Source organism: Lithobates pipiens, unplaced genomic scaffold, assembly GCF_037356315.1.
Source record: "Lithobates pipiens isolate NorthernLeopardFrog02 unplaced genomic scaffold, aLitPip1_a1.2 Scaffold_27, whole genome shotgun sequence".
Classification (NCBI taxonomy): Eukaryota; Metazoa; Chordata; class Amphibia; order Anura; family Ranidae; genus Lithobates; species Lithobates pipiens.
Window position 1 is genome coordinate 42,749,339 of NW_027507788.1, and position 72,089 is coordinate 42,821,427.

Here is a 72,089-nt window from a genome sequence, read left to right on the forward strand (position 1 = left end):
CGCAATTTCATTGTCCCCCCATGGATTCTTGGGAAATAGCTTAGAAATTTCCCAGGGACCATTGCGAGGACAATAACCACGCCTACTCCCACAGGAGGACAACCCGGAAGTCAGCAGAAACATCTGAAATAAAAGGTAAGTAAAGAATAATTTTTTTTTTCAGGGTTCATTTAGGTAAGTATTCAATCTGGTGATTTTAATAAGATGAAGTTTCATTTTTAGGTACCAAACCGCTTTAAAGCAGAACATCACTATACCTCCTCTTCTGGCTTTTCCCCTCACTCGGCTCCTGTTGCCTTTGACGTTGGGCTCTCAGCAGAAAGATCTCAGCAGATCCATAATTATCCTGTGATCCGCTGATCAAGTATCAGAAGCCTGTGTCCTCTGCTGTCATCTTGGTGCATTCAGTCATTGGTAGCCTGTCTGCCTCTTTAGGGTTCAGGTAGCCAGAACCCCAATGATGCAAGCCATCTATATGCCCATGTGCTCTGTGAATGGGCTCCCGCAGCCTCCTGAGATATATGAAGGGATATTTGCAGGAGTAGGAAATATCATTCTCACATAGGTTAGGCAGACCACAAAAAAACAAAAAAAATGAACGATCAGGAATCTAGAGCCCCTTTCCAGGATGAAGGTCTACTTTGAATACCACCGAAAGAAAAAACTCTAAAAAATGATATAAAAGTATTAGGGTACAGCATTACATGGCCGAGTAAATGTCATGCAAACCGTCACAGCTCTGAAATCTTAAAAATGGCCTGGACAAGAAGGGGGTGTAACATGCCTGTCTTTAAGTAGTTAAATAAATGTCTGATCTCCATTATTTGAACACATAAACATTTTGAAGAGTGAATCAACCCACCCTCTGCACCTATGTGACTACTGGAGAATAGATCCCATACATTTCTAATCTGATCTGATGCATCTCAGCAGGAAGACATACAACACTTTAGTAAAGAACGAAAAACACTTAAATCACGCTTCCCCCTTTCCCTTTGATCATGAATACAAACAAATCCAAAACAATGCAGAGTGAAACGTTTACATAAGTGTTTAACTTTTGCCCACACTTTCCTATCTGTGTAGTCATTTGTATTCCATTATATGGAAACCCAACCACTAAGCATCTCATATATTTCAAAAGTTTCAATAGTTTTTTTTTTTAATCTTACAATAATACACATTGTCTATCAGAAGGTGGAAAGAAAGCAAATCTATCACTTGAAATGCAAACAAAGGCACCTAGTGGCGCTAAACAAAATCCACACTATTGAATAACAGTGTGCTGTAATACCCAACGTGAAAAGAATGTGCATAAAAAATGATCAACAATACAATCAATATTGATGAAATAGCAGTACAAATAAAAATAACAATCAAACAAAAAAAAGGATAAGCGGTCAAAACAATATTATATAAATCCCACAAATAGTGATGCTGTGAGTAAGTGACAAAGTGAAAAAAATAAAAAATGAACACAAAAAACAAATGGTGCTTTAAAAAATGTGTGATTCCAAAGTGAGTTCGATTAATCTTCAATCAAGGAAAATTGATGGAAAGCAGTAATCCTAATGGTGGCAATAGTTCAAAAATTGATTAATTCAAAATAAACATTCTGTAGCCAAGTGTCCATCAAGTGTAAAGCCTCCACCGCACCCTTGGTGCTCGTGCCCCCGAACTCACTCGAACTCACTTTGGAATCACACATTTTTTAAAGCACCATTTGTTTTTTGTGTTCATTTTTTATTTTTTTCACTTTGTCACTTACTCACAGCATCACTAGGACGCCGGTCATGTGACGAGGGCGTGTCCGAATTTGCCATTTTTGAAGTGGCCAGCTAATTGTAGGTATTAAATTGAGAAGGACAACTCAAGGTCAGGTTATGGGGTATCTCAGCCATTGGACAGGAATTTTGTTTGATACCTTGGCCTGCTGAGAGAGCCTATATATTCGGGTGAGGTCAGGTGATCCAGGTTGTTGTGTACCACCCAGACCGCTGTCAGGGTGGACGTGTGTAGTCTGCCCCGGGCTGCTAGGCTGGAGATTGGGCCTATCCCAGGGGCATCTGGCTGCCAGGCTGTGTGAGGGCCTATCCAGAAGTAAGAGGGCAGTGCAGTGTTGGGACTGCGGCTTGCAGTCCAACCAAAAGTGATGGTTCTGCCGACCAGAGAATCTGTCGTGGTCAGAGGTAGGATGGAAGCTGTTGCCACTAAGGGACCAATTGCCTTTACCAGGGACCATAGTGAGTAACTGAAGCAAGTACCGGAGCAGTATTCTCACCGAACGAGCATGGTGGAGAATTGTGAGGTGGTGATCAAGTCAGGTACCCAACCAGCGGAGGAGACGCTTGCAGAGCAGCCTTGTGTGCCAAGCTAGGGACCGAGTGGTCAGCAGGGGTGAAGCTTGTAGGTATCCGAAGTGCCAAGCTAAGGGCCCTGCAGGGAAGCATGGGTGATGCTTGAGGGAGATACCACTGCAAAAGCCTTGAGGAGCTCATGGGATTCAGAGTCAATGAATCAGAGGGTCTAGTGAGAGACCAGGAGCTCAAGGGACTGAAGAACTACAAGGAGAAGCTGTAGTACACCTGAGAGAACTGTTACTTTGAGTTAGGAACTGTTTAAGTACTGTTGCCATAGGAGACAGCAATCCTGCACGTGCAGAAGTGGCGCCTTGCTGCGGCCTTTCCCTGTATGGCTGTCCTCCAGTTGAAGTCTCAGAGTCTGCTATTTGAAACTGCAACTATATAAAGGTGTCCTGGCCCTAACCCTCTTTCCCTTGCAAAATATAAAAAGGACTGTCAAAGAAATAAAATTTATTTTACATGCAAGAAGTGTCTGGTGCCCAATGACTTTTACCACCTTTGCACCCACTATGCCTCACAACCCACCACATATTGAAGGATGTCAGCTATCTTTGGCCTTGAAGGTTCCCGTTAGACTGGAAGAGGTCAGAGACTCTGCTACAGTTGCTAAAGGTTACAGCACATCAGCTCCTCACTGCCTGCACATCCTGGACTGGGGAGGTGAGAGGACCCATCAATAGACAGAAAATCATAGGGATCCTAGGACTCCTGGGATCAGTGGCAATGTTGCGGAGAGGGGTGTGATCAGTGGCAATGCTGGGGGGTTGATGGAAGCAGTGGTAGTGGTGGGGGATGGGATTAGTTAGGAGGCAGTGCACTGTGGCAACATCTGAATCATGTAGAGCAAAGCTGGAAATCTTTGGAAAGTATATAGTGGGGGATTCTACACTGACCACCAATGTAATAGGGAATTTATAATGATCGCTAGTGATGGACGAACTTCCGACGGGACGTTTCGCGAACGCGGACCGCGAACGCGGCCGATAGTTCGCGAACCGTAACGTTCGTGGCGGGCCCCATTGACTTCAATGGGATGCGAACTTTGCAAACCTACAGGTCAAATTTGCAGCCACAAAATAATTACTAGCTGTGCAAACATAGTCCCACCACATGGCCAATGACATAACACATGTATGAGGTGAATCTGGGATCGACAACTACAAGCATTCTTTTTTTATATGTGAAATTGTGACAATTCAGGACTGTGGAGCGCATGAAGGCAATGGAGGAGAGGGAAGGTCAGGGTAGGCAAAAAAGAGGGCGCAGGAGATGATCACCAGCAGCGTGACATACAGCAATGACACCTGCACCGTGATAGAGTGATCTGACACCAGCACCGTGATAGAGAGCACTGACATCAGCAGCGTGACATACAGCAATGACACCTGCACCGTGATAGAGTGATCTGACACCAGCACCTTGATAGAGAGCACTGACATCAGCAGCGTGACATACAGCAATGACACCTGCACCGTGATAGAGTGATCTGACACCAGCACCATGATAGAGAGCACTGACATCAGCAGCGTGACATAAAGCACTGACACCAGCACCGTGATATACAGCACTGACACCAGCACCGTGATAGAGAGCACTGACATCAGCAGCGTGACATAAAGCACTGACACCAGCACCGTGATATACAGCACTGACACCTGCACTGTAAGCAGCCCCAGGAGGAAGTCAGCATAGCACAGGGATGGTGGGAGCCCCTCATAATGAGCATAGCACAGGGATGGTGGGAGCCCCTCATAATGAGCATAGCACAGGGATGGTGGGAGCCCCTCATAATGAGCATAGCACAGGGATGGTGGGAGCCCCTCATAATAAGCAGCACCAGGAGGAAGTCAGCATAGCACAGGGATGGTGGGAGCCCCTCATAATGATCATAGCACAGGGATGGTGGGAGCCCCTCATAATGAGCATAGCACAGGGATGGTGGGAGCCCCTCATAATGAGCATAGCACAGGGATGGTGGGAGCCCCTCATAATATGCACAGCAGAGGTACAGCCCCAGGAGGAAGTCAGCACAGCACAGGGATGGTGAACTTTACAAAACTACAGGTCATATTTGCAGCCACAAAATAATTCCTAGCTGTGCACACATAGTCCCACCACATGGCCAATGACATAACACATGTATGAGGTGAATCTGGGATCGACAACTACAAGCATTCTTTTTTTATATGTGAAATTCTGACAATTCAGGACACTTGAGACAATGGAGGCGAGGGAAGGTCAGGGTAGGCAAAGAAGAGAGTGCAGGAGATGATCACCAGCACCGTGATATACAGCACTGACACCTGCACCGTGATAGAGTGATCTGACACCAGCACCGTGACATAACACATGTATGAGGTGAATCTGGGATCGACAACTACAAGCATTCTTTTTTTATATGTGAAATTCTGACAATTCAGGACTCTTGAGACAATGGAGGCGAGGAAAGGTCAGGGTAGGCAAAGAAGAGAGTGCAGGAGATGATCACCAGCACCAGCACGGTGATATAGAGCACTGACACCTGCACCGTGATAGAGTGATCTGACACCAGCACCGTGACATAACACATGTATGAGGTGAATCTGGGATCGACAACTACAAGCATTCTTTTTTTATATGTGAAATTCTGACAATTCAGGACTCTTGAGACAATGGAGGCGAGGAAATGTCAGAGTAGGCAAAGAAGAGGGTGCAGGAGATGATCACCAGCACCAGCACCGTGATATACAGCACTGACACCTGCACCGTAAGCAGCCCCAGGAGGAAGTCAGCATAGCACAGGGATGGTGGGAGCCCCTCATAATGAGCATAGCACAGGGATGGTGGGAGCCCCTCATAATATGCACAGCAGAGGGTGCAGAAGAGTAAGGCTGAGTGAGCCACTCAACCAATTCTGGTGCTTCCTTTGACATAATCGCACGCACCTTCTGCAATTTCCCACTTTGGCTCAAGCCTGTTGCTCCTGCCCTACCCCTACCACCCCTGTGGAAGGGCCTGCCTCTTCCTCTGCCTGTCATTTTTTAAATGACCCTGTGACAAAACTCTCTACAGAAGTGCAGTATGTATGTGGAAGAAGGTATATAACACCCCGCTTCAATCTATTGTTTTTGGGGGCCACTGGTCTATCACACCAGTTACAATACTTTTTTTTTGTATTACGTTTGTCACTCTTTGTAGTATCGCTGCAGAACCGCTCAGCAGTCACAATGCTGGACAGTGCAAACGCACTATACTATGCTTTCTATATGTGCAAGTATTTTATACGTGTATTACACAACTATATACTGCACACCAAATAGTACACCTATACCAGTCCTTAAGGACCTTTGTGGAACTAGTAGGTTGTGATTAGCAGACTGTACCTCACTCAGCCCTATATACTGTAGTACGCTATACCTTACCAGTCCTTAGAAGGACCTTTGTGGAACTAGTAGGTTGGGATAAGCAGACTGTACCTCAGTCCCTATACTGATAAAGGACTGCTGCAGAATAGGGCAGCAGTCAGCAGTAGTGCACCTCAACCCTATATATTGTGGACCTATACCAGTCCTTAAGGAATAGCAGACTGTACCTCACTCAACCCTATATACTGTAGTACACTATACCTTACCAGTCCTTATAAGGACCTTTGTGGAACTAGTAGGTTGTGATTAGCAGACTGTACCTCAGTCCCTATACTGATAAAGGACTGCTGCAGAATAGGGCAGCAGTCAGCAGTAGTGCACCTCAACCCTATATATTGTGGACCTATACCAGTCCTTAAGGATTAGCAGACTGTACCTCACTCAACCCTATATACTCTAGTACGCTATACCTTACCAGTACTTAGAAGGACCTTTGTGCAACTAGTAGGTTGTGATTAGCAGACTGTACCTCAGTCCCTATACTCATAAAGGACTACTGCAGCAGAAGAGCAGCAGTCAAGAATAATATTCTTTCTATATTTGGAAGAAAGAATATTATACGTGTACAAGCCTATTACCATACCAGTCCTGAAAAGAACCTTTGTGGACCTAATAGTAACAGCTATTGATTAAACTGACTGTCCCTCACTGCCACACACAGCTTCCTGCCTTTCCCTATTTAAACTGACAAAACACAGGCTGCTGCAACAATAACTTGAATAGCACTAAAAACTATATCCTGTACTACTTTACCATATCAGTCCTGAAAAGGACTTTTGTGGACCTAATAGTAACAGCTAATGATTAAACTGACTGTCCCTGCTGCACACAGCATCCTGTCCCTCTCTCTACACTGACAAAAGACAGGCTGCTGCAACAATGACTTGAATAGCAGTGCCTCAAACCTATATCCTGAACTACACCTAACACCTATACCATACCAGTCCTTAAAAGAACTTTTGTGGACCTAATAGATAGAGATTTGGATCACTGCAGTCTCTCCCTGCTCCACACAGCAACCTCTCCCTATAGTGACATACGAAAGAATGTAAAATGGCTGCCGGATCGGGTCTTTTTATAAGTTAGGGGGAATGTCCAAGTGTCCATGTGCTGTAATGTCTCAATTGGCTGTCCTGTACCACATGATGGATGTGTCATCATAGGTCAAAGTTCTTTTACACAGTAAACACGTAAGTCCGCCGGGCGAACAGCGGCAATAGTCCGCCGATCGGGCGGACCGCGAACAGCCGAAATTCGCCGCAAACCGACCGCCGGGCGAACCGTTTAGCCATCCCTAATAACCACCAATGTGAGGTGGGATTTACACTGACCACCATGTAACGGGGGATTTTACACCACCCACCAATATAAAGAGGGATTTCTACACTGACACCAATGTAATAGGAGCATTTACACCAACATAAAGGGAAATGTACCAGTGTAAGGGGGAATATACAATGACCTCCATGTAAGTGGGAATTTAAACCGACAACTATTGTCAAAGAGATTTGTACTGACCACCAATGTAAGGAGACACTTCTACACTGACCACCAATGTTAGGGGGATTTACACTGACCACCAATGTATAGGGAATTTACACTGATCACCAGTATAAGGGCAATTACGCACTTACCACCAATGTAAAGGAAAATGTACACTGATCAACAATTTAATGAAGAATTTACACTAACAACCAATGTAATGGGGGATCTTACATCAACACCCAGTAAAGGGGGATTTCTACACTAACCACCATTCAGGAAAAAAAACAAAACTTGCATTTGTGGTCAGTTGCGAATCCTCCCTTACATTGGTGGTCCATGTAGAAGCCCCCTTTAAATTGGTGGTGAGTGTAAATCCCCCCCCCCCCCCCATTTACACTCACTGCCAATCTAAAGGGGGCTTCTTCATGGACCACCAATGTAAGGGAGGATTCGAAACTGACCACAAATGCAAGTTTGGATTTTTTTACCAATTGACAATATAAAGAGTTTCTACACTGGTCACCAATGTAATGGGGAGTTACACTGACCACTAATGTAATAGAAGCATTCACAGTAACCACCAATGTAAGGAGGGATTTATACTGACCACCAATGTAAGGGGGACCTTCAAGCTAACCACTAGTGTGAATGAAAGGATTGTACACCAGGGCCCAATGTAATGAGAAGATTTACATTGACCATTAATGTACTTGAGACATTTAGCCAGCATTCACATTTGTGTGTGTAGGGAATGCATGCAAAATTGCTTTCCTGACACCACAGAAACGTGCTGCCCTTTAACAGATATAGAGCAGTACCATTTGTTAATGACACCCTCACGCACCTGCTGAGATGTTTATATTCACATCCACCAAAATTCTGGGTACTGGGGCACAATGTTATTTTGAAAAAGGGTTCCACCTTGGCAGAACAGGCTGATGTTAGGCTGAATGACCACAGTTGTAGGCAGGACTTTCAAGCATGCCCCTTTATCTCCCCAGTGGGCAGCATTCAGCAGAAGTGATGGTGGATATGACCTCAGGGGGGCATGATATACAGTACATATGAATGCTGCCTCTACATATGAATGCCGCCTCATGATATACAGTACAAAGCAATGCCACCGATCCACAGCTATTTACATATTAAAGAGGAAGTAAACCCTGATGAGTTTACTTCCTCTTTTTTTCCCTGCAAAGGTAAAGCATAATGGACTACTATGCATCGCATAGTAGCCCATTATGTGTCACTTACCTGACACAGGAGCCAGCGAAGTCGCGCTGTCCCCTGTAGTCTGCCGCATCCATCTTGCTGGTGGCATTTCGCAGCTCCGCTGCTGTCATTCGGCGAAGCCGCGATGACGTCACTCCCGCGCATGCGCACGGGAGTCGACAAATGCGGCAGCTCCATTTTTGGAACTGCCGCGTTCAGTGCGCCTGCGCGCCGCTGTCTACGGCGCATGCGCCGTAGACAGCGGTGCCCGTTTTGGGGCAAATATCTCCTAAACCATATAGGTTTAGGAGATATTGCTTGGACCTACAGGTAAGCCTTAATCTAGGCTTACCTGTAGGTCAAAGTGGTTTGTAAGGGTTTACAACCACTTTAATGCCACGGCTATTTATATAGCAATGCAGGTTATTCACATGTAAACACAGGGTCTGCCGGTGCACACGGCAGTAGGGCAGAGCTGGGCAGCATTAGTAGCAGAGCTTCACACAGATATCGGGACACACCATGGGACTAAAACTTCAAAGGACAAAGGGATTTAACCACTTGGGATCCGCGCTATTGCCAAATGACGGCATTAGCGCGGACCTACTTTTCCGGGACTACGTCTATTGACGTCGTCCCGTGCACGAGCGGCCTGCGCGCCCCCTAAGGGGCGCGCGCGGCGCGCTCTGTGATCGGCGAGTCCGCGAGACTCGCCTGATCACCGATCCGAGCAAGGGGTTGATCCCGTCCCCTTATCACGTGATCAGCTGTCAGCCAATGACAGCTGATCATGTGATAGAACGGAGCCGGTAATCGGCTATTATTCCTCCTTGCGCTGACAGCGCGAGGAGAAAAAAAAAGAGCCGATCACCGGCGGCCATGATCGGGACATCAGTCCCGATCATGGCCAGCCCTGCTAGTGCCCACCTGCCCCCTGCCAGTGCCCACCTGCCCACCAACATTAATAAAATGTTAGTGCCACCCAGCAGTGCCCACAGTGCCACCCAGCAGTGCCCACAGTGCCACCCAGCAGTGCCACCCAGCAGTGCCCACAGTGCCACCCAGCAGTGCCCACAATCTGCCTCAACAAAGGTGCTGCACCCCAGTGCCACATATCCATGCCCATCAGTGTCATCTACCAGTGCCCATCAGTGCTGCCCATCAGTGCCCAGCAGTGCCACCTATCAGAGCCACCTATCAGTGCCCATCAGTCCCATCTATCCGTGCCACCCATCCTTGCCACCCATCCGTGCCACCCATCTGTGCCACCCATCCGTGCCATCTTATCTGTGCCCATCTTTGCCCATCAGTGCCGCCTTATCTGTGCCTATTAGTGCCGCCTTAACTATGCCTATCAGTGCCCACCAGTGCAGCCTATCAGTGCCCACCAATGCAGCCTATCAGTGCCCACCAATGCAGCCTATCAGTGCCCACCAATGCAGCCCATCAGTCACCAGTGCAGCCTATCAGTGCCGCCTCATCAGCGCACTTCAATGAAGGAGAAAAATGACCTGTTTGCAAAATTTTATAACAAACTATTAAAACATGATTTTTTTTTTTTTTTGCATTTTTTTTTGTTTGTTTAGCAAAAAATAAAACTCCGAGCTGTAACTAAATACCACCAAAAGAAAGCTCTATTTGTGGGAAAAAAATGATAAAAATTTCATTTGGGTACAGTGTTGTATGACCGCGCAATTGTCATTCAAAGTGCATCAGCGCTGAAAGCTGAAAATTGGTCTGGGACTGAGGGGGGTTTAAGTGCCCAGTAAGCAAGTGGTTAAACTGGGATAGTTGGCAAGTATGTGTCAGCTGCTTTAGGCTCCCGAAATATGATGGGGCCCAGGGTTGCCCCTTTTGCCCTGCCTTAAAGACGGGCCTGGGGTGCACTCTAATAAAAGAGGTGTGTTATTGGCCAGATCACCAGATGAAAACAGAGGCGAAAAGGCCTAAGAAAGGAAAACTGATGCAGCCACCACATCTAATGATGGGTATGCTGCAATATATTACATTTTTGGTTTCAGCTTTAATACTGCTTTATTTTAGGCATTAGAATAAGGGTTAAATATGGGATGTGGATAGGGTTAAGTGGTTGGATCAGGTTCCAGGTTACAGCTTTACAGGATCAGTGTTACAGGTTAATTTTCAGATTTAGGTTAGATAGTAGGAGGTTGGTGTTGAGGGTTATATGTTTAAGGTGTTAAAAACACACATTCAGATTTTGGTAAAGGAAGTCTTTAGTAGTTTTGGATCAGCTTTGTTTTTAAAACTGTTTTACATATTTGTAAGCTATAGAGCGCCACCTACTGGCTGGAAAAAATAAATAAACATATTGATCTTCAAAATAAAAAAAAATAGACAAACATATAGAAAATCACTACAGATTCCCTTTTGTGGTCCCGTTTCTCCTTTAGAGAGTAGATTAAAGAGACCCTGTCACCAGAGCAAGCATTAGGGCTTACTTACACAAGCACTGGCTTGCTGAAGTGTGATCTGTGATGGGTCGCTCTTCAGAGGGCATTTGACAGGCAGTGAAGAGCCATTGGGGTTGATTTACTAAAACTAGACAGTGTAAAATCTGGTACATGTTAGCCAATCAGCTTCTAACAGCTTGTTCGGTTAAGCTTTGACAATAAAACCTGGAGGCGATTGGTTTCTGTGTAGAGCTGCACCAGATTTTGCACTCTCCAGTTTTAGTAAATCAGCCCTATTGTGCTGCCCCCTCACCACATGATTTATCCCCTAAAAACCTGCTCCACGCTGGTCGCGGGTCAGCAGATCACTACACTATCACTGGGGATCATTTTTATCACACCGCAATGCAGATCATCGTGACATGTGAACACTCCAATCAGCTGCTTGTCCAGCTTTAGGGGAGCGGTAAAAACGTAGCTGAACTGCGTGTATTTAACACCCTTTGCATTTTGCCACTATTGCAGTGAGATTTGGAATCACAGGCAGAATTTTGGCGATTCAGCCCATGATCCCAAATTGCTAGATGTGAACAGGGCCTTACTACTTACCACTTTCAGAGTTGAGACATTATTTTTGAAGCTCTCTGCCATTGAGACATTCATTGGGTTTGTTTTCATGCAGCTACAAAAAGCTACAGCAGCTGACTTTTAATGAACAACCACTTACCTGTCCCACGGTCCAGCAGTGCACTCACCGCAGCCGTGTTCTCCCTTTATCTTCCCTTGGCGGCGCCGGCATCTCTACTATGGGCAGTGATGGCTGGTGTGTTTTTTTTTGGGGGGGGGGGTGGAAAACAACCAACCATCCCCCCCTGCTGTTTGCTGGTTGGTCCGGCACTTACCCCATCATGACGGCTGGCAGGCAGTGTGGTGCAGCGGCTCCCTGACGGCTTCCAGCTGCTCCCTTCTTTCTCCTAGGCATCCAATAGGATCACCTGTTCTTTCAGCCAATCGGGTGACCGGTGTCAAAACCCGCTTCCTGATTGGCCAGGGGAGGAGGATCGGTGTTACAACAGCGATTATGGATTCGCTGTTGTAACACACCCGTATGGGTTCAGAGCGCACTCTCTGCGACCCGAGCCCACCCTATATTGAAGCCTATTAGAGCCTCTGGGTCTAATCGGTGCTTCAAAAAAACAGCTCCCCCAGCATTGAAATCCATAAGCCAGTGTCCTGAAAGGAGCCGGACACATGGTTAGGGGAGGTGGCGATGGACGGGGAGGCACCCGTGTGCCCTTAACCACTTCAGCCAATAAACACCTTAAAGACCAGAGGTCTTTTTCCAATTTCGCACTGTGCTGCTTTAACTGGTAATTGCACGGTCATGCAATATTGCACCCAATTTTGCATCCTTTTCTTCCCACAAATAGAGCTTTCTTTTGATGGTATTTGATTGCCTCTGCGATTTTTATTTTTTGCGATATAAATGGAAAAAGAGCGAAAATTTTGAAAAAAAAAAAGATATTTTCTTCTTTTTGTTATAAGAAAAATCGAATAAACTAAGTTTTAGTCATACATTGAGGGCAAAATTTATTCAGCCACATGTCTTTAGTAAAAAAAATGTCAATAAGCGTATATTTTTTGGTTTGCGCAAAAGTTATAGCGTCTACAAACTAGAGTACATTTTCTGGAATTTACACAGCTTTTAATTTATGACTGCCTATCTCATTTCTTGAGGTGCTAAAATGGCAGGGCAGTACAAATCCCCCCCAAATGACCCCATTTTGGAAAGTAGACACCCCAAGGAAATTGCTGATGGGTATGTTGAGCCCATTGAATATTTTTTTTTTTTTGTCCTAAGGGATTGAATAAAGACAAAAAAAATAAAAAATTTACAAAAAGTTGTCACTAAATGATATATTGCTCACACATGCCATGGTTATATGTGGAATTGCACCCCAAAATATATTCCGCTACTTCTCCCAAGTATGGGGATACCACATGTGTGGGACTTTTTGGGAGTCTAGTCGTGCACGGCTCCCCGAAAACTAATCACCACCTTCAGGATTTCTAAGGGTGCAAATTTTTGATTTCACTCCTCACTACCTATCACAGTTTCGAAGGCCATAAAATGCCAAAATAGCACAAAACCCCCCAAAATGACCCCATTTTGGAAAGTAGACACCCCAAGCTATTTACTGAGAGGCATGTTGAGTCCATGGAATATTTTATATTTTGCCACAAGTTGCGGGAATATTACAAACTTTTTTTTTTTGCACAAAGTTGTCAATAAATGATATATTGCTCACACATGCTATGGGCATAAGTCAAATTACACCCCAAAAGAAATTCTGCTGCTTCTCCCGAGTACGGGGATACCACATGTGGGGGACTTTTTGGGAGCCTAGCTACGTACGGGACCCCGAAAACCAAGCACTGCCTTCCGGATTTAAATATAATATGCTACCAAAAAAACTGTTAGCGATCGCAGGGATCAGGCCTGACTCTGCGATCGCTGCAGTTATGTGTTTAGTGTTTTGTAAGTGACAGTGATCGATCGATACTGCACTTGGGTGGGCTGGGCAGAGGGGCAAAACGCAGGTGCTAGCAGGTATCTGGGCTGATCCCGCTAACAATGCGTTTTTTTGGAACCCTAAACTGCTGGGGACGCTAGTATAGATCTGATCAGATCAGATATTGATCTGTTCAGATTCTATTCCACTACGGGAGGTTTAGGCTTTGCGTGTGGGTGTTAGCGGTACTGACACTAACCTAGCGCTGCCTGGGGCGATGCAGACCCTGACCCTAAAACCTAATTGATATCACCCGCTGGGTGATCAGGGGGTTAAACCTTTTTTGGGGTAATAAATGGTCTGTGCCCTGATGCTATAAAAAGCAAACTAACCAGTCACCCGTAACACTTATACGGTGATCAGTGGTGAAAGGGTTAACTAGGGGCAATCAGGGGGGTTCAAATTTTTATTAGGTAGTATATGGGGGTCCCTGGCGCTATATAAAAACCTGACGGGGAACCTAAATAACTAACTGGCTAACCAGCGTCACCAGTGACACTTATACTGTGATCGCTGGTGAAAGGGTTAACTAGGGGCAATCAGGGGGTTAAAACCATTATTGGGTAGTATATGGGGGTACCTAACGCTATAAAAAACCTGGCGGTGAACCTAAAAAAATAACTAGCTACCTAGCGGCACTAGTGACACTAATGCAGCGATCAGAAAAACGATCGCTTAGTGACACTGGCAAAAGGGGGTGAAAGGGTTAACTAGGGGCAATCAGAGGGTTAAAACCATTATTGGGTAGTATATTGGGGTACATAGCGCTATAAAAACCTGGCAGTGAACCTAAAAAAAAAACTAGCTACCTAGCGACACTAGCAACACTAATGCAGCGATCAGAAAAATGATCGCTTAGTGACACTGGCAAAAGGGGGTGAAAGGGTTAACTAGGGGCAATCAGGGGGTTAAAACCATTATTAGGTAGTATATCGGGGGGACCTAGCGCTATAAAAACCTGGCGGTGAACCTAAAAAAAAACTAGCTACCTAGCGACACTAATGCAGCGATCAGAAAAATGATCGCTTAGTGACACCGGCAAAAGGGGGTGAAAGGGTTAACTAGGGGCAATCAGGGGGTTAAAACCATTATTGGGTAGTATATCGAGGTACCAAGCGATATAAAAACCTGGCGGTGAACCTAAAAAAATAACTAGCTACCTAGCGACAGTAGCGACACTAATGCAGCGATCAGAAAAATGATCGCTTAGTGACACTGGCAAAAGGGGGTGAAAGGGTTAACTCTAGGGGCAATCAGGGGGTTAAACCTTTATTGGGGGGGTAGGGGGCTACCCTGGACCTAACACTAACTGCCCTGACAGTTTTTACTTTTACAACTGACACTGAATGCAGTGATCAGTAAATAAATGATCAATGCAATCAGTGACACTGTGACTGGGGGGGGAGGGGGGCGATGGGGGGGGGGGGGGGTTTGTAGACCTATGTGGACCTATGTGTTAGAGTAGTGTTTTGGTGCACTTACTTTTTGTCTTCTCCTCGTAGTCCGGTCAAAAAGACCGCCCCGAGGAGAATGACATCACTTCCTCCCTGCCTGTGTATACAATACACAGTGGGAGGAAGCTTCTCATTGGCCAGGAGCGATCCAGAGGGGGTGGCCAGAAACCAACGGCCATCCCCTCATCACGGATCGCTCCTGAAGCAAACCGGACCGCCGTATCCAGCGACCCCCACCCCACCCGCTGGAAGGCAGGCACGTACATGTACGTGCTCGTGCCTGCCTGTGCCATTGCGATGACGTACAATGGCAATACGGCGGTCCTTAAGTGGTTAATGGATGGGCCGCCCCTGACTATGGGCACCCGGCTGTGACAGCTTGCGGCTTCACAGCCGGGTGCCCACTGCGCATGCATGAGCGGCACTGAGGTCTGTGACTGGTCATGAAGTCTTCTAGGACCTGTCATGTGTCCCAGAAGACTATGGGAGGGAGAGCTACTGCTAAAGTGGGGACCTGTCAAATTTGGGTACCTGATCCACCCCCCCCCCCCCCCCAGCTCAGTTTCACAAACAGGAGCGGGGAGGAGGTCTTAAAGCGGAAGTTCCACTTTTGGGTGGAACTCCACTTAATAATTAAAAGAGAAGTGTGGGATTTTTTTCCCCCCAATCATACTTACCTAGGTGGATGCAGCATTGGTCCGATGCTGCATCTGTCCCGGCTCTGACACTGAGAATGGAGCGATCAAACACCACTGATCGCTTGTTTCTCAAGGCTCCATGAGCAGCGAGCTGTAGACTGTCAGTCACCTTTTCTCTGCTCTGACCCTCAACCCCCCATCGCTCCCTGGAGTGCTGGGCTGTGCAGGGGGTGGGAGCGGCTGGCTCAGGCTCTCAGCGGCTCACCGATAGGCTGAGCTGGGTGCCGGTCCAGGCATGTGGGCGGATCTCGACTCCATTGTCGCAATCTTGCCCGAGGCCAGGCCAACACTGTGATGTCAGCAGACTTCAGCCCGCTGTCTGCTGAAATGGGGCACAGGAGTGCAGAATGAACTGAACTCCTGTAATCTACAGAAGTACAACCAAGCGAGCTTCGCTGTACTTCTCCTTTAAGTCATCATGTACAGATTTGTGAAGAAAAAGGAAAAACTAATTCTGATGACAGTTACTATAAATGTTTCAAGAGTCTGATAAAAAAAATATGCATACATGACAGCAAACATCTTCTAAATGACAACTAACAGCATACCATTGATGTTATGATATATAGGAATGTCATCTCAGCATGCAGGCATTTAGATGGAGAATAACAAAGCTCAAAACCATTTTTTCCCAGTAATCCGGTACAATGTCCAGAGTTAGACTATTCCAGATCTACCTGTGAATTGGAATAATAGAAGGATTTAGTAAAACTGGAGCAGCCGTGCTTAATCAATGCACCAATCAGCTTCTAGCTGCAGCTTATTCAGTTAGGCTTTGGAAATGAAAGCTAGAAGCTGATTGGTTGTCATGCACAGCTAATCCAGATTGATTTTGTCGGTGGTTTTGGTGTGGATGTGATCCAGTAATCAGTGACAGCGAATCAGGAGAGAAGTATGGTGACAGGCTGGTGACAGGCTGGGCTCCCATTGTTTTGGAGAGTTAGGTGTACCTGGCGGTGACTCCTCCCAGTAATAAGAGCTGGCAGGGCAGGTGGGGGCACCACTCCCTCCTAGACCTGTACAGTCATTCCTTCACCTCCAGACTGGAAGTTATGACATCTCCCGGCTCCCTCGTCCTGCTGCTGGCCCTGGCAGGCTCAGGTAGGTCCATGTGGGTTCCATACTGCTGGTGGAGGGTGATCGCAGGCAGAGAGGAGAGTGCTGTGCCTGGATGGGTCGGACACTCGCTGGGATCCAGTGCTGCTTGTTTACAGCTTAATACCTGACAGGTTCCGACTCGTCCAGCTCTCCTCTTACAAGTGCTGCACTCAGAGGCATTGCGCCAGACTTCCCAGTACTTCGGAATCTCGTTACTGGGGAGAGTGACCCCTGATCTCTGGGGTGTGTGCCCCCTGATCTCTGGGGTGTGTGTCCCCTGATCTCTGGGGTGTGTGTCCCCTGATCTCTGGGGAGAGTGTCCCTGATCTCTGGGGTGTGTGTCCCCTGATCTCTGGGGTGTGTGTCCTCTGATCTCTGGGGAGTGTGCCCCCTCTGATCTCTGGGGAGTGTGCCCCCTCTGATCTCTGGGGAGTGTGCCCCCTCTGATCTCTGGGGAGAGTGCCCCCTCTGATCTCTGGGGAGAGTGCCCCCTCTGATCTCTGGGGAGTGTGCCCCCTCTGATCTCTGGGGAGAGTGCCCCTGATCTTTGGGGTGTTCGTGTGTGTCCCCTGATCTCTGGGGAGTGTGCCCCCTCTGATCTCTGGGGAGTGTGCCCCCTCTGATCTCTGGGGAGTGTGCCCCCTCTGATCTCTGGGGAGAGTGCCCCCTCTGATCTCTGGGGAGAGTGCCCCTGATCTTTGGGGTGTTCGTGTGTGTCCCCTGATCTCTGGGGAGTGTGCCCCCTCTGATCTCTGGGGAGTGTTCCCCCTCTGATCTCTGGGGAGTGTTCCCCCTCTGATCTCTGGGGTGTTGGTGTGTGTCCCCTGATCTCTGGGGAGTGCGCCCCCCTCTGATCCCAGGGGAGTGTGTGCCCGACTCGTCCAGCTCTCCTATTACAAGTGCTGCACTCAGAGGCATTGCGCCAGACTTCCCAGTACTTCGGAATCTCATTACTGGGGAGAGTGCCCCTGATCTCTGGGGTGTGTGTCCCCTGATCTCTGGGGAGAGTGCCCCTGATCTTTGGGGTGTTGGTGTGTGCCCCCTCTGATCTCTGGGGTGTTGGTGTGTGTCCCCTGATCTCTGGGGAGTGTGCCCCCTCTGATCTCTGGGGTGTTGGTGTGTGTCCCCTGATCTCTGGGGAGTGTGTGTCCCCTGATCTCTGGGGAGTGTGTGTCCCCTGATCTCTGGGGAGTGTGTGTCCCCTGATCTCTGGGGAGTGTGTGCCCCGATCTCTGGGGAGTGTGTGCCCCGATCCCTGGGGAGTGTGTGCCCCGATCCCTGGGGAGTGTGTGCCCCGATCCCTGGGGAGTGTGTGCCCCGATCCCTGGGGAGTGTGTGCCCCGATCCCTGGGGAGTGTGTGCCCCGATCCCTGGGGAGTGTGTGCCCCGATCCCAGGGGAGTGTGTGCCCCGATCCCAGGGGAGTGTGTGCCCCGATCCCAGGGGAGTGTGTGCCCCGATCCCAGGGGAGTGTGTGCCCCGATCCCAGGGGAGTGTGTGCCCCCCTCTGATCCCAGGGGAGTGTGTGCCCCCCTCTGATCCCAGGGGAGTGTGTGCCCCCCTCTGATCCCAGGGGAGTGTGTGCCCCCCTCTGATCCCAGGGGAGTGTGTGCCCCCCCTCTGATCCCAGGGGAGTGTGTGCCCCCCTCTGATCCCAGGGGAGTGTGTGCCCCCCTCTGATCCCAGGGGAGTGTGTGCCCCCCTCTGATCCCAGGGGAGTGTGTGCCCCCCCTCTGATCCCAGGGGAGTGTGTGCCCCCCTCTGATCCCTGGTGGCGCGTGTGCCCCCCCCGAACCCCGGCGGCGCGTGCCCCCTGATCACTGGGGAGTGCCCCCTTGATCACTCACAGTTAACTGGCTGGGGGGTCAGCACTAGAAGGGTTAATCTTATGACTCAGTCCTGGAAAATTGGATTGTGCAGAAGTCTGTCTGCAGCTCACTTTTCTTGTTTTCTCAAAGCTCCGACTTCTCACATTATATACATTTTACAAGCATTCTCTGCTAAGTGCTCCTGAACACGGGCACCAAAAACCATACATTTGGCTTTCAATGGGCCCTAATAAAAAATAAAAAACTGTAAAAGAATCTTTCTGGAATTGTTACGCTCATATTTGTACTGAAGTTTCAGTGTCCGTTTAACCACTTCAATACCGGGCACTTAAACACCTTCCTGCCCAGACCAATTTTGAGCTTTCAGCGCTGTCGCACTTTGAATGACAATTGCGCGGTCATGCTACACTGTACCCAAATGAAATTTTTATCATTTTTTTCCCACAAATAGAGCTTTCTTTTGGTGGTATTTGATCACCTCTGCGGTTTTTATTTTTTGTTTCAGTTTCAAAACTTTGCAAATAAGTAAGTTTTCTCCTTCACTGATGGGCACTGATGGGGTTACACTGATGGGCAATGATAAGGCGGCACTGATGGGCACCGATGAGGTGGCACCAATGAAGTGGCACTGATGAGGCGGCATTGATGGACACCGATATGTGACACTGATGGGTGGCACTGATGGGCGACACGGATGAGCACTGATAGGTGGCACAAATTGGCATGGGTTAGGTGGCACAGGTGGGCATGGGTAGGTGGCACAGGTGGGCATGGGTAGGTGGCACAGGTGGGCATGGGTAGGCACTGATAGGCGGCACAGATGGGAACTGATAGGCGGCATTGTATTATAATATATTGTACTAATGGATGCCAATCAGTGCCAATCAATGCATGCCAATCAGTGATGCCCATTGTGGGCACTGATTGGCATCCATTATGGGCACTGATTGGCATCCATTGTGGCACTGATTGGAATCCCTGGTGGTCTAGGGTGGCATACCTTGTCCTTGGCATCCCTGGTGGTCTGGTGGCATCCCTGGTGGTCCAGTGTGGGCATCCTCGGGGGGGCTGTGCTGATAATCGATCAGCACAGACCCCCCCCCTGTCAGAGGAGCAGCCGATCGGCTCTCCTCTACTCGCGTCTGACAGACGCGAGTGAGGAAAAGCCGATCACCGGCTTTTCCTATTTACACTGTGATCAGCCGTGATTGGACACGGCTGATCACGTGGTAAAGAGTCTCCGTCGGAGACTCTTTACCGAGATCGTAGTTGCCGGGTGTCAGACTGACACCCCGCAACAACGATCGCCGCGATGCGCGCCCCCGGGGGCGCAGCGGCTCATAATCCTGATCACGTCATATGATGTCCGATCAGGATTATGCAACCACTTTGCCGCCGTCTATTTGCTATAGGGCGGGCGGCAAGTGGTTAAATAAGCGCACTATACAGACCATACTCGCGCTTTTTAATGCAAACATTTCTGTCTGGAATGTCCAGTATTATAAGATTGGTACCGTGTGCAAAGACCATAAAATAAATAATTTAGGGGAAATTTGTAATTGTATTTTTTAAACATTAATAATAATAAAAATATATATATATATCATTTTTTTTATTTTTATTTTTATTTCATTTTTTATTATTATATATTACCAGCCGCTTTATTAGGTACACCTGGCTAGTACCGGGTTGGACCCCCTTTTCAGAACTGCCTTAATTCTTTGTGGCATAGATTCAACAAGGTGTTGGAAACATTCCTCCGAGATTTCGGTCCATAGTGACATGATAACATCACGCAGTTGCTTCAGTTTGTCAGCTGCACATCCATGATGAGAATCTCCCATTCCTCCACATCCCAAAGGTGTTCCATTGCAGTGCTTCTCAACCTCAGTACCCCAAACGGGCTATGTTTTAAGAACTTCTCTTAGATAAAATGGCTCTTATCCATACCATGTCATTGATATTGATTTAAAGCCGCTGTGCAAAATAAAGGGAAAACCTGAAAAGATGTCCCGTGTGGTCGTCTGCTGCTGTAGCCCATCTGCTTCTTGGTTCGATGTGTTGTGCGTTCAGAGATGGTATTCTGCATACCTTGGTTGTAACAATTGGTAATTTCAGTTTCTTGGTGTGTGTGTGTGTGTGTGTGTGTGTGTAAAATATATATCATTTATATTTATTTATTTTTAAAGAAAAGGGTAACCCACACTTGAAGAATAGAGATGTGCTTAGGGGTCCCCCAAACTCATCTCTATCTGAACTTCCACTTTGCACTATTTTCTAGTCCAATCAGCTGTGGGCTGGGTCATTCCCCACTCTGTAGCACACACAAAGGCACGGTATGCTGGTGACATTGGTGCCCTTGTCAATGTCATTGACTAAAGATGGGTATGAGTCGATACAAGGGCACAGAGGTTACCAGCATCTTGCCCCTTTGCTTATGTGTACTGCAGGATGGGGAATGACCCAGCCCACAGCTGATTGGACCAGAAGAGCACAGAGTGTAAATTTGGATAGAGATGAGGTTGAGCGGATGCCTAAGCTCATCATGGTTGAACTCGGGATCCTTCAGATCTTAGTCTGAACCATGAGTGAACCCACCAGGAAGCTGTCACCTGTACCTGGCCAATCATCTGCAGCCTGGGGTATTCCCCACCCTGCAGAGGCACATATACAAGAGGCTGTTCACTTTCTGCTGCCCCATGTGCAGATAATTGGCCCAGCACAAGTGACAGCTTCATGGCAGGCTCGCTCACGTGGATTTCAGCTGGCATTCAACAACATCTGAGTCAGGATGTATCAATCAAATCAACTTTACTACAATTAGTCATACACTGGCAGACTTTTGTTCAAAAATTGTTGTTTTTGAAACCTTAGTTTGATTTTGCAGTGGTTAGTGTTATCAAATCCACAATCGTTTTTTTCCTCTGTAGTGACAAGCAAAATCGTAATCGCAATCCCCTCCTTCCATTCCAAATTCCAAATAAATTCTGCAACATTGTCAAAGCAATCAAAAATTTTCAGGATTTTCATATAAAATTTCTATAGTCGCTGATGGTTTTTTAATTGCTCGGACAAATAATCTTTGTGCAAACGTTCACAAGAGAATTCATCAGTGTATGGCCAGCTTAACCGATTCAGCCCCGGAAGATTTTACTCCCTTCCTGACAAGCACTTTTTGCGATTCGGCACTGTGTCATTTTAACTGACAATTGCGCGGTCGTGCGACGTGGCTCCCAAACAAAATTGATGTCCCTTTTTCCCCCACAAATAGAGCTTTATTTTGGTGGTATTTGATCACCCCTGCGGTTTTTATTTTTAGCGCTATAAACAAAAAAATCGGCAATTTTGAAAATAATGCATTTTTTTTTACATTATACTATAATAAATATCCCCCAAAAATATATTAAAAAAAAAATTCCCGAGTGTTCTTCCAGGACAGCCCTTGAGAGATGGAGCTCCTCCCATCGACACAGGAAACACATTGCCACAGTTCAAAAAGGCGGTCCCTGGTCAGTCATTTGTGTTTCCTCCGTCGGAGGAACATGTTGCCAGGAACCTGGAGGCTCCTCTCAGGGGCTGCCTGAAGAATCTGTAAGCCATAAGGGACCGGGTCCTGTTTTTTGGCTACAGTGGGGTCCGTACCTTATTTGTTTGGCTCGGGTACCGTCCAGCTGAACCGGAGCAGACCCGTTGCCCTCCTCCTTCCAGTGCCGAGGTGGCCAGGGGCAGAACGACGCTGGTTTCCCCCAGGAGCGATGAGTGGAACCTTCCATCTCTGCTCCTTGTTGCGGTGGGGTCCGAGACGCCGAGCGTCATTTCCGGCGGAACCGCGTCATCACTGCGTACCGAGACTTCCGGTTCCGGGTCTCTAGGGCACAGGGAGGAGAGGGAGAGCCTGTGCAGTCCTGACCTGCGTCCAGTGATACAGGACTAGCGGCGGGATATGGAGCGGCAGAGGGGGACCATGGAGGCTATTCCCCAGGACACTCCAGCGGAGGCAGGCACCAGCCAATCCCAGGTAGGCTGCTGGGCATGCTATTACTCTGGTGGTCTAAGGAGTTGTGGTGTTTGTAGGCTGGGATCTGTAGTGCCTCACAGTGGTGGTTAACTCACAGTTAAGGATATATGCAGTTGGTGGTGATTCTAAGGAGGGACATGGAGCTGATGCTAAAAATGTTGTTTTCTTATTTTCAGGCTAAAGAGCTCCCAAAGGAAGACAAGGCAGGCCGCACAAAGTGCCCTAATTGTGGGAATAGGTTATCCTCTGGCTCTAACAAGGCCCTATGCAAGCAATGCATTGCAAGCTTGCTTAAATCTGAGGCAGATTCCCCTTTGGCTAAATTTTTGGGCTCCTTTAAAGAGGAAATGGCGTCGGCTTTTAAGTCCCTCCGGGAGTTAAAGGGGTTGTAAAGGTAAATGTTTTCTCACCTTAATGCATTCTATACATTAAGGTGAAAAAACATCTGACAGTCCCGGCGCCCCCAGCCCCCCCCCCCCCCCGTTTTACTTGCCTTACCCCCTCGAAAGTCCCGCGCTCGTCCCCCGACGTCTTTTCCACCGCAGCCATTGGCTCGCGCTGCTGTCAATCACATCCACTGACGCGGAGCGCCGGGGGGTGGGGCCGAGTGATACAGTGAGCGGCTATAGCCGCCTGCTGTATCCCGGGAACGCGCCCGCAGATGCTTCTCACCATGCGAGGGAGCTAGCATGAACGTGAGAAGCACCTGCGGGAGGAAGCAGAGACAGCCGCCGAGGGACCCTAGAAGAGCAGGTTCGGGGCCACTCTGTGCAAAACGAGCTGCACAGTGGAGGTAAGTATAACATGTTTGTTATTTTAAATTAAAAAAAAAAATTCACTTTACAATCCCTTTAATCACCGATGTAGGCTCAGCTGCCTCCACTAATAGAACAACTGCAATTTCCTCCTCACCATGCTTTACAACACCCAGCTCAGGGGAGCCCCGTATGGTCAGGGAGCCTAGCCCCACGTTAATTAGCCCTGATTCCTCTGATGCAGATTCTGATCAGGAAGAGGATCAAGCAACATCTAAAGCCTCAAAGTATAAGCTGTCTCTTGAGGAAGTAGATGAGCTAATGGGCGCTATCTATGATACGCTGGAAATTGAGGAGGAAGAAACTCAGTTATCCAGACATGATAAGATGTATGAGGCTCTGAGGAAAAAGAAAGCAAGGGTTTTTCCGATACATAAAGTGCTTTTTGACCTTATCCTTAAGGAGTGGTCTGAACCGGATAAAAAGGTTTTCTTTCCTAATTCAAGAGAAGGTTCCCTTTTGATGAGAGCCCAAAGGTGGTCTGGAATAAAAATCCTAAACTAGACGCCCCTCTGTCCAAAGTCTCAAAGCAGACTGATCTGGCCTTTGAGGATATGGGCCATTTGAAAGATCCAATGGACAGGAGAACAGACATTGTCTTAAAGAGGGCCTGGGATGCCTCTATGGCAGGCTTAAAACCAGCTCTAGCCACTTCTTGTGTAGCTAGAAACCTGGAGTTCTGGTTGTCACAACTGCAGGAACATCTAAAAGCAGGCACTCCTAGGGGGGAGCTTTTGAAAACCTTCCCTATACTTTTCAAGGCCACTAGTTTCATCTCTGACGCCTCCACGGACTTCGTAAAGTTTACGGCTAAGTCTGCAGCACTTTCAGTGGCAGCAAGGAGGTCAGTATGGATGAAAACTTGGGGGGGAGACACGGCGTCTAAAACCCGCCTGTGCAGCGTCCATTTTACAGGAGACTTAGTCTTCGGGCCTGAGTTAGTTAACGCCTTAGAAAGGACGGCGGATAAAAAGAAAACCTTTCCCGCAAAAAAGAAAAGTTTTCAAAGAAAATTTTTTCGTCCCTCTAAGGAACCCTCTAAATCAGAGAAGAGTTCAACCCCCAAAAAGCATTGGTCGAGACATAAAGGGAAAGGGGGCATACTTTTTAACCGCCCCAATCAGGACCTCAAACCCCAGTGACGTCAGGGTTCCTGTGAGAGGAAGATTAAGCAAATTTCTTTCACAGTGGGAAGAGACAACCTCGATTGAGTTTGTCTTAAATATAATAAAAAGGGGTCACGCGCTGGAATTTCACAGCAGCCCTCCCTCAAAGTTTTTGGTGACAAAACTCCCAAGTCACTCAGAAAAGGCCAGGGCCTTACCTTTACTGATAGGGGAAATGGTGGATCAAGAAGTATTGACACCAGTCCCTATTCAGGAACAAGGGGACGGTTTTTACTCGCACATTTTTGTGGCCGTCAGGGAGGTTCAGACTAATTCTGAACCTCCGACCACTGAATCGCTCCATCCGTTATAAGAGATTTCGGATGGAGTCCATTTATTCCATAAAAAGTCTCCAGAAAGAGATATTTATGGCTACCCTGGATCTAAGGGATGCTTATTTGCATATCCCAATAAGGGAGGAATGCCAAAAATCCCTTCGGATGGCAGTGCAGATAGACACAAAAGTTTACCATTTTCAGTGCAGATTGCTCCCCTTCGGTCTATAATCCTCCCCGAGGATCTTTACCAAGGTTCTCGGAGAGGCACTAGTTCCATTGAGGCTTCAGTCAGTCTCGATTATTCCCTATCTAGATGACCTGCTTCTAACAGCACACTCGGAGAGTCGTCTTTCTCAGGATCTGAAGTTGACTCAACTCAGCCTGAGTCGATTAGGGTGGATTGTCAGTCAGGAGAAATCCAAGACAACCCCAACACAGGAGATCCTGTATTTAGGTTACTGGATCAAGTCTGTAGATCAGAAAATTATACTGCCAGAAGAAAAGATTTTTAATCTGTGGCAGAGAACATCTTTTCTTCAATGCAGCCCCAAATATACGGTGAGGGAAGTAATGTCTGTCTTAGGTCTTATGACGGCAGCCATTCCAGCTGTACAATGGGCCAGGTTCCACCAAAGAGACCTTCAGGGATTTCTGTTGGAACAATTAAAGGGCAGAGATCTGGAGGAGGAGGTATCGATCCCCTCAAAAATAAAATGCTCCCTCTGGTGGTGGAAAGACAGGGAGAACCTAAACAAAGGGGTTCATTGGGTCCTTCCTATCACTTCAACACTGACAACGGATGTGAGCAGCTGGGGCTGGGGGGCCCACCTCGGCTCGAGCGGGGTCCAGGACAAGTGGACCCCGAAAGAGAAATGTTTCTCCTCCAATTGGAAGGAGCTAACAGCAATCCTGAGAGCTATTTTAGCTTTTCAGCCCACAATACAGCGTCACCATCTACAGGTCCGTTCAGACAACATGACGGCTGTAGCATATATAAACAAACAAGGAGGAACCAGAAGTCCTCGTTTGATGTTGGTAGCCAGGCGCATTTTCCAGTGGGCAGAAGCCAATCTGGAATCCATTTCTGCTGTACACCTGAAAGGGGAGCTGAACAGCACGGTGGACTTCTTGAGTCGACAAAGAGTTTCGAACCAGGAATGGTCCTTGCACCCAGAGGCATTCAATCTTATAACAACTCACTGGGGAAAACCAGTAGTAGACCTTTTTGCGAGCAAAGAGAATGCAAAGGTTCCCAATTTTTGCTCTCTAAACCCAGGAGATCAGCCCCTGGCTGTAGATGCCTTGCAAACTCCATGGACTTTCAGTCTGGCGTATGCATTTCCCCCTCTTCATCTCATTCCAAGGGTCCTAGCAAGATTCCTCACAGAGAAAACCTGTTTGATTCTAGTAGCACCCTTCTGGCCCAGGAGACACTGGTTCACAAAGTTGCTACAATTGACAGACTGTCCGCCTCTAAGGCTTCCCTGCAGACAGGACCTCCTGTCGCAGGGACCTCTTTATCATCCACAGGTGGCCACACTGAAGCTTTCAGCGTGGTTACTGAGGAGGAAATCTTAAGGAGTAAGTGCCTGACAGATGAGGTAATTGCAACCTTACTAGAGAGTCGCAAACCAGTCACAAGGGCTATTTACAAAAAAGTCTGGAGAAAATTTAATAGCTGGCTGAATAGCTGTGAGGAGATAAACATGAATACGGCTAATATTCTACAGTTTTTACAGGAAGGTGTAAACAAAGGGTTAACCCTGAGTACTACTAAGGTACAGATAGCTGCCTTAAGTGTGTACCTAGGTGAACGCTTACAGGAAAATCCTTTTGTCGCTAGGTTCTGTAAGGCAGTCGCTAGACGTAAGCCAGTCAGAATCAACAGAGTCCCATCCTGGGATTTAGCAGTTGTGCTAAAAGCTTTCTTGGGGTCACCCTTTGAGCCTATCTCAGAGGCCTCCTTAAGGCTTATTACATTTAAGACAGTACTCCTGGTGGCAATCACTTCAGCCCGTAGGGTCAGTGAAATCCAAGCCCTTTCCATCAGGGAACCGTTTTTACAGATCCTAGAAGACAGAGTCTTTCTAAAGACAGACCCTGGGTTCTTACCAAAGGTAGCATCTAGCTTCCATAGGTCACAAGATATTGTCCTCCCCTCATTTTGCCAAAATGCAGCAAATGAGAAAAAAGAACGTTTTCATTTATTAGATGTGAGGAGGTGTATTCTAGAATATCTAAAAGTAACAAATCCATTCAGAATCTCAGACTCCCCTTTTGTCCTTTTCTCCGGGCAGCGTAGGGGGCAAAAAGTTTCAAAAGTAACCATAGCTAGATGGATTAGGCTAGCTATAGCAGAGGGGTATAAGGCCTTGAATAGAGATCCTCCTGAGGGTGTGAAAGATCACTCCACGAGAGCGTTGTCTGCATCCTGGGCAGAAAGAGCTGGTGCCACCCCGGAGCAGGTATGTAAAGCAGCCACATGGTCAAGCTTTTCCACCTTTACAAGGCATTACCAACTGGACCTAATGTCTAGTCAGGATCAGGCCTTTGGGAGGAAAGTCCTCCAGGCCGTGGTCCCCCCCAATCTATTAAGTACTTGGGGATCCTCTCAAGGGCTGTCCTGGAAGAACACTTGGGAAAACTGGAGTTAGTACTTACCGGTAACTCCTTTTCCTGTGGTCTTCCAGGACAGCACGATCACACCCTTTGATTATAGTGATGTACTAATGTTATTACCTGTTATGGTTTATATGTTTTGCAGTTCCATCCTTCGGTTCTTGGTGAATGACTGACCAGGGACCTGAGGGACCGCCTTTTGAACTGTGGCAATGTGTTTCCTGTGTCGATGGGAGGAGCTCCATCTCTCAAGGGCTGTCCTGGAAGACCACCGGAAAAGGAGTTACCGGTAAGTACTAACTCTCAGTTTTTTGTTTTTTTTTGGATGGACTTGTCTTTTTTTCAACCTAACTACTGCCCAGCTCTGCCCTATTGTTGTGTACAAATGACTCACCTACAGACCCTGTGTTTATATGTAAATAGCGGCCGCATTCATATGTAAATAGCGGCGTCCGGGGGCATTGATATGTATATCATGCCCCCCTGAGGTCATATCCACAGTAATCTCTAGCAACCAATCAACAAGCAGAAATCATGTGCTGTAACCTCTAGCAACTAATCAGTGAGCCGTAATGTGTGGTGTAACCTCTAGCAACCAGTCAGTGAGCGGTAATGATACACTGTAACCTCTGGCAACCAATCGCAATTGCTTCCTGATCTGATTCAGTAAACTGATTTTGAGTCTAGCTGCTATTTATTGTATGTCTCAGAGAAGTTGGAGAGCAAAACTGCATGGGGGGGGGGCAAGAAAAGTTTTTTGCCCAGGGTCCAATCAATATTAAAGATGGCTCTGATGGTAGTACCCAAGGTTTCCCAGCAGAACATTGTCCAAAGCATCATACTGCCTCTGCCAGCTTGCCTTCTTCCCATACTACATTCTGGTGCCATCTCTTGCCCAGGTGAGGAATGCACATGCACCTGGGATAAGAAACATGAATCATAAGACCAGGCCACCTTCTTCCATTGCTCCATGGTCCAGTTCTGATGCTCGCGTGCCCATTGTCTTTTGGCTGTGGACACGGGTCAGCCTGGGCACCCCGACCAAACTGCGATCCCTTTTTTATAATTTTTTTCGGCTTTCGATATATCAACTTCAGGGACAACATGTTTACGTGCTCCCTAATATATCTCACCAACTTTCAGATGCCATTTGTAATGAGATAATCCATGTTATTCACCTAACCTGTCAGTGGTCATGAAGTAATGGCTGATTGGTGTGTGACGCTATATTGTCAAAAGTTTTGTGACGCCGGCCTTTACACGCACTTTAACTTTAATGGCATCCCAGTCTTAGTCTGTAGGGTTCAATATAGAGTTGGCCCACTCTTTGCAGCTATAACAGCTTCAGCTCTTGTGGGAAGGCTGTCCACAAGGTTTAGGAGTGTGTCTATGGGAATGTTTGAACATTCTTCCAGAAGCTCATTTGTGAGGTCAGGCGCTGATGTTGGATGAGAAGGCCTGGCTCGCAGTCTCCGCTCTAATTCATCCCAAAGGTGTTCTATCGGGTTGAGGCCAGGACTCTGTGCAGGCCAGTCAAGTTCCTCTACCCCAAACGCTCTCATCCAAGTCTTTATGGGCCTTCTTTATTTCTTGGTATTTTGTATGTAAAGTCAGTTTACAGGAAGGGGGTTTTTGTGTTACCAGTCCTCTTCCCCTATGTTCCATTAGTTTGAGCCCCACTGACATCATCAGGTTCAATGCAGGTCCTTTAGCTTTGCAGTTCTAAGTGAGGATGCCGAGGGACAGTCCACAAGAAGGAGCGTAATGAACAAGAGGATGCAGCCAATGCTGAGTGGGTCAGGTAAGTACAAATGCTTTATCCTGCACACTAGACAAAAAAAAAAAAAAGGAATATTTAACCCTTGAAGTGCTGGGGCAATTCCATTGCAATTGAGGATTTCTGTCTTTCCTGAATTTCAACTTTAAAGCGGGAGTCCACCGGGACTCTGCGTTTTTTTTTTTTTTTTTAAAAGCCAGCAGCTACAAATACTGCAGCTGCTGACTTTTAAATAGTGACACTTACCTGTCCAGCGCGCCCGCGATGTCGGCACCCGAAGCCGATCGCTCGCTCGGCTGCCGGGTCCCGCCGCCATCTTGGGTATGGGAATCAGGAAATGGAGCCTTTCGGCTTCATTTCCCGGTTCCCTACTGCGCATGCGCGAGCCGCGCGGCGCAATCCGGACGGTCCCCGCTGCCTCTGGGAGCTGTGTGTTTCCCAGCAGGCAGCGGGGCACTTGCTGAAGGGGGCGGGCGCTTGCGGAACGGGGGCGTAACCTACGCTCGTTCCGCAGAGAGCTAGCCCGGAAGTGGGTGCAGTTACCTGGATTATCCAGGTAACTGCACCCCCCTCCCCCCTGAAAGGTGCCGATTGTGGCGCCGGAGGGGGGGGGGGGATTCCGATGAGCGGAGGTCCATTTTAGGGTGGACCTCCGCTTTAACTGACCAACAGGGACCAAATTAGAGAAGTTCACTGTTCGGATTCTAGGTAACATTATCTATGAGGCTCTGTGTGGTGTCTATTGACAAGAAAACTGATAATGCTTTATGAAAAAATACTGTTTCGAATGGAAATAAAAAGCTTTCAGTGTTCTGCACAAAATATATCCCTCCACCTCTGATCGTTGCTGGCGCTGCTTAAAAGACAGAGGTACCCTGTTCCACATATACTGGGCTTGCCCCTCGATATCCCCTTTCTGGACTCTGACCCAACAGCTCCTTGGCCGCTTGCTGGGGGTGCCCGTCCCGTTCGAACCTAAGTTCTTCCTATTTGGCCTGTCCCGACTTAAGCTAGCTAAACCGTCCCAGAAGCTTCTGAGACATGTTCTCACGGCGGCCCGATGCTTGATAGCCCTCCGTTGGAAAAGCCAAACGGCCCCAACTATGGAAGCCCTTTATTCTAGAATAAAGGACATCGAACTCATGGAGAAAATGACTGCCAGAATACGGGACAGGCTGGAGGAATATGATCTGGTTTGGGGGAGATGGCGGCTGCTGGAGGATTAGGGGCGCACCGAGTTCGGTACGATAACGTGGATCACTGGTTTTCTCTTCTTCATCTTTTTTCTGTCTTTCTTCTACTGACTTTGCCTATTGCTGCGGCGGACTCTTGCCGCTCTGCCTTAAATGTGTTGCATAGGACTTATGGCGGAAATTACAGGGCCTCTTGGGCTTGGGAGCGGGCAGTTGACTGTATGTGTCTCCTGACTCCCCGCTCTTGGCCAACCACATTATTATATTTTGCTGCACGTGCCCATGGCCCGTTATCACAGGTAGCGTGCTTATCCCTGACTTTGTTATGTTTTGTAATTGCAATGATGCTACTACGCTTCTGTACTGCTTATTTCCCTATGCTGTTAATGAAAATAAAGAAAACGTTATTTAAAAAAAAAAAAAAAGCTTTCAGTGGTGAGCTGTTCGATCTTTTCACACCTATGTACTATTTTTAGCATGTGAATTGAATGTTTTCATGGGAAAATGAGTGTGTTAAAAACAAAAAAAATTCACGCACGTTGACCCTGATCGAATGAATTGTCGTAGCCAAAACAATCTCCATACTTCCCGACTCCCAATTCTGCTTTGAGATTTACCTAAATGTCTACAGAGGTGGCTCGAGCAAAGGGGGGAAAAAATAGAATGTGAATGTTCCATCTGCAGCCTTGGCACAGAACACGTGTGCCAGATGGTGAACATGGCCTTGATTTTGAAAGGTCCTTTTTAGCTTGGATATACAGAGAAGAATTTGTTTTAGGTTTGCTGTCTGGTGATCATGCATAAAAGGTTTTCATTAAGTGCATGATAAGATAACCCTGGAATAATAAACATAAGAGAATTTTAAAGAGGAAGTAAACCATGATGGCTTTATTTGGGACTCATTTGTAGGGCAAAAGAATGAAGCATACGAGATGCCCCGTCGAATCCCATATTTGAAATAAAAAAGTTGTAGCTGTAGCGTTGTAGATTACATTCCCCTGTTAGCAATCCTTCTCTGATTTCTGAATTACGCTCTCACTATGGGCAGCTGAGCATCACCCGAAATAATGCCGTGGAAGTTGAAACTCAAAGTCCTAGGCCTCACCACCTATTTCCATGACTTGCAGTGTCCGACCCCCTCCACTAACCCCGAGAAGTGTTTCTGAATAGCTCCACTGGGTTTGCACTCTCCCGACAACAATCCATGTTCTACTCAAAGAAAGTTGTTTTCTTCTGCTTAGTTGCTACTTCCTCCAGCGTTGCATAATGACTCCTGCTCCAAGGAACCCAACCTTGGCCTCCCTAGAGTCACCTTTGGCGATCCGGCTCCGGGATCTCTGAACTCCCGGGCCTTCCAGCCACCTCCCCAGAGGCACCGGGGTCTCTGAACCCCTGGGCCCCCGGTCCTGGACCTCTGGACTTCGTGCCCTTCCCCGGAAGCCCTGGAATCTCCCCGAGGACATGTGACCCCCCCCCCCCCCCTTTTATGAGAGACCTCCTTCCAGACCACAAAAAGTAATGATTGGTCACTTCTCTCACATGGGGTTTCCTGCCACTCAGGTCTCAGTCCATCCTCGCTTGCAGTCAGAGTCCACTCCCAAGCAGAGGAGGCATCCCTAAGCCCAAGTGTAGGTGGCCACTCCCCCTTCTACTCCAACGCTCCCAACCTCAAATCCACATCCAGGCCCAGCAAAAACACATAGTCCTGGTTAAATTTACCTATTTCTACCTCCGACACTATCGAAAACACCACTAAGCATCTACCAAAATGGCAGGGGCATTACAATAGCGCAGTAATAAGTGAAACGTTCATCCAAGCAAGCAAAGTACCAAACAGAAGATTGTTGCTTGTGAAGATTAAGGTGCCACTCTGTGCGCCCGCCTCACCAGCAATTTGATTCAAAACCACATGGTCTTTATCCTGCATCAGTGGATGAATCTACTTCCTTCCTTCCTTCCTTCTCCTCCATTTAAAAAGGTTCCCATCCTAGTGGTATAGGCATACCAATGAAGAGAGAGATGTATAATGTGTTTTTGGTTTATTGAAAATATTAAAAGCGGATGCACTTACAGCAATATAAAATGTTCAGTCGTGTGTGTGTGTGTGTGTGTGTGTGAGATGTCCGCTGTTGTGGCGTCCGTTCCAGCTGTCAGATCAACTCTCGATCTCATCCCGGCTTGAGAGGGACAAGATGGAGAGTTTATCTGATAGCTGTAAGGCACCATACGGTTTCAAATCATATTGCTGGTGAGTGAGGACTCAGGAGGGGCGCACAGAGTGGCACCTTAAAGCGAAGGTCCACCCTAAAATGGACCTTCCGCTCATCGGATTCCTCCCCCCCTCCGGCGCCATGATTGGCACCTTTCAGGGGGGGGGGGGTGCAGTTACCTGGATAATCCCAGGTAGCTGCACCCACTTCCGGGCTAGCTCTCTGCGGAAAGGGGCGTACATTACGCCCCTCTCCGCAAGTGCCCGCCCCCTTCCGCAAGTGCCCCGCTGCCTGCTGGGAAACACACAGATCCCAGAGGCAGCGGGGACCGTCCTCATTGCGCAGCGCGGCTCGCGCATGCGCAGTAGGGAACCGGGAAATGAAGCCGAAAGGCTCCATTTCCTGATTCCCATACCCAAGATGGCGGCGGCAGCACTCGAGTGTCGATCTAGAGATCGGCTTCGGGTGCCGACATCGCGGGCGCGCTGGACAGGTAAGTGTCACTATTTTAAAAGTCAGCAGCTGCAGTATTTGTAGCTGCTGACTTTAAAAAAAAAAAAAAAAAAACGCGGAGTCCCGGCGGACTCCCGCTTTAATCTTCACAAGCAACAATCTTCTATGTTTGGCACTTTGCTTGCATGGATGAACTTTTCACTTATTATTGTACTATGATGGACTAGAGTTTGCAAGAGCGATTTATTTATGTTTATTTGGTACATATATTTGCTATAGAAGCAGTGCTAAGTTTAAGTTTATTTATTGTCTATTAAGGGGTCTCTGACCATACACAATAGCAGCAGCTGCAATTGATATTGTTACACATATTGCACTTTAAATGCACAATATTATTATTATTAGTTAGTGGGACACACAAAGCCATAGCGTGGTAGTCTCATTATTTTTTACTAGGTAAGATACGAGGAAGCTTTGGGGGGGGGGGGGGGTGCAGAGGTTGGGGATGAGGGAGGGTGGTGCAGTGGGTCAGAGCCGAGGAGGGGTGGACGCGAGAGGTGGACAGCCTGTGAAAGAGAGCTGAATCCTGAACACTGCATAGCACACCCCTAAACCCTGCACACTGTATAGCACACCCCTAAACCCTGCACACTGTATGTAGCACCCTACTCAACGCTGCACTCCATACAAAGTGCATAGCTCCCAACTGTCCCTGATTTGAAACAAAGTCCCTCTGTCCCTCTTTTCCCCTCATTTGTCCCTCATTTTGGTCTGATCTATATAGTTGTATATAAAATGCACTTTTTATTTTTCAAAAAGTGTTTCCAAGTGCTAAACCTTTCATCTAGTTTCTAAATTGCTGTATTTTTAAATTTCAGAAGCCAGTATAGAAAAATAGTAGTGGTTAAAAAAAAAAAGCACTTGTGGGGTTAACTAATCCATTTTTTTTTCATATAATTCTCCTTTAAGGGGGCATGGCAGGGGGTGTGTCCTATGCTTACATACTTTTGCTAATAGGTGTCCCTCGTTCCCATCTAAAAAAGTTGGGAAGTATGAAAGTGCACCCCTGAACTTTGCACTCTGTGCGGAGCACATCACTGAAACCTCACTCTGTACATAGCACACCCCAGAACCCTGCACCCAGTATGTAGCACACCCCTGACCTCTGCACTATGTATGTAGCTCACCTCGGAACTCTGCACCCTGTGCATAATGCACCCCCCGAAAGTGCACTCTACATAGCTCATCCCTGCCAGCTATTACCTTATGTATCACTTGCCCCTCCCTATTAGATTGTAAACTCAACAAGCAGGGCCCTCCTAATCCTTTTGTATTGTAACTGTTCTGTTTCCCTTTTATTTTGTAAAGCACTGTGCAAACTGTTGGCATTATATAAACTCTCTATATTAATATTATACGTAATTGTAGCCATCTTTCTATCCCCTAGTTTCATCGATGGAAGTGTATACTTCGAAGGTAGTTCAGGCAGTCAATGGAACAGATGTCCGCCTGAAATGCACATTTAGTTCCTCGGCAACTCTAGGAGATGATGTCACAGTGTCCTGGACATTCCGCCCATTAGCAGGAGGCAGTGAAGAGTCTGTAAGTATCAGACATTATTACTTCAATAATGGTGAAGGCCAGAAGCCTTTGTTCATTGTTTGATTTTTAAACGGCATTAAACTCTAAACCAAAAATGTAATATATTGCAGCTTTCCAATCATTGGATGTGGTGGCTCTGTGGCTGCATTTGTTTTTCTTCTTTTTTTTGCCTTTTCCCCCTCTGTTTTAATATGATGATCTGGAAAATAACACACCCCCTGTTTTTATATTGCCCCCGCCTTGGATGAGGAAGCAACAGATAGACCTTTGGACAACAGTATTTAAATCTGAAGTGGGGGTTAAGTTTTAGATGCACCAACAAATTTTAGATATACTGTACTAAAATTGAAGCCAAACTCCAGCTAACACTTTTTAAGCAGTTATTGCAACACTTTTGTTCTATTTGGGATAAAGATTTTGCCTAAATAAATAAAAGCTGTGCATTGTAAGCACTCCCTATCAGTGTTAAATGATTTGTCTCAACTGCTACACTTGCAGGACAGTATATTCTGTTGAAAAACAGACTTACGGTACTTGCAAGATCACCAGGTGAAAATAAAAGAAAGCCTAAAAAAAAAAAAAACGAATGCAGTCACCATTTATAAGATTTGGTAAGCTGCCACACACGGTGACTATACCCCCTACCTTTCCTTACCCCTCCTTCCCCACGTTCCCCTCTCCCTCTCTTTTCTTTTCTCTTCTCTTTATCTCCTTCGCTATTCTCTCTCTCATTCTCCTTACCCCTCTTACTTCCTATCCTTCTCGTCTCTCCTCTTGTTTTTCCTCTCTCTCTACTGCTTGGTATTCCTATATCTCTCTGCCAGTCTTTCTCCCTTTTCCTCATGGCTGGTGTTCCTATGTGCCTTGCTGCTCCTCTAGCACACTCCTTCGTAGATGCTGCTACTCATGAGAGGTTAATACTGTTGGTAGCTGTTTATGATTGGGTGCGGGGCTACCCTACTGGACCCTAAGGTGGGCAACGCCACTTGTTGATTAACAGGGTCGGCCCGGTTGTTCACGGGGGGCCCCCCCCAGGGCGGGCAGTCGCCGGCCCTGGGGGGCCTACTGGAACAGGCCACTGGCTGGATGGTCCCTGCAGCCCTCTTTTCTCTGTTCTAACTGTTCTACTATGTTGTAGTAATGCATGACGTGTAATGCACTCTTTGAATATAAATAAATATGTTATTTGGAAAAAAAAAAAAAGATTTGGTAAGCTGTAGTATGTTTGCTTTTAGATTTATTACTTCTTTAACTCTCAACCCTATAGTGACAGGGTCATTAAAAAGAGTGTGGGAATTTACAAAAACTGGAGTGAATAGAATCTGTGAGAAACTGTGCATGGCAGTCAAGGGGCTTCCATCTTCAATGATCATTAGAAGCTCATTTTCATGCACTGCGGCACTAGATTCTGTTCGCTTCAGTTTTAGGAAATTCCCTTTGATGTATAATAACTCATAGTAGCCAGTCAGATGACAGAACATATAAATATGCATGGTTGCTATCTGCTACTATACTTTTTTATATTGATGTTTGCCTTATAAAATAAGTATATTCGTTTTCACATCAATTTTTTAAAGGTCACATATTATGAGTATCGCCTCTGGTCTAAATCATTATAAATATTGTATAACGTACCATCATCCAGAATTTGTAGTTTTTTTAAAAGGAAGAGAAGGGTCGAATGGAAGTATCGGGTAGTCCCTCACACCAACCCCATATATAGTTCCATTCAGCCCTATAATAGATTGGACTATACCGGTACTTGGTAATAGAAAAACATCAATAGAATTTAAAATCGATATAATATTTAATCAAAATATAAAACAAGACAATAATGAAATATCACTTGAAGAAGTACAATGATATGCACATCACAGTTGAGGTATTCCTGACGGGTTCTCCATAGGGAACATTCAACCGTAGAGGATGTACAATAATTTTCCTCGACTAGTTTCGTGGGAACAGGCCCGCTTCTTCAGGAGGATATCTATACAAAGGTATCACAATCATTAAATAATACACACATATAAAACTATAAGCAATACAATTATCATGATGTTATTGATTTTACATACACAAATTCCCCATATGCAAAAAAGGGGATCCGCTCACCCCACTTCAAGGAACAGGCTGCAGGCAGGGAAGTCCACAAAGTCCCCCCACGGTGAACATGGGGGATTGGTAAGCGCCGGCTCTAGATAAATAATATTATAATCATTTATCAATTATGTAGGAGTATATCTTGGATTAAGGAAGGGAAGAGGGGCGGGAGGGGAAAGAAGGATTGTGTTTTAATGGGTGAAACCGTGATTTTAAGGGAGAGGGGGGGGGGGGGGGGAAGGAAAAGAGGAAGAGAAAAGGGGGGGGGGGAAAGGGGGGAAGATAAGAGGGGAAAAGGGGGGGGGGGAGAGGGGAGAGGAAAGGGGGTAGAGGGGGGAAAAAAAAAAAAAGGGGGGGGGAAAGAGGGGGGGGGGGAAAGAGGGGGGGGGGAAAAGAAGGAGTGAGGGTAGAATAGGTTGAAGTGGCTACATATAGTTCCAGAGGTATAAGATCAAAAAGTGATTTAAACCATAATATCTCATATAGATATAAGTGTAAAAAATTCAAACGTGAGTAGTCAAATGTATCCATGTGGATTAAGTAATATAAAAAGAAAATTAGAAAGGAACCCTTCACCCAAGTAGGAATCCTTAATTCCAAAGGGGGTTAAAATAAATAAAAGCGAATCGGCTTACCAAAGAGCCAATCAGGGGATCGTGTAAGAACAAGACACCAAAATGGTTAGGCAGGCTTGCAAGGATATTGTACCATTCGCTGAGTATCAGATACCAGGTCCACTGTTAGATAGCTTAATGGCTATCAATACTGCAAAAGGGATGTGAAACATTTAAGTATAAAGAAGGTAGAAAGACCGCAGGCATTACCAAGCCGATGCGTCAAAAAAGAGTTTACACAAATTCGTAAATGAGTAAATAGCATCATATATAGTGGTTACCTGTCAGCGGGGACAATATCCTAATGCAGCCCTGATGGAGTCCGTGCGCACCTGTCCATTCGGCGGTCAATTCGACCGTTAAATAGACTCCCCAACACACACGGCGTCTGGCGTCCACCGGAAGTCGGCGCCGTCCGACGTCATGTGGCGCGCCACTCCGCACCGCGCAGGCGTACTAAACGGTCGTTACTGCGCAGGTGCGTCCGCTCGGCGGTCTAATAGAGCGCCCGAACGGGTTACCTAGCAGTCACCACGTCGGACGTACGCCAAGTCCCGGCGGCGTCCGAACGTCATGTGGTCTGTTTCCCCACACTGCGCAGGTGCAGTGCTAGACTGTTACTGCGCTAGTGCGCAAGGGAATAACCCCAATGGATCCTTGATCCAAAGGTTAACCCTTGCAAGTCGGGCAAATAAATCGTCCAGACCAGGGGAAACACATGTCCACCAAGGGGAGAAAAATCAAGGACACTCCATACTACCCATAAGGCACTGTCCCTCAATTCTAGGGGTCAGAGCACATCTCCCAACACATAGGAATATTATGACACGGGAAACAAAAAACATATCCAAAAAACATATAACATATTATACATCATTTTTAATATACAAAGATATACATGTTATAACCAGGGGATCTAGTCCCCCAGAAAGCTAAGACAGGCACGTACACCAGAGAATCATCTAGGAAATTTAGGGGAGGGGGAATTTGGGGGGGGGGGGGAAGGGGGGAAAGGGGGGGGGGGGGAGGGTGGGGGGGAGGGGATAGGTTTTTTATTGGTGGCATATACAGCGTCACCTATTATAAAAACGGTTTGTAAGAGATTGTCTCATTGAGACCTGGTGGTAGGGTGGCATTGAGTCGTTCGATCCACAGGGTTTCCCTCTGTAGGATTGTTCGATCCCAATTTCCACCTCTAGGATTTGGAAAGACTACCTCGAGAACAAAGAATTGGATCACTGTGGTATCAAAGCGATGGTAAAAACCAATATGTCTACCAATTGTGGTAAGTTTCCCACTTTCTGAATAATATAAGTGGTCACCAATCCTCTGTCTAAACTCTCGAATAGTCTTTCCAATATAAAAGGCTCCACATTTACAAGTCATAAAATATATGACCCCCTTCGTACTGCAATCGGAAAACGTACGAGGTAGAAAAACTTCTCCATTAGGTAGAATAAATTGGTTACCCTCCAGGACCCATGGGCAACGGGGGCAGTTGTTACATTTAAATGTACCTTTGGAATGTCTATGCATAGGACTAGTAGATGTATAGTGACTATGCATTAAACGATCCCGAAGGGAGCATGCTCTTCGAAAGACTAATTCGGGAGTAGGCCGTATATATTTAGCTAGAACATGATGCTCCGTGAGTAAATGCCAGTTTTTTGTGAGGATATTCCGAAGAGTTTTATGGTGATGGAAACTCTGAATAAATCTATTATCACAAAAAAACAGATCAAATTTAATAGAGATAAATCCGCCTTTACTGAAGGCTATGCATACCGTTGGTCAAACAGGAATTTGGGGAGAAAACCTCCTCTTCGATATAATACCTTTAGTAATCCAACAATGGAGATAGAATCTGACTCCTCTTTGACATCAACTTACTCATTACCAAGTAATCCTAGACCTTCGGTCACCCCAACAGCAAATTCTACTCGTAAAAGATTACGTTATGGTGGTGGTACCCCACCTGTGAACCCTAAAAAAGATAAGAAGGGTTCCAAACCCCCTAAACCGACACGTACACCTGTAACACAAATACCTATTGAGGTCACTCCCTCAATAGAGGGGGCTACGGGCCACTCCACACTTCATGGTACTATCCCAAAGGTCTTGAATTCAACATTAATGACTAATAAACACACAAAAATAAATGAGGACATGATTTTTTTAGATCTAAAAAAACAACAAGGAAATCTGGACTCTATTCTCAAACCAGCACCAGCACCACCACACATTCCCAACCCGACACTAACCGTAATATCGTAAATCTGACCCCCTATCGTTTGTCAGACGAACAGGTGTCAGTACTCCATTTGGGCCTAGGGTTTTGCCCACTGGATAGACTAAAAGTTAATGAAACCATAAAAGATTTGTATTTGTTTGCACGAAATCTCACATTTAAGTTTTTATTTGACAAAGATCGCACCAATTTGAATCTAGAACGCGAACTTACAGAACGCACTAAACACTTTAGTATGGCGGAATTTTGGGCATTACGGGATCTTATGCTCCTCTATGATGAAGGAGCCATTGAAGACCCTACCTCACAAACTACACCCCCCTTCAACACAGCCTCATCCACCCACATAGAACATTTAGAGGTGGTTCCAAAGAAATTTAAACTACGCTCTCGTAGATTCCCTGACCTCATGATATGCCCTACCATCTGGAATTTTCTTCAAACTACAATAAGAGATCTGAAACGACAGCATTGGCATGATGTTACCCCTAATCTTGATGTTGGACAGATTCAAGCATTAAAAACTTTACAAAAACATCCAGATTTGATCATTAAACAGTCGGACAAAGGTGGGAATATTGTCGTCATGACACACCACCAGTACCAGACCATGTGTATGACTATCCTTAACAACCCTATCTGGTATTGTCCGATTGACCAATCAGTACCTAACTCATTTCATCAGGAACTCTGTATTCTCTGCACTGGGGCATTTATGGCAGGCCTCATTGACAGAGATACATTAGACTTCCTGATCCCTAAATTTCCGATGGTTCCTACCTTCTACGCTCTTCCCAAGACGCACAAAAATTTACCATTACCCCCTGGTAGGCCAATTGTCTCGGGGATTGACTCACTGACAGACCATGCCAGTAAACTGGTAGACGCCTATTTAATGCCACATGTGCGAAGACTCCCCTCTTACATTAAGGACACGACGGATTTGTTGCAACAACTGGAGGGGATCCAGATCCCTCCGGATGCCCTGCTCGTGGCGATCGATATCGAGGCTCTTTACTCGAGTATCCCCCACGGGCAGGGCATCCGGACGGCTGGATCCTTTTTGTATGAGCAGGAGATCAATACATGGCCATTTAATGAATTTATTTTAGCATTGTTGGAATTTTATATTAACAAAGAACTACTTTACCTTTAATGACCAATTATATTTGCAAACCCAAGGCGTTGCCATGGGGACCTCTTGTGCCCCAGCATACGCAAATTTATTTTTGGGGGGTTGGGAGAGACAAATTCACTCTGATGATAAACTTGCTCCATTTCTGGAGGACGCTCTTCTATGGTATCGCTATTTAGATGATTTATTTATAGTATGGACTGGAACTAAGGAAAGATTCCTCCGGTTCATGCAAGAATTAGATAACAATGAATTTAATTTACGTTTACCTTCGATACAGAGCGGATTCCATTTTTGGATCTCTTCATCATAAAACAGCCCGATGGCACTTTATATACGGACCTTTATCGCAAACCCACCGCAGGCAATACTTTATTGTTTGCCACCAGCGCCCACCCGGAACCCTTGGTGCGCAGCATCCCGTTTGCACAGTTTCTGCGATTACGCAGAAACTGCAGCCGAGACGTTGACTTTAAAGTCCAAGCCGATGCCTTACGTGACCGTTTATTAGCCAGGGGCTACACTCCCACTAATTTGAGGAAAGCCTTTAATAAGGCCGTGTCCCATCCTAGAGACACATTATTACATAAACGACCTAAAACGACAAGTAATGAATCATTGAGATTCATCACAACATATTCTGCTCACCATAAAACTCTTCGGAATATCCTCACAAAAAACTGGCATTTACTCACGGAGCATCATGTTCTAGCTAAATATATACGGCCTACTCCCGAATTAGTCTTTCGAAGAGCATGCTCCCTTCGGGATCGTTTAATGCATAGTCACTATACATCTACTAGTCCTATGCATAGACATTCCAAAGGTACATTTAAATGTAACAACTGCCCCCGTTGCCCATGGGTCCTGGAGGGTAACCAATTTATTCTACCTAATGGAGAAGTTTTTCTACCTCGTACGTTTTCCGATTGCAGTACGAAGGGGGTCATATATTTTATGACTTGTAAATGTGGAGCCTTTTATATTGGAAAGACTATTCGAGAGTTTAGACAGAGGATTGGTGACCACTTATATTATTCAGAAAGTGGGAAACTTACCACAATTGGTAGACATATTGGTTTTTACCATCGCTTTGATACCACAGTGATCCAATTCTTTGTTCTCGAGGTAGTCTTTCCAAATCCTAGAGGTGGAAATTGGGATCGAACAATCCTACAGAGGGAAACCCTGTGGATCGAACGACTCAATGCCACCCTACCACCAGGTCTCAATGAGACAATCTCTTACAAACCGTTTTTATAATAGGTGACGCTGTATATGCCACCAATAAAAAACCTATCCCCTCCCCCCCACCCTCCCCCCAAATTCCCCCTCCCCTAAATTTCCTAGATGATTCTCTGGTGTACGTGCCTGTCTTAGCTTTCTGGGGGACTAGATCCCCTGGTTATAACATGTATATCTTTGTATATTAAAAATGATGTATAATATGTTATATGTTTTTTGGATATGTTTTTTGTTTCCCGTGTCATAATATTCCTATGTGTTGGGAGATGTGCTCTGACCCCTAGAATTGAGGGACAGTGCCTTATGGGTAGTATGGAGTGTCCTTGATTTTTCTCCCCTTGGTGGACATGTGTTTCCCCTGGTCTGGACGATTTATTCGCCCGACTTGCAAGGGTTAACCTTTGGATCAAGGATCCATTGGGGTTATTCCCTTGCGCACTAGCGCAGTAACAGTCTAGCACTGCACCTGCGCAGTGTGGGGAAACAGACCACATGACGTTCGGACGCCGCCGGGACTTGGCGTACGTCCGACGTGGTGACTGCTAGGTAACCCGTTCGGGCGCTCTATTAGACCGCCGAGCGGACGCACCTGCGCAGTAGCGACCGTTTAGTACGCCTGCGCGGTGCGGAGTGGCGCGCCACATGACGTCGGACGGCGCCGACTTCCGGTGGACGCCAGGCGCCGTGTGTGTTGGGGAGTCTATTTAACGGTCGAATTGACCGCCGAATGGACAGGTGCGCACGGACTCCATCAGGGCTGCATTAGGATATTGTCCCCGCTGACAGGTAACCACTATATATGATGCTATTTACTCATTTACGAATTTGTGTAAACTCTTTTTTGACGCATCGGCTTGGTAATGCCTGCGGTCTTTCTACCTTCTTTATACTTAAATGTTTCACATCCCTTTTGCAGTATTGATAGCCATTAAGCTATCTAACAGTGGACCTGGTATCTGATACTCAGCGAATGGTACAATATCCTTGCAAGCCTGCCTAACCATTTGGTGTCTTGTTCTTACACGATCCCCTGATTGGCTCTTTGGTAAGCCGATTCGCTTTTATTTATTTTAACCCCCTTTGGAATTAAGGATTCCTACTTGGGTGAAGGGTTCCTTTCTAATTTTCTTTTTATATTACTTAATCCACATGGATACATTTGACTACTCACGTTTGAATTTTTTACACTTATATCTATATGAGATATTATGGTTTAAATCACTTTTTGATCTTATACCTCTGGAACTATATGTAGCCACTTCAACCTATTCTACCCTCACTCCTTCTTTCCCCCCCCCCTCTTTCCCCCCCCCCTTTTTTTTTTTTCCCCCCTCTACCCCCTTTCCTCTCCCCTCTCCCCCCCCCCCTTTTCCCCTCTTATCTTCCCCCCTTTCCCCCCCCCCCCCCCCTTTTCTCTTCCTCTTTTCCTTCCCCCCCCCCCCCTCTCCCTTAAAATCACGGTTTCACCCATTAAAACACAATCCTTCTTTCCCCTCCCGCCCCTCTTCCCTTCCTTAATCCAAGATATACTCCTACATAATTGATAAATGATTATAATATTATTTATCTAGAGCCGGCGCTTACCAATCCCCCATGTTCACCGTGGGGGGACTTTGTGGACTTCCCTGCCTGCAGCCTGTTCCTTGAAGTGGGGTGAGCGGATCCCCTTTTTTGCATATGGGGAATTTGTGTATGTAAAATCAATAACATCATGATAATTGTATTGCTTATAGTTTTATATGTGTGTATTATTTAATGATTGTGATACCTTTGTATAGATATCCTCCTGAAGAAGCGGGCCTGTTCCCGCGAAACTAGTCGAGGAAAATGATTGTACATCCTCTACGGTTGAATGTTCCCTATGGAGAACCCGTCAGGAATACCTCAACTGTGATGTGCATATCATTGTACTTCTTCAAGTGATATTTCATTATTGTCTTGTTTTATATTTTGATTAAATATTATATCGATTTTAAATTCTATTGATGTTTTTCTATTACCAAGTACCGGTATAGTCCAATCTATTATAGGGCTGAATGGAACTATATATGGGGTTGGTGTGAGCGACTACCCGATACTTCCATTCGACCCTTCTCTTCCTTTTAAAAAATTTTTTTAAAGGTGTAGTAAAATCTAATTTAAAAAAAAAAAAATGTTTTATATAAAAATAACAAACATTCCTATATTTACCTGCTCTGTGCAATCGTTTTGCACAGAGCAGCTCCAATCCTCTAATTCTGCGGTGCCCCACCGGCGCTTCTGGCTCCTCCTCCTCTTCATCGGTGACCACACAGAAAGCCGCTTTTCCTAGGGGCACCCGTGTGAGCTCACTCCTGAGTCCGGCTGCTGCGTCTATTAACACAGACAGCAGGACTTGACCCTGCCCCCCCCCCCCCATTCCTGTGTCACTGAATTTGAGCGACAGCAGCAGAGGCCAATGGCTCCCACTGCTATCAATCTGTCTAATGAGGGGAGAGAGAGCGCCTGGAGCTGCTGCGCACGTGCACATCGCTGGATCAAATCGGGCTTAGGTAAGTTAAAGGGGGGAGGGGGGGTACAGAGGGAGCTGCAGCACAGAAGGTTTTTAACTTTAATGCATATAATGAAAAAGATGCACAACCACTTTAAGCAGGAATGAGGGGATAAGCTTTGGCAAGATCAGGAAGTACAGAAACGTTTCCTATCATAATAGCTGGGCATTGAACTGCAAAAGCAGGATTGGATTCTTCTGCAGGTACAGTATGTGCAGGCAGCTCTAGGTGCTGAACGCTACATCTGCAGCAGATTTTTCTTTAATGAAAAATGTATTTTAAAGAGCTCTCTGTGCATAACGATGACAGATATAAGGACAAATTTAAGGACATTAATCCATAAGGATCATTTAATAATGCATTTTGTTAGCTTCCCGTATTGTACAAGTGAGTGCATGCCCCACTCGGCTCTGCTGCAACATGTTCTCGCCAAGGAGGAGTCGCTATTGCAGAAAGTAACAACATCTGTCATATTGTGTAACCTTTTCCACACTTTCCCAGGATGAATATATGAGTGGTTATCTATCCATAGTAACTATGTAGAAAAATAACATTTTATGGCCTTTTTTGATACAGCCGTGCAAAGAGCAGTGGTGATATACAGTAAACCAAATTTGCCATTAGATTAACCCCACTTTAGAATCAAAATTTTGCTTATATATTTTTTTTTTTTTTCAATTCCTATATTCTGGCACACTTATTGGTGGTCCTATTTGTTCTATATTCTGATAAATATAACAAGCTTATTACTCACATTTGTATAGCTGTGAAATGTAGATCTAATAACCAAAAGAGGGTAGCTTGACAAAGTGTTTAACATACAATAAAGATAAGTAGCCTATTATTTATCCAATGTAGAATTATTTAGAACTAGAAATGCCACCTATGTAACAGCTCTAGCTCTTAAAATGTTCTTCCCTATCTTTCCTGATCCAAATATATCTCCGACCAGGGCCGGACTTACCATTGGGCTTGACTGGGCTCAAGCCCATGGGCCCCGCCGAGATACATAGCCGAGTGTACTCGGCGCGGCTCCGCTCGCAGTCGCGCCCAGTTCCGCCCTTTGATGGACATAACACAGAGACTGGGCGTGACTGTGAGCTGAGCCAAGTAAACTCGGCTACTCTCGGCTCTGCTTGGGACTGCGAGAGGACTCGAGAGCCGCCGAGATGCACGCAACTCTGTATCTCGGCGGCACCATTTTTAAAGTTCAAGACTGCAGATGACACTGGGGCAAGGCTGCAAATGACAAGATGACACTGACAAGGCTGCAAATGACACTGACAAGGCTGCAATGATACTAGACAAGGCTGCAGATGGATGGGCAAGGCTGTACATGGACATTGATAAGGCTGCATTGATGGGCATTTAAATGGAAGTTTTTGTTTTTTGTTTTCCTTAAACTTCCCTCCTAAACCTGGGGTGCGTGTTATACTCTGGTGCGTGTTATACGCCGATAAATACAGTAATGTATAGAAGGTAGGGCCCAAAAATGACTCAAGCCCAGAGGCCCCCACCACCCTAAGTCCTGCAATGTCTCAGATCATTTTCAAATCACTGTATTTTTAGACCTAGAAGACAGAATATTCACACTCTACTGTGTGCTGATTTCCCCTATTATTGCAGATTTTCATTTAAGGCACCTTTCACATTAGCACATCTCCAAAGTTACACAATTTCCAGTGTGACTTTGGAGCTTGGCTTTGATGTGACTTTACATTCTATGGATCAAAGTTTCATCAAAAGTCACACCAAAGTAGTGACTTTAAGTTGTAGTGATTTCAACGGATGTCGTTGAAAAGAATGGTGTGCGATGTCATGCGACTTTGATGTGCAAAGACGCATGACAATTTTCACAAGTGTGAATGCAGCCTTATTGTCTTGTCTTCAGCGAAAAGCTAGATTGAAGGGCACCTTGCTAGTGCTTTTTCAATCTATGTAACTTATTAAATGAATAAACTCTCCAACACCATACTGACATAGTGTCTGAATGTAATTGCCCTCTGGTTGAATCATTTAAAGGTCTAATTGGAGTTATCTAAACAAATCCAGGCTTGATGAGGGCTTGCCACACTCAATATATACCTTACTGAACCTCGTCACCTCTGTAAAGTTGCCAGAACAAACATCCAGCAATGAAAGGAAGTTCCTGAATTAATAAGAACGTTGATGTCACCTGTCTGTAAATGGCTACAATGCAATTTCTAATGCCATGTTCACAGGGGGCATCACATTAAAGCGTACATCTGTGGAAGGAGCTGTGTTCAACTGCGTGGGGATTATTCCTATGCAGGCAATCTCTGTATGTGGTGGCTGCACAGACACAGATTCTGCTCCCAATCTGACATCTGTGCTGGTGCACAACCGCAAACGTGCATTCGGGGAGGTGAACCCACACAGATGGCAGATTGGGAGCAGAATCTGTGTATGTGCAGCTGCTTTATCACAATTGACATTAATAGGACTGCCTGCATGGGAATGCATGGAACACCTGTGCATCCATCCCCATGCAGGTAAACATGGCCCTGAACAGGAGCATGCTTCAGTACACCTCCTGTGAACAAGGCCTTGGAGTTTAAAGTGGATGTAAACCTGAAAAACCATGCAGGGGGGATCAGTGCTTCCAGTTGTCTGTCGCACCAATCATCCCCGACTGTCCTCAGGTTCTTCCTCCAGCGCTGTGTCCTCCTCTGCCCCCCTTGTCCCTCTCTGTGTGACCACATCCCCCCCCCTCCACTGGTCCCAAAAAAACTTTTGAAAAATTGTTGAAAATAAAAAAATAATCTGACACTGTCCACTATCCTGACACCATCCTGTATGTACTACCCACCACGTACACTCCTCATTCCTGTGATTCACACCACATTGCTGTTCAGATCACATGCAATGTCTGTGCGATGCGATTTCAGCCATACAAACAGTATGGCTGAAATTGCATCACATTCGGCCAAACGTGCAAAGGACCCTTTTTTGTTTTTGTTTTTTGGTCCGCACCAGAATCAGATTGCATGGGTGTTCACACCTATGCAATCCAATTTATGTCCAGTCTGTCAGTTTGCAGTGTGATATGTGAGCTGAAATGGGGGTGTCGTTGACATTGTTTGACACTCCCTAGCAATTTGCATATCACAGCGTGAACTGACGTGCGAGTCGAATGCGATGTGGGAACCTGCAGTGGATTCACAGGGTTCCCGAATCGCACCAGTGTGAACCGAGCCTTGGTGGGAGCAGTCGGGTGACATTTGTAGGCTGTATGCTTTGAGGCTTGGTGCTGGATTAACTCTTTGTGGCAAGACTGGGCTCAAATGATAGGAAATCTTATTCACTACATTATGACATAAAAAAAAAAAAAACAAGACTAGTGGGTTCTGAGAGGAGTTTTTCAGCTGTAAAAACTCTTCAAAGTCAAACGCCCAAAAACGCCATTGTTTTAGAACGTTTTTGATCCCATTGAAAATGTAAATACTTTATTGCTAAAACGTTGAAAAACTCACTACAAATCTACTGACTTTTTTTTTTTTTTTTTATATAAAACGACCTGTGTGCATTAAACCTAAAGTTCATTTTTACCCACTGCTGCAACTTGCATAGCTTACCTGTAATAATTTCTCATGTCCTGCCGGCTGATAGTTCGTTAGGAATCTTCTCTTCAGTGATGCCCAGTCCTTTTCATGGCTCTCATATTCTGTATCCCTCAGGGTTTATAGGTTCAGTCTTCAGGTCTTGCATTGCATTTCAATGGTGTGTGTGTGTGTGTATATATGTATGTATATATATATATATATATATATATATATATATATATATATATATATATATATATATATATATATATATATATATTATTTATATAATTTAAAAGGTGTATATATATGTTATTTATATAATTTAAAAGGTGTATATATATGTTATTTATATAATTTAAAAGGTGTATATATATGTTATTTATATCATTTAAAATGTGTATATATATAATTTATATAATTTAAAATGTGTGTGTGTGTATGTATGTGTATATGTATGTGTGTGTGTGTGTGTGTATATATATATATATATATATATATATATATATATATATATATATATATATATATATATATTATTTATATCATTTAAAATGTGTGTGTGTGTGTGTGTATATATATATATATATATATATATATATATATATATATATATATATTATTTATATAATTTAAAATGTATATTTATGTATGTGTGTGTGTGTATATATATATATATATATATATATATATTCCCTTATTTTGCACAAGTATACACTTGAACTGGTCACGCTGTCTTTTTTCTTTTCTTTCCATTAGGTGTTCTATTACCACAGGGAACCATTTCCACCAGATAAAGGACGTTTTCTAGGACGCGCAGTCTGGGATGGAAATACTAAGAGCAGTGATGGATCTATAATAATTAGGAATATCCAGCAATCCTATAATGGAACTTACCTCTGCCAAGTCAAGAACCCTCCGGATGTGCATGGAGAAATGGGAGAAATTGTACTCCAAGTGGTTGACAAAGGCAAGTATGTAACTTTACTGTTTGCAGGCATCTAGAACTGTGTGTGATTCTTTAGAACTTGTACTTGAAATAATTAAATTGTTCTTGTTGTCTTCACAGTGAAGTTTTCTGAAATCGTGTTGCTGCTGTTGGTGATTGGGGTTGGCAGTATTGTGATTATCATTGTAGTCCTGGCCGTGGTCATGTTTCGATATTATTGCAAGCAGAAGACTCACAGCACAGCAATGTCAGTAATGGAATGGTGAGTATCCACTTACTGACTGTTATGGGGGAATAAAGTATTGTAGTTCATAGGCATGGATATTATCCGCCAGGATAAATCATCAGCTGACAAGTATTCTGCATTTAATTCTTTTTTTTTTATTAGTAGGGAAAAGTTAACTGAGAAGCCACTCAATCTGACAGAAGTCAATGCATGACTCCAAGAAGTTCCATCCAAGAGGTCAGTAAATGCTAATCAAAAAATTACATTTTATAAAGTACGTAAATAAAAAAAAAAATAGATGTTAGCCCTAACTTAAAATGGTTGAAAACCTTCACATATACCCAGTGAAGTGATTGGCATCAGGTGTTCACAGAGAGGAAACAAATCCTCCTACATAAGTTGTACCTGTTCGTCTGCAGCCATCTGTCCTATAACCCAGTGGTCATCAACCTTGTCCTTAGGGCCCACTAACAGGCCAGGTTTTATGTATTACCTTGGGGAGATGCAGACTAGAATACTGCAATCACTGAGCAGCAAATGATATCACCTGGGATGTATTTCAGTTATCATGAAACCCTGGCCTGTTGGTGGGCCCTGAGGACAGGGTTGATGACCACTGCTATAACCATCTTCCACACCATGCTCATTTTACACAGGATCAGGACGAGGCATCAAAATGAAATGAAAGTCAGTGCTGTGGATAGAGGCATGTACACAGTATAGAAGGATATGCTTTGTTCATATTTCATGTCTGAGGTTTACAACTACTTTAATGACCTATAGCAGGGGTAGGGAACCTCGGTTCTCCAGCTGTTTTGAAACTACAAATCCCATCCTGCCTCTAGCAGTCATGCAATGTCTCATGGGAGTTGTAGTTTCAAAATGGCTAGAGAGCCGAGGTTCCCAACCCCTGACCTATAGACTGCTAAAATATGCATCATAAATACACCACTGTAATGCAGGAAATACATGAACAAGGACATTCCTGGCAGGGTCACCGGGTATTTTAATTAAAGTGGCAGATTTAAAAATATTGAAATGACAATAACGTGACTCTGTCACCACAAGGCCACGTGTCCTGATTTAACACCCTGTTAAAGATACGTTTTTATATTTACCTTTTAGGTAGCCCATTTGTGCAAATGCCACCACTATCATTCCACGGCCATGGCTGTGGAAACAGGTATTCAACCAATCGGACTGGTTGTCTACACCTGCTGCTTACAGGGTGTTCTTCTAATACAAAAGATCTTTGGTGACAGAGTCACTTTTAACATGTTTTACATTTTTTTTCCGTTTCAATATATTTTTTTATTAAACACATCATATAAGACACTGTTACAATGGGTTTTCATCAATTCAGGTTACATATCAACATGATCAAGATGGACCTTGCTTGATTTACCGATGCCCCTTTAGCTCATTCCACCATTATCCCAATTTGGCCACACTTTGCTGCTGCATTACTACTCTCCTTGGGGCACCCAAAGGTGTCCCACGTCTTTTACATTCCAATAGTGTATACTACCAAAAATAATTTGCCATGCACCGCCAAAGTATTTGGGGTTGGATTGAGAACGAGGTATCGCCCTAAATCCAATCTTCTATCAGAGCTGATCTTTGCAAGCATTGTGTTTATTTTTTTTTGGTTTTTTTTTAATTCTTTTTATTTATTTCAAAGGAAATAAGAGTTACAAAAACAGAGCCTCTGGGCATACCCCGGCTCAAGGGAATAAAACATTAGGTAAGGCATAACAACCCTAAAACTACTAGCCTAACCTTAAAGTGGTTGTAAACTCATTTTTTTAACTTTTAACTTTTACCTAAGGCTTACCTGTAGGTAAAAAAAATATCTCCTAAACCTGTACGGTTTAGGAGATATTCCCCTCGGTATGCGCCGCTGACTGCAGCGGCGCATGCGCACAAGGGGATTCTTGGCCTGAAATGCGTGGGAGTGATGATATCGCGGCTCCGGCCACTCTCAGCGCCGGAGGCGCGATACCCGGAAGAAACGCAGAGGGAGCATGTCAGCTCCCTCGGCGTGGATCGGGCCAGATGTCGGGTGCCTCGTTCTAAGGTAAGTATTTCATAATGAGCTAGTATGCGGTGCATACTAGCTCATTATGCCTTTTGCTTTGCAGGTGTTAAAAAAAAAATAATAATTATCGGGTTTACTACCGCTTTAAGAACATTCAACAAAACAATCCCGTATCTTGCTGCTAAACTTAACAGCATAAGTATAATGCACAGTGGTTGACTTAGGTGTTTGATATACAACAGGCATTCTTCTAAAAGAAAATCTGTAAATGGGTGGCTATTAGTACGTGGGCAGTCTAAGTACACCCCTGGTTGGGATCATCAAAGGAGCCGTCCTCACATCTACAGATCTGATTAGGCTGTTAGCCCCATAGGGTCTTCTTTTTCCATGGTCGTTGTCTTAGACTCAGACACAGCCATATATTCCAGACTCTTTGAAACTTTTGGGGGCATCCTCTGCTAGAGTAAGCTTCCTTATATAAAGGTACTGCAGAGTTAACTAATGATTTCCAGCAAGCATTGTGTTTTTTATCCATATATATTTGATTGGGATATTGTCATGCTCTATGAAGTTGTTAACCATATATGCTATCTCTATTTTTTGCAGGTTTTTGTAGAAATGATTAAGACTACCTCCAGTCCCATGATTCTGTAGATGACATAACTTTTATCACTAGAAGACAAGCAGATGATCTCTTCACTGGTGGATAACAAAGGCACCTTCTCATATCTCAGTGCCTGCTGGACTTGCTACAGTCTTCTTTTTACTGAATCAGATCTACTGTATGAATTTGTATGCGATTAAGAGTAGCATTGATGTGTCACATGTATGTAATTACAATTGTGCCTGTCACAAACTTGGACAGTTCAAATTGAACATATGAAAAATCCATTAACAGAGCTTGGTCTCGCATCCTCATGTGTATCCTATTGATCTCTGTGCGTGCCGACCATATTTATGGACCTGTAGAAAGACTGGGGAAGTGGGACCAAGCTCAACTTTTACAGGAAAAGTGGAAATTTGTATACAACTTTAGCTGCCTATATTTGCTAGTATCTACTCTGCTTATGTATTTTTTCCATCATACCTTTTAAAGTGAGCAGATTTGTTACAGGCTTTTTTATTGAAAACCTGAAGTGCAAAATACCTACCTAACCAAGAGCCGTCAGCCCATAGCTGGAATCCCTGGGTGCCTGCAGGTTGGGTCCATTTTTAATTTAGGTACACTTGGTGCTCTGATATATAGAAGTTTTGTGTCAAATTCCTGACCCCATTCCTTTCCACTTCCTAGGCTTCACTACTTGCCAGGGAAGTCTTGCATTACAGCAGTCTGCCAAAGGTGAGGTTAAAGAGGCAGATTCTTGCCCACTGACCTATGAGGTTTCAGCATTAGAGAGCACATAGGGTGCATTAGCTGATCAGAAAATTCTAGTTCGGTGCATCCAGAGGGGTCTGCTTTGTGCTGACTGCTCTGCTCTGGAGTTGGTATTTTGCTTTTTTAGGGATACTTTATAAAAAGGATTTGCACATGTGTAAATAGAACCTTTTGAGTTGAAATATGGAAGTTCCTACTGCTGACATGTTTTTGAAGGTGCAAGTTATGGGGCTGTCAAGCATTTTCCTTTCTTCGCTGCTTAGTTGATCACTGACCTGAAACAAGCATTTGGATATCCAGTGTTTGGTAACTGTGCACACACTTGTCCTGAGACAATGGGGGTTATTTATGAAAGGCAAATCCACTTTGCGCTACAAGTACAAAGTGCACTTGAAATTGCACTGAAAGTGCACTTGGAAGAGCAGTCGCTGTAAATCTGAGGGGTAGATCTGAAATGAGGGGAAGCTCTGCTGATTTTATCATCCAATCATGTGCAAGCTAAAATGCTGTTTTTTTTGTTTTTTTGTTTTTTTGTTTTTTTTTTTCCTTGCATGTCCCCCTCGGATCTACAGTGACTGCAGTGCACTTGTAGTGCAAAGTTTATTTTCCTTTCGTAAATAATCCCCCCCCCCATCTTGATTTCTTTCATTTGGATTTTGCCTTCCTTTATTTTGACCTTGCGATCCTGCCAGTTTTAGTCTGCTTGGCCACTTTCTCTCCCAAGGTGACAACACTCTTTGAGCAGCTCTGTAAGCAGGCGTTATATTGTCACCATAGGAATGAGCGCTTCTGTTCACTACTATAAGCTGACATGTTTTGGGGAGTCGCTATTTCTTCCTCCATTGTCAATTCTCAGTCATACTGCATTTTTCCATTCCCAGTGACATTGGCACCCTCATAGGGTATATTTCTGTCATGTGCTGCAGCTTACAGTCCCATGTCAAATGCCTTTAGCAGTTGGCCAGATTTAAAAGGCAGGCTTAGGTATACTTAAGGCATAGATGAGAATGACAGCCCTGGAGTTTGCACCTATTCTGTTTTTTTGGGGGTTTTTTATAAGGAAACTAGTGATATTTGGTCATATGAATTTTACTTTTTTATGAAAGTTCCTAAACTGATATAAAATATCATTTTTAATATTTGTATGAAATGCCTATTTTACAAATAAACATTTTAATGCTTTTTAATGGGCAGTACATGTTGAGCTGTCGAAGAAATTCCCAGCACTAGATCTGCATGTGCACACCGATCACACTGCCTTAACTTTGTATTTTTGCACATTCAAAGATCTGTGGATTGTGTTGCCTTGATGGTATGATATATACAGTAATAGTTTTCATCCGAAACTCTGTTAAGCCCTAACAAAACAATGTTTTTTGGCTTTGGGTGGATGTTGGGGCAAAAGCAATGTAGGACATACTGGCAGGAGACTTTCCCTGCTAGATTTCCTAATTCTCTTTCCTTTTGAAACTATTAGCTAAGAGTAGTAAGTCACATTCAACTGAACTTGTTCTGTAATGTTGAAGGCATTTCATAGCTTATCTATGCCACTTCTAATAAATATGAGGACCTCAACACACCAGCATTTATAACTGCACAGATAGTACAGGCTCCCTAATACAATCACATTGGAATTATCAAGGCAGATGTTGATTGTAGCTGGAATGTCAGGAAAAATCGTTAAACCCTTTATGGCCTTCATCAGTAGATCTACTACTAGTACTGATGAAGGCCAAAGAGAGGCCGACACGCGTTTTAGAGGGGAGGAGCCAAACCTGTGAAGCATGGTGGGTGTAGATTTGCGGTGAATGAAGTGATGATTTGAGACCTGCTGTTGTACAGTTTTTATCTTGTAAGTGGATTTGTTTTGGGGGCTTTTAATAAACATGCAAACAGAGTACACTATGGCACCTGTGTTTGTTGTTTCATGTCTATAACCTACGGAAGTAATAGCGTGATTGAGCGCTTATGAGAAAGCGAAGGAAGGTTTGTCTGACGGAAATACAAACGCTGATTACCCACACAGAGGAGCAGTCTGGAGACTGTAGGATTACCATTGAAGAGTGAAAGTTGATCCATTGAGGTGGACAGGAGGGATTTGTTTATGTTTTTACATTCATCTTTGAGGTGAGCAGGCACTTTAGCTGGTGGAGGTGTTCACTGGATATTGGTCCTTTTGAGGACAAACACACACAGCGCTGATTGTTTTGGAAGCATTGACACAGATGAACAGTTTTTTTGTTTTTTTTCAATTTTTTTTGACATTTTCATTTTTTTTATTAAAATATTTTTTTGATCATCAAATGTTTAATATAATTTTGTATGCACATTGTTTAACGAGACATAGCGCTGCACTTTTTAGAAAACAATAATACTAGCTATATCATGACCTGGATAAATGAGAACCTTCACTGGAACTTTGAAACTATTATTTTATTTTTTCTTGGCTGCTGGCTTGTAAAGGTATTCTGTTTCGTATTTAATAATATTAGACCAAGGACTATATTTATAAAGCAACTAATGTGACTTTCACCAAACATTCACTGGTGGTGAATCAATCACTATCATTTAAAATACATGCACCTTGATAATTCACCTACAGTGAATGTTTGCCAAATGTCAGTTTCACTTCTTTAAATGACACCTCTAAATGACATGGGCTTTAAATAGGTCAACGTTTTGTTATCCCTACTTTTTGCTTTGCGTTATTAAAAAACATGACCAAATGTGAACCCCCCCGCCCCCCCTCCAATTCACTCCAATTCACTCCAATTCACTCCAATTCACTCCAATTCACTCAGGTGTTTTAAAGAGTCTGGTGTGGAAGAACTCAAGTAGTCTGCACAGAGCCCTGGCTTTAGGGTAATTGAAGTTCTTTGGAAGAATTTAGAATGCTAATTGTGAGCCACGTGTTGTTGTTCAACATAAGTACCTGACCTTACAAATGTTCTTTTGGCTGCATCAGAACAAATTCCCACAGATGCACTACAAACCCTTCCCACAAGAATGGAGATGGTTATAGACACATAGAGGTATATAGGTGCGATGGTCAAGTGCCTGCAAACATTGGCAATATAATGTATATTTAATTACAACCAAATCCATCTCGTAGTATGTTATTAAAACGTAGCTTTCTTTTTAAATTTCCAACACTGCCAAAAATTCAAATGTTGCTTTCTAACAAGCGTGCTATACTTTTGGGTGGATTTTATAAACTCCACAGAGTACCCCCCCCCCCCCAAAAAAAAAAAAGTTGAATATTCTTTTCTCATCTTGCTTCTTAGCCCTTGTACACACGGTCGGACATTTCGGCGGAAAATGTCCGATCGGACCGTGTTGTCGGATAATCCGACTGTGTGTGGGCTCCATCGGACTGTTCCGTCAGAATATCCGACCAACAAAGTTTTTTGAGCTGGGCTATAAAACTTTCCAACAACATGATCCAATCGGACTTTGTCCGATTGTGTGTAGAGAAGTACGATCGGACAAAGTGCCACGCATGCCTAGACCAAAGCTATTGGCTACTAGCCTGAACGTAGTCCCGTCGTAACGAAATAATGCCGCCACGTTACGTACGATCAGATTTTCCGACAACTTTGTCCGACCGTGTGTATGCAACACAAGTTTTGGACAAAATCCGTCGGACAAAATCCTTGAGATAAAATGTCAAACTGCTGATCTCTCCTTTTTAGTTTTACTACAGTAGACTTTTCATTTCCCTAACTTCTAGGAAGATGAGGGGAAGTAATGATTCTGTCTATGACATTGGTGTAAAAAAGTATTTTATGCATGATATTTACCTGTAAGCCCTTGTACACACGGTCGGACATTCCAACAACAAAATCCGATGGATTTTGGCTGAAACTGGTGTTGCATACACACGGTCGGACAAAGTTGTTGGAAAATCCAATCGTTCAGAATGTGATGACGTTCGTTCGTTACGACGGGACTAGGTTCAGGCTAGTAGCCAATAGCTTTGGTCTCGTAATTTGATCTGAGCATGCGTGGCACTTTGTCCGATCGCGATTCTCTATAAACAATCGGACAAAGTCAGATCGGATCATGTTATCGGAAAATTTTATATCCAGCTCTCAAACTTTTTTGGTCAGACATTCCGACGGAAAAAGTCCGATGGAGCCCACACACGGTCGGATTATCTGACAACACGGTCCGATCCGATATTTTCCGTCGGAATTTCGGAACGTGTGTACAAGGGCTAAAAGCTTTGAGGCTGCTACTGGGTGCCACCCTCTTGAATGTGACGTTATCAGCTCCAACAGAGCCAGAACTGGCACTGTGTTGTATTCCCCTTCACTCCTCCTCTGGCAGCTACATAAAAAGTTATCTTTGCACATGTTTATATGATGTATGTTAACGTGTTATATATGTGCTACCATTTATTCTGTGTCAAGGAACACACCTACTTTTCAGTACAATGCTAAAATGTGAATGCACCGCTCTTTTTGTTCCACTGTTTTGCCCAAAGATAATGCAGGCACATTTTTATTGTGCATTAAACGCTTGCCGACCACCTCACACAGATATACTGCAGCAGAATGGCACGTACAGGCAAACTAACTTACCGGTGCATTGCCCTTTAAGAGACGGCCTGCGGGCGCGTGTGCGTGAACCTGCGGCAAACTCTGCGAGGCGGGTCCTGCGGACTCTATGTCCGCGGGGATACCCACAATCGTCTCACCGAGAGGAAGAATGGGGAGATGCTAATGTAAACAAGCATCTCCTCGTTCTGCCTAGTGACAGTGTCACCGATCTCTGCTCCCCGTGATCGGGAGCAGAGATCAGTGATGTGCCACAGGTAGACCGCCCCCCCCCCCATGTTAGAAACACTCCCCAGGACACACTTAACCCCTTAACTGCTCCCTAGTGGTTAACCCCTTCACTGCCAGTGTCATTTACACAAAAATCAGTGCATTTGTATAGCACTGATTGCTGTATAGATGAAAATGGTCCCAAAAATGTCCGATATGTCCGCTGTAATGTCGCAGTCACGATAAAAATCACTGATCACCGCCATTACTATTAAAAAATAAAATAAAATTACAAAATAAGGAATAGTTTTATGGCATTTTTATTAAACACTATAACTTTTGTGCAAACCAATCAATAAACGCTTATTGTGTGTGTGGTGTTTTTTTGTTTTTTTTTTTTGTTTTGTTTTTTACCAAAAATATGTAAATGAATACGTATTGGCCTAAACTGAGGAAAAAAATAAATTTTTATATATTTTTGGAGGATATTTATCATAGCAAAATGTAAAAAATAATGAGTTTTTTCAAAATTGTCACTCCTTTTTTGGTTATAGCGCAAAAAATAAAAATCACAGGGGTGATCAAATACCACCAAAAGAAAGCTCTATTTGTGGGATAAAAGGGACGTCAATTTTGTTTGGGAGCCACGTCGCAGGACCGCACAATTGTCAGTTAAATCAACGCAGTGCGGAATCGCTAAAAGTGCTCTGGTCTTTGGCCAGAAAAATGGTCTGGGGCTTAAGTGGTTAAAGCAAACTTTTACCCTTTCACTAAAATTCACATCAGTGTGCGTCTCTGCATGCTGATGTGGAATCATTTAATACTTTTTTTCTGTGACCACTTCTTGGTTGCCCTATAGGCAGTGGTAATGTAGCTCAGGTGGCACAGAATGCCTCCTGGGAAGATAATGTCACCAGTGCCCTCTGAAGATTATGACTAAGCGAACGTGAAACGCGTTAATCTTGCCATGCCTGCATAGAGGTCTCATGATGTCTTATGATGTATCTTGATGGATTTTTATCTTCAATAAACTAATTATCACTGCTTCATACCTGGGAGTGTGGTCAACCTTTCTTGAACCATTGGTTCTTAGGGTCATAGTGATTTCTTCCTCCAAACCTGGCAAGACGAGTTAATTCCAAAGAACTCAATTTTGGTCTCACCTGACCACAGCACTTTCTCCCAATCCCTCTCGGAATCATTTAAATGTTCTTGCGTTTGTGAATAATCGCTCCAACAGTTGTCTCATACTCACCAAGCTTCTCGCTGATGGCCTTGTAGCTCATTCCAGCCTTGGGCAGGTCTACAATCTTATGCCTGACGTCCTTTGACAGCTCTTTGTTCTTGTCCATGATGGTGAGGTTTAAATGAAAGAAAAAGATTCTGTGGACCAGTGTTTTTTATACACATAATAAGTTGTCGTTAGGAGCACCTTATTAAATTGACAGGTATTATCTGTGTTCCACATGAGCACATACTATAGTCAATCTGTGGGAGCCAGAATTACAGTATTGTTGGTTGGTAGGGATCAAATACTTATTTTACTCACTGAACTCCAACTTCATTTATAATATTTTGTATCGTGGTTTTTCTGGATTTTTGGTTGATGTTCTGTATCTATTTAAAATTCACCTATGATAACAATTCTAGACTCATAAAGTGATTTAAGGCTTTGGGTTTTTATTTTTATTTTATTTTTTTAAATGACAAACCTATCATACTTGCCTCCACTGTGCAGCTTGTTTTGCACTCTCCTGGCTCCTCCCCACATCAAATAACCCCCTAGATGAAGCGCTTCCCTGAGTTGGTTAACCTTGCAGGTGCACTCCCAATTCCAGTATTCGGTGTCCATAGACGCCGAATGTATGAGTTGGCCCTGCCCCCGGCGGCCGTGTCATTGAATTTAATTGACAGCAGCTTGAGCCAATGGCTGCATTGCTATCAATCTATCCAATCAAGAGCCAAGAACCGCGGGCAGAGAGACAGCACGTCTCTGGCAGGTCAAGTTCCAGGGCTCAGGTAAGTAAAACGGGGGGGCCGGTCACTGCCAGGTATTTTTTCACCTTAACGCATAGGATGCATTAAGGTGAGAAAACATGAAGGATGACAACCCCTTTTAATTTCTTTGTAAGTGGGCAAACTTACAAAATCTGCAGGGGGTCACTGTAATGCCGCATACACACGGTCAGAATTTCCGACAACAAATGGTCGATGGGAGCTTGTTGTCAGAAATTCCGACTGTGTGTAGGCTCCATCGGACATTTGCTGTCGGAATTTCCGACAACAAAAATTTGAGAGCTGGTCCTCAAAGTTTCCGACAGCAAAACTTGTCGTCCAAAATTCCATGCATGCTTGCAATCAAGCAGAAGAGCCGCACTGGCTATTGAACTTCATTTTCTTGGCTTGGGGAACGTCTTGTACGTCACCACGTTCTTGACGTTCGGAATTTCCGACAACATTTGTGTGACCGTGTGTATGCAAAATAAGAGTACTTGTTTAGGTACTCCTTCCTTCTTCTTTTTTTTATTTTTTTTATTTTTTTTACGTATTCTTTTTTAAAGAGGGAAAGGGTCCTCTTTAAGGCTCTGTGAACCTATTTAAAGTGAATGGGCAGCCTTAACTTGACACATGAATAAACTCGTGCGGAAGCTGTATCTTTTACAAGCCTTTTTATTTTTATAATTTTACTTTTATGCTCATTGAATAGTGTGAATACTGTGACTTTATTAAAAACATATTTTTTTTAGATAGGATGCTTTGCATTGATGGTTTATTTTATGCTACTTTATACAAAGCGGACATTTTGTATTTGTAGGATATATGTGCATTTACAGAAAGGGGCACAACTTGTAAAATAGGCTTATTGTCTTGTGACTTTTTAAACTAGACTGTAGTCTGTCTGCCAATCTCTGTGCCATATTTTATGGGGGGGCACAGTTTAGGAGAGAGTGGAATGTTTTTTTTCTTCTGTGTCTACTAAGAAATATGATAGTAGGTGAAAAGGATACATTGTAATACTGTCTAAAGCTGGCCATAAACTAAGATCATTTTGACATTCCTTTTTTTCCGTAGTGAAGAGGCAATTCAAAGGAACAGGATGGAATTTTTTTGTCAAACGAATTGCTAACAGTGAATGCCATTTTTGTTAAAAAAAAAAAAGAAAATCCGTTCACTTCAAAAATCAAATGTTAAAACAAGTTTTTTTAAATTTTATTTTTTGTAAGTACTTTCTATGACCAGTTATCATGTTATTAAATGTACTGATAAGAATTTTCATATGAAAGCTTGTAGGAATGTTTGTATGGATGTTAGTTCAGAAATCAACTATGGAGTACATCACTGCAACAAATATTAACCAATTGTATGTTCTTTTGTATTTTCAAATTAGGGGTAGATTTATCCTCTATAATACTGTTTTCAATCTTCAGTGAGATAGAGCTACATAATTTAAAGAATAAACAAAGCCTTAAATTTGAAGAAAGTTCACACTTATTTTTCTACTATATACTATTATCATATGTATCAAAACCTACATATATTTGGGGTCAGAAAAACGACAAAATAAATCTGCATTTTTTTTAAACATTGTTGTCCGTTTGTCTGTTTATAGTAAAAATTTAATGCATAGTATTTATTAAATCCATCTCTTAAATAGAAGTTTCACATATGTTAAAGAAATAGCATTATCAGTTTAGCATGCAAAGCAATTTGAAAAGAGATTTATTAAGTTTAACTGACTTTAACCTACTAAATTTGGTTTAGTCACAAAAATGTTTAATTACTCCTGGGCATGAAAAAGTTAATGCAACTAACCTTGCCTAAATTGCCATATTCTCTTTTACTTTATTTGGTGTAAACAGGATTACCGGTAAATTCCTGGTTGAAATGTCTGCAAATAAGTACTTGTGTTTTTGAGGTTTAACTAAACAAACAAAAAAAAAAATTAACAAAAGCCATTTACTTATTAATTGAAGGTTACAGATAAAACAAAAGAAGTAAATAGATGCTTAAATCAGGTGATATTTAGCCATTGTCATGTGACTTGTTTGTCCCTTTTATTGTCAGTGAGGTAATGTTGACTTTTGTCACTGATCTCGTGCAATAGAATGAGTTGTATAGACCAAAGTCGTGCATACATGGATCAAAGTTTGTCCGGTTTAGCAGGGACCTGACAAATGTTGATCCATGTATTATATTATATTATATTGTATTATATGTAATATAACCACGTAGGTTAGTGGTGCACAAGTTGATTTCCCAAAGGATCAGTGCCGCAGGCTATAGCCAGAAACACTGATCATTGTATTCTGATGGTGAGGAAAGCTTCCTGCTGTCAGAATACAATACTACAACAAGAAGGATTCCCTCATCCACACATTTTGGTTGAACAAAAAAAAATGAATCCTGTATTTAGGCTGGCCGTACATGGATCAAAATTCCGCTGGTTCAGTAGGGACCTGCCAAATTTCTATTCATGTATAGCCACTGCAGTTGAACAGAAGTTGATCTACAAACCAACTTCTGGTCAACCACCCTGTAGGATTATTTCGGCTCAATCAGTGCTGCAGGCGATAGATTGCAGCACTGATCAGTGTATTCTGATGGTAGAGAAGTCTCCTCGCTATCAGAATACAAAGACACAGCATGGAGGATTCCTCCAGCCAGGCTGAATGTGTGGATGGGGGGAATCGGGTTCGATTTTCTGTTCAACTCACTGGTTGAACTAAACAAAATTGCCTCATCTATGGCCAGCCTAGAAGTGAGCAGCTAGGGAAAAAGAAAAGCTAATGGGTAAAGTAAGAGATAGTAAAACAGAAATAGGTCACGTTCTTTGGACATGTTGGAAGGTTCGGAGACTCTGGACTAGGGTCTGCACCTTAAAATACACAGTACTGTGCAAGGAACCAATAGAGGCCCTACTAAATAAAGCCCAAGCTGATGTTGCAGCAAGATTGATAACCCTTCTTTTCAGTGCTAGTAAGCAGACAATTGGTCATTCATGGAAATCCCCTGTACTTCTCGGAAGTTCTCTATTGACTAAACATGGGAAATGAGAAACTATCAGCAATCTCTTCTAATAAACATGAAAAATGTCTGCAAATTTGGTCTCCTTGGATCTCACACACTCAAGTTAACCTGAGAGCATTGTCTCTCTACTGGTAATATAACTTATTTACCTGGTCCATGGGGGGGGAAGATACTTTAACTCCCACTTTCCTTCTTTTTTTTTTCTTTTCTTTTCCTCTAACCCCTTTTCCCTTTTTCATCCTTCTTCTCTGTCCTTTTTCTGACTGACCCACTACCCTTTTGAAACTTATAGTCCACCAAGCCCTGGAGGTGTCACAAACTTACCACTGAATATGTACCTTTTTATATTTTTGATTTGAGTTGATATTTTCCCATCCTGATCTTCAAAATAATGGGTTTGCAATCTAAGTGATTCTAAATGTAATTTATTTTTCTTTAAAATAACAAACCTGTTATACTTGCCTGCTCTGCATCTGGCTCCCGCTGCTGTCTCTAAGCCTCTACTCTCATGCACATTGCTGGATCAAGATTGGGCTCTGGTAAGTATAAGGGGGGGGGGGGGGGGCTGGGGGATGGGGAATTCCATGCAGAAGGAGTTTTATGTTAATGCATTAAGGTATAAAAAAAAAATTCCATTTATAACCACTTTAAGGCTGGGTTCACACTGCAGCGGTTTATGAGATCGGATGTGATTCGCACCGCACTGCAGTGCAAATCACATCCGATCTCTGTGCGATGCAAGTTCAGCCATACAGATAGTATGGCTGAATTCGCATCGCATCCCGCCCACACTCGCACAGGACCCTTTTTTTGGTCCGCAGCAGAATCGGATCGCATGGGTGTTCACACCATGCGATCTGATTCCTGTCCGAGTTTGCAGATCGCACTGCGATGTGCAAACTGATCTGGGGGTGTCATTAACGTTTCACTGACCGTCCCAGCAGTTCGCATAGGGCAGTGTGAACTGCCGCCGGGAGGCATGCGATGCGGGAACGCCGGATTCGCAGCGTTCCCGCATTGCAGCAATGTGAACCTAGCCTAAAACACACCCTGGGCTTTTAACTTCCCCTTTTGTCTTCTGTACTTGTAATGAAAACTTAATAAAAATAATTGAAAATTGAACAAGAAACAGAAATATGAATCCATGGCATACATGTAGCCAGTTAAAGTTCCCCCAGGTGACCCGACTCACATGAATGTCAAGACTTTTAAGGAAAAGGTGGAAAAATTCTGGGAAGTTTATCACGTGAGTCTTAAAATATTCAAGTCAATTTGTAATCCTGTGGTTTTTTTTTTTGGGGGTTTTTTTTTCACTTCATAAAATTGTGCCCCATGCTTTTTCAAACCCAAGGTATATTCAGTTTTGTGGATAGCAAACATAAATCATTGGTTTATATTGGGTCTTATGCCGCGTACACACGACCAGACTTTTCAACATCAAAAGTCCGACGGAATGATTCCGGCAGACCATTCGATTGTGTGTGGGCTGCAGCGGACTTTTGATTTGCAAAAGTCTGACAGACTTTAGAAATTGAACATGTTTCAAATTTTTCCGCCAGAACTCCGCCGGACCCAGTTCCTACCGAGAAATCCGCTCGTGTGTATGCTAGTCCGACGGACAAAAACTGACGCTAGGGCAGCTATTGGCTACTGGCTATGAACTTCCTTATTCTAGTCCAGTCGTACGTCATCACGTTCGAATCTGTCGGACTTTGGTGTGATTGTGTGTGGCCAAGTCCGTTCATTCGGAAAGTCCGTCAGAACTCTGTCAGAACTCCGTCGAAAGTCTGGTCGTGTGTACGCGGCATTAGAGTCTTTAAAAAAAAAAACATCAGTGTGATGCGTTCCTTATGCTGCTCTCTGCAGGTTTAGGTGACAATTTCCTCCTCTGACTTCCCCTGACCCCTGCTGTGGCGGGAGTTAACACAACTGAGGGAGTAATGGTAGGGAAATAATGTAGCTAGTGCTGATTTATTTTATTTTTTCTAAATTTTGGGTTTAAGCTGGCAATAAACTGTTTGAAATGTAGCCGGATTCTGATGCATCCGATCAATTGGCCAGTGGGGCCAGCTATCAAAATACAGTGACCAGTGTGGGAGATTTGTCCATACCTGATATATAGTGTGGATGAGCCCACAGGCTGAATGAAAAATATCTATGTGCATGGCCAGCTTTAGTGATGAATGGAAACATTTCATGGAGAAGAGCCAAATATGGGCCCTCACGAATGTGAAGGATAGTCCGCTGAAGTCTGAAAACATTAGCCCTGTATCCGTTAGTATGAGGCAGGACCACCATGTTTCAGTACTTCTCCTTATCCTTCTATATTACAACCTGTAAAGCATTAATTTGGGTGAGGGGAGTGAAAGTGTACCAGTCAAGGCGATACTAAGAACCAATGGGGGAGAACTTTGAATGTTGATTCAATTGTGGAAATGTTGATTGAATATGTGATTGTGAAGTAGGTTTGTTATTTCTCTCTAGGGTAACTAGTATTTTCAAAAATAGAGTTTACAAATGGTAGAATCAGGGCTTTTTTCAGCAGGAACATGGTTCCGCCACCTCCAGCTTTGAATGTATGTAATGGCAAGAGTGCTGGGGTGTACTGGAGGGTCTATTTATGCTGGCTGCTGGGGGGCATCTATTGTTGGAGGGGGTATATTTTTACTAGGGGTCTATTGTTGCTGGGGAGGTCAGTTGTCGCTGGTGGGGGATCTATTGTTGCTGGGTGCTATTATGCTACTGGGAGACAATCATTGCTGGGAGACATCAAGTGTTGAGGGAGGGATCTATTGTTGCTAGCTGTTCAGAGCCTATTGTTGCTGGGGGTGCTCCATTGTTGCTGGCTATAGGAGACCCATTTTACTTCCTATCATTAACAAATTACATACAAATTACTTAGCACCACAAATTGATACTTGGTTCTGTATCCAGCTGGATAATGGATGGCCACGGCAACTACTTTGGTCTTGGAGTGCTGTGCAATTTGTTTATGGTCTGCCTTTGATATTCCACCTGTGAGTGTAATGCAGTGCAATTTTATGAGATTAAAGTGTGTGAAGGTTTTACACTATCGGAGGCTGTGCTTTTTTCATTTACATGTGGAGTGTGTAAAGAAGATTAATTGGGAGCTGTGTATTTGCCTCTGACTGACACCTGAAGATCTGTCGCTCTTCATCCCTGTGAAAAGAAGGTTTAAGCGTCTATAGCCAAACAGGGCAGTGTGAGGCATAAACAGCCGGTGAGTGTGTGCCCATAAGGGGATTGAAGTCAGTCACGGCGGTGTGGTGGAGGAGTGTTCCTGGAAGTCTTTATGAATTAGAATTAGAATTGATTCACTGGTCACCATCTAATGAACGTTGAACTTTTTGTGTTTAAAAACTGGACACTTCGTTTACTTATTCATATAATTTGTTGCAATTATTCACGTCACAGGGTGTTGCTATTATACTTTAAAGTGGTAACAATCTACCAGGTCGTCACCCCGCTGGGGGTACGTAGTTTCCAGACGCTGCAGAGAGAGTTCGAGATCCCCCGCATATGATCTTTGGTTTTTGCGCAGTTATCCCATGCCCTTCGGGCTCAATTTGAGGGGGGATTCCCTGATCCCCAAGAACTATCAGTAGTGGGTACTTTAGTTGGTGAGGAGCCCACGAAACTAATATCTACACTATATGACTCCCTTAGAAGACGTGCTGTAGCTGGACTTACAGAGGTAGCAAAATACAGGTGGGAGGAGGATGTGGGCCCGCTTGATGGGGAGGAGTGGGAGGAGATCTTAGATAGGGTTAAGCAAGTTTCCCCTAGGATAACTGACAGACTGACTCAACTGTACATCCTACACAAATCCTATCTTACACCTGCCAGAATTCGCAGATACAAACCCTCCCTGGAACCGGGGTGTCCACATTGTGGGAGTCTCCCATGCTCCTTTTACCATTTGATGTGGTCTTGTCCGGACGTTCAGGCCTTCTGGCTGCAAGTGGTTCAATTCCTCCATGACCATATGGGCTCCCCCCTTCAGGTGGACCCTAAAACTTGTTTACTAGGCCTGGAGCTGGACGTCCCGGCGGAACCCTCAAGCGCTATTTTCATCCAAGAAACATTGTTCAGTGCTAGGAAGTTAATTGCCCGGTTATGGATGCGGCCAGAAACCCCGACACTCAGGGCTTGGGTAGCTGAGGTTAATTCAACTTTGCAGATAAAAGTCATATATGCACACAGGGGGTGGCCAAACAAATTTAATAAGATCTGGGATCATTGGCTTAATGACCCAGATACTTGTGGGGATTAGATCTACTGACGTGTTGCGACCTTCATGGGTGATCTGTGTGATTGACGTGTTTTCATGTGATAATGGTTTTTCTCCTGCTTCTCTGTTTACTATGCAGCACAGCTGCAGTACTTACATATGTATAATGACATAGTTTTAATAGATCTGTCCTGTGTTTTTCGATGTGGAGGAGCTGCTTCTGATTACTCTTAGCTGCCGAATGTACCAAAAACTGTAACTCTTTTTTTATACTGTGCCATTTACCAATAAACTCGTTTTTCTTAAAAAAAAAAAAAAAAAAAAAAAAAGTGGTAACAATCTATGTTATTTATGTTATGTATATACTTTATTGTATACATTTGAGTTGAATGTGTGTATTATTAGCATATTCGCTGAATATTTAGCGCCGCTCATTCTACACTGCTTGGTCGGATTTTTGCACAGTATTATTTATTTAGGGTGGCAGCAAGTTTTTTTGTTTTGTTTTTTTTGTGTTAGTGCAGTGGTGATAAACAGGTGTGAGGGCGGAAGTGTGTATTATTATTTTTTTAGTTGTAGGATATAATCTGTGAACAGGTTTTACATGCTATAAATATTTGTAATTACTGCTTTACTTTTAAAAATGGCAGGTTGAAATGATATTCTTTTGTGAGAAGACTTACCTTGGCTGCACTTTCCCACCACTCCATTGCTCTGTCAGAGCCCTCGATAAATACTGTATTTATTGGCGTATAACACTTTTTCACCATGAAAATCTGGTGCAAATAGCGTGTGCGTGTTATACGCCAATACTTCAATTTCAGCTGCCTTATTTAAAATGTACGTTTTTTTTTTTCTGAAACGTCCCTCTTAAAATGAATGTGCATATTATACACCTGTGCGTGTTATACGCCGATAAATACGGTACTCATTCCTTCTGGAAATGGAGGCACATGTGACCCTTCTGCTGGTGCTCTTGAGCTACCAATCTCCAGGCCTGAACTCTGTCACATGAGAGGGGGAGGAAGAAATGAACCCTGTGTAGGCTCTGACACCAGTACAGAGCATATGCAGGATTTGCTGCTGATATCCTCGGGAAAGATGAGTATGAGTGGGTGGTGGTTGTTCCTACAAGAGAACCTATCACTAAGCTCTGGGTGGGCAAAGTAACAGAGTTTCTTTAAGTGTAAAAACAATCAGGCCCTACACTACGGACAGCAAATACACTCCCAGAGGAGTATAGGATCACTCTCTGGCGATTTTCACTTAGAGGTCAGAACCACAACTGCCTTGGCACATGCTGAGTGCTTTTGGCTTAAACTTTTTCTTTCACATCTCTGTAAACCACTCTTCTCATAGTCCATGGGCATCACAAAGATATCCTATAAGGCTATGATGCCTTTAAAGCAGGGGTGTCCAAACTTTTTTCAAAGAGGGCCAGATTTGATGACGCGAACAGACAAGAGGGCCGACCATTTTGCCTGACATTCTTTAAACCATTAAAATTTGGTCAAAGTGTGTTCGTCCGAGCACTAATACACTGCCCAACAAGAATTCTCTTGCCTTTGTAGTTGTGCGTGGTGAAGAGATGAGCTTGGGTGTGTTATTTGGATATACCGTATTTATCGGCTTATAATACACACCTTCACTTTAAGAGGGAAGTTTCAGGAAAAAATCTTAAATTTTAAATAAAGAACTGTGGTGCAAAATAAGGGTCGGTGCCAATTTGCAGCCTCACAAGAGCCATGAATGCAGCCCCACCATTGCCATGAATGCAGACTCACTGTTGCCATGAATGTAGCACCCACATTGTCATGAATGCAGACTCACCATTGCCTCAGTGCAGCCTGATTTGTGCCCATCTGCAGCCTTGGAGGAGACAGGGAGGGGGCGGGACAAGGGCCAACAGACATGCAGGAGAAGATCCCGTTTTCCCGGCAGCCTCTTTAATAGAAAGTCCCACCTCCTATGATGGACAGAACAGTCATCCAATGACAGTGCAGGGAGCGGGACTTCCTATTACAGAGGCTGCCCTATAAACAGGAAAAATTCCTGTATGTACGGCACTCGTCCTGCCACCTCCCAGGCAGCCAGCAAGTATATCTTATGTCCAAATGACCAGGCGGGCCGCTAGAAACCGGAACGCGGGCCGAGATTGGCCTGCGGGCCGGCCTTTGGACGTCCCTGATTTAAATCATTCCTACGTGGCATATTTATAGGCCAAATCAATGATGTTAAACAAAATGCAAGTAGTCTGAGAGTTGAGCTTGAACAACAGGTACACCAATTTGTAGACATGTGCAAAAGGAAAAAATTTGTTTAGTTTAGTTTCGTTTTAATTCGTTAATTAATTAATTTCGTTTAGTTATATTAGTTAAATTAGTTTAATTAGTTTTCGGATTTCCTTTCATTTTCTACTGAATTCGAAAAACCGGTCCCATTCGAAAATATTTCTACCGGATTCGAAATGATTTCAACATGATTCGAAATTATTTCAACTGCATTGGAAACTATTTCAACCGGATTCGAAAATATTTTGTGACCCGAATTTAGGGCCATGTATCTTGGGGTCACTTGGTGATAGAAAACTCCAAATTTAGAGATGTTGTAGTGCTAGTTCTATTGTGTTTGTGTACCAAATTTGGTGTTTCTAGCTATAAGTGACCCCGAGATACGTGGCCCCAAAGTCGGGTCACAAAATGTAATTCTCTGCTGCAGAAAAGTGCTTGACATTTTGAGACCCGATTTTGGGGCCCCGTAACTCGGGGTCACTTAGAGCTAGAAACCCAAAATTTGGTATGCAAACACAATATAACTAGCACTACAACATCTCCAAATTTGGGGTTTCTAGCACCAAGTGACCCCGAGATACATGGCCCTAAAGTCGGGTCACAAAATATTTTCGAATCCGGTTGAAATAGTTTCCAATGCAGTTGAAATAATTTCGAATCATGTTAAAATCATTTCGAATCCGGTAGAAATATTTTTGAATTTGGTTGAAATATTTTCTAAATGATTTCAACATGATTCGAAATTATTTCAACTGCATTGGAAACTATTTCAACTGGATTCGAAAATATTTTGCGACCCGAATTTAGGACCATGTATCTCGGGGTCACTTGGTGCTAGAAACCCCAAATTTGGAGATATTGTAGTGCTAGGTCTACTGTGTTTGCATACCTAATTTGGGGTTTCTAGCTATAAGTGGCCCCGAGATACGTGGCCCCAAATTCAGGTCACAAAATTCATTCTCTGCTGCAGAAAAGTACTTGGCATATTGCCCATATCTGGGGTCACTTGGTGGCAGGTGACGTAGCCAGTGGACAATCCACAACTTGGCCACGTGGCACTTGTGGCAGGTCACGTGGCACTCGTGGCCGGCCATGTGGCACTCGTGGCAGGTCACATGGCACTCGTGGCAGGTCAAGTGGCACTTGTGGCAGGTGTCGTGGCAAGTGGACAATACACAACTTGTGGCAGGTGACGTGGCAAGTGGACAATACACAACTTGTGGTAGGTGACGTGGCAAGTGGACAAAGACAATACACAACTTGTGGCAAGTGGACAATGACAAGTATGAAAAGTTGATGTGACAGATATATATAAGTAAGTAAGTAACCATCTTCCAAAATTTCTAATTCAAATAGAAAAGATTAGAACAGAATAGAAAAAAAATATAATTTAATAGACTAAAATAGAAAGAATATACAACCATCTTCTGAAATTTGAATTTTAAATTTGGGTAGAAAAGATTATAATAAAATAGAAAATAGACTAGAAAAACAATAGAACAGAATAGAATATATTATACTTTATTCTGTTCTGTTCTACTGTTTTTTTAGTCTATTCTTTTATATTCTATTAAAATCTTTTCTATTAAAATCGAAATCATTATATACTAAATTCGAATTTCGGAAGATGGTGATATATATATATATATATATATATATATATATATATATATCTTTCCGACATTCAAATTTTGTATAGAATGAATTTGAATAAGAAAGATTAGAATAGAAATAGAGAATAGACTAGAACAATAGAACAGAATAGAATGTAGATACTATCTATTTCATTTTACATTTTTTTGCAGATTACCATTTGTTTTAACAAGATCTCCTGCAGACTATTAGCATCTATTTAATTTTCTGCAGATCTCCTGCAGACTATTAGTATCTATTTCGTTTTTTCAACAGATCTCCTGCAGACTATTAGCATCTATTTCATTTTTTTGCAGATCTCCTGCAGACTATTAGTATCTATTTTGTTTTCTCACCAGATTTCCTGTAGACTATTAGCATCTATTTCTTTTTTTAGCAGATCTCCTGTAGACTATTAACAGCCATTTCACTTCTTTTTTTTTGCAGATCTCCTGCAGACTGTTAGAATCAATTTCATTTTTCTTTTTTGCAGATTACTATTTATTTCCATCAGATCTCCTGCAGTATATTAACATCTATTTCATTTTTTTTTTGCAGATCTCCTGCAGACTATTAGCATCTATTTCATTTTTATTTTTTTGCATTAGAACAGCCATTTCCTTTAGTTCAGCAGATCTCCTGCAGACTATTAGCATCTATTTCATTTTTTTGCAGATTACTATTTATTTCCATCAGATCTCCTGCAGACTATTAGCATTTATATATTTTTTTGCAGACCTCCTGCAGACTATTAGTATCTATTTAATTTTCTCATCAGATCTGCAGACTATAAGCATCTATTTATTTTTTGCTGATCTCCTGCCGACTATTAGCAGCCATTTCCCTGTGTATAGAGATATAAGCGGTGATGTCTTTCTTGTTGTCTCTTCCTCATACCGTTCCTCCATTCATAAATGAAATAGATGCTAATAGTCTGCAGGAGATCTGCTGAAATAAAGGAAATGGCTGCTCTAATGCAAAATAAGAAAATAAAATGAAATAGATGCTAATAGTCTGCAGGAGATCTGCAAAAAAAATGAAATAGATGTTAATATACTGCAGGAGATCTGATGGAAATAAATAGTAATCTGCAAAAAAAATGAAATAGATTCTAACAGTCTGCAGGAGATCTGCAAAAAAAAAGTGAAATGGCTGTTAATAGTCTACAGGAGATCTGCTAAAAAAAGAAATAGATGCTAATAGTCTGCAGAAGATCTGGTGAGAAAACGAAATAGATACCAATAGTCTGCAGGAGATCTGCAAAAAATGAAATAGATGCTAATAGTCTAATAGTAACAAATGGTAATCTGCAAAAGAAATTAAAAATGAAATAGATAGTATCTATATTCTATTCTGCACTACAACATCTCCAAATTTGGGGTTTCTAGCTCCAAATGACCCCGAGTTACGGGGCCCCAAAGTCGGGTCGCAAAATG

General features: G+C 44.0%; 1 protein-coding gene across 1 annotated transcript; it reads left to right on the forward strand.

Annotated features, from left to right (window-relative positions):
* The first annotated feature begins 16,561 nt into the window (after positions 1–16,561).
* On the forward strand, positions 16,562–54,588 carry LOC143933828 (myelin protein zero-like protein 2). The gene is made up of 6 exons (XM_077456891.1): positions 16,562–16,701; positions 34,503–34,657; positions 48,853–49,063; positions 49,163–49,304; positions 49,431–49,505; positions 51,913–54,588. The coding sequence occupies exons 1-5, from the start codon at positions 16,653–16,655 to the stop codon at positions 49,480–49,482; spliced, it is 609 nt and encodes a 202-aa protein (XP_077313017.1). The 5' UTR covers positions 16,562–16,652; the 3' UTR covers positions 49,483–49,505; positions 51,913–54,588.
* Positions 54,589–72,089: the final 17,501 nt, after the last annotated feature.

Excerpts from the sequence above, each read along its gene's own strand:
- LOC143933828 (XM_077456891.1), top strand. The coding sequence starts at position 16,653 with ATGACATCTCCCGGCTCCCTCGTCCTGCTGCTGGCCCTGGCAGGCTCA. Across the intron at positions 16,702-34,502 it reads GCTGGCCCTGGCAGGCTCAG|TTTCATCGATGGAAGTGTAT; the intron begins GTAGGTCCATGT and ends TCTATCCCCTAG. Across the intron at positions 34,658-48,852 it reads CAGGAGGCAGTGAAGAGTCT|GTGTTCTATTACCACAGGGA; the intron begins GTAAGTATCAGA and ends TCTTTCCATTAG.